The sequence below is a fragment of the Pseudochaenichthys georgianus genome, chromosome 7, assembly GCF_902827115.2.
Source record: "Pseudochaenichthys georgianus chromosome 7, fPseGeo1.2, whole genome shotgun sequence".
Classification (NCBI taxonomy): Eukaryota; Metazoa; Chordata; class Actinopteri; order Perciformes; family Channichthyidae; genus Pseudochaenichthys; species Pseudochaenichthys georgianus.
The window spans coordinates 20,365,700-20,418,127 of record NC_047509.1 but is presented as its reverse complement, the minus strand read 5'-3'; the positions used below and the strand labels follow the sequence as shown (position 1 = coordinate 20,418,127).

The 52,428-nt window shown below is 43.0% G+C and overlaps 2 protein-coding genes across 6 annotated transcripts; both read left to right on the top strand.

The window, feature by feature from the left end:
* The first annotated feature begins 441 nt into the window (after positions 1-441).
* phf8 (PHD finger protein 8) lies at positions 442-9,867 on the top strand. The gene is made up of 22 exons (XM_034086912.1): positions 442-714; positions 1,314-1,597; positions 1,807-1,892; positions 2,001-2,124; positions 2,332-2,492; positions 2,596-2,737; positions 3,161-3,347; positions 3,470-3,632; positions 3,748-3,835; positions 4,117-4,223; positions 4,330-4,421; positions 4,859-4,948; positions 5,048-5,329; positions 5,432-5,514; positions 5,593-5,762; positions 5,953-6,038; positions 6,670-6,791; positions 7,029-7,360; positions 7,469-7,564; positions 7,660-7,769; positions 7,882-8,236; positions 8,327-9,867. Exons 2-22 carry the CDS (start codon positions 1,500-1,502, stop codon positions 8,413-8,415), a joined length of 3,063 nt encoding a protein of 1,020 aa, XP_033942803.1. The 5' UTR covers positions 442-714; positions 1,314-1,499; the 3' UTR covers positions 8,416-9,867.
* A 1,008-nt stretch (positions 9,868-10,875) lies between these two features.
* Positions 10,876-51,800, top strand: huwe1 (HECT, UBA and WWE domain containing E3 ubiquitin protein ligase 1). 5 transcript variants are annotated; one of them, XM_034086904.1, is made up of 82 exons: positions 10,876-10,961; positions 12,383-12,452; positions 15,502-15,542; positions 15,705-15,774; positions 16,499-16,597; positions 17,113-17,319; positions 17,431-17,583; positions 17,681-17,743; positions 17,897-17,974; positions 18,103-18,150; positions 18,234-18,402; positions 18,485-18,585; positions 18,804-18,954; positions 19,044-19,171; positions 19,258-19,398; positions 19,521-19,626; positions 19,787-19,894; positions 19,983-20,084; positions 20,248-20,328; positions 20,543-20,649; positions 21,049-21,226; positions 21,492-21,583; positions 21,663-21,865; positions 22,020-22,077; positions 22,199-22,375; positions 22,523-22,768; positions 23,051-23,184; positions 23,266-23,378; positions 23,465-23,644; positions 23,780-23,996; positions 24,092-24,214; positions 25,738-25,975; positions 28,873-29,235; positions 30,137-30,259; positions 30,358-30,453; positions 30,589-30,858; positions 31,344-31,496; positions 31,609-31,736; positions 31,849-31,930; positions 33,250-33,426; positions 33,561-34,112; positions 34,212-34,407; positions 34,553-34,720; positions 34,874-35,040; positions 35,125-35,191; positions 35,564-35,787; positions 35,880-36,091; positions 36,204-36,386; positions 36,549-36,721; positions 36,806-36,945; positions 37,124-37,199; positions 37,426-37,524; positions 37,656-37,783; positions 37,870-38,029; positions 38,395-38,623; positions 38,766-38,944; positions 39,038-39,127; positions 39,308-39,468; positions 39,626-39,668; positions 41,491-41,853; positions 42,038-42,248; positions 42,503-42,627; positions 42,717-42,937; positions 43,090-43,481; positions 43,665-44,325; positions 44,439-45,123; positions 45,234-45,328; positions 45,794-45,950; positions 46,044-46,176; positions 46,365-46,567; positions 46,662-46,900; positions 47,624-47,726; positions 47,922-48,071; positions 48,191-48,436; positions 48,528-48,645; positions 48,740-48,880; positions 48,971-49,258; positions 49,399-49,504; positions 49,777-49,894; positions 50,292-50,473; positions 50,625-50,815; positions 50,915-51,800. In XM_034086904.1, the coding sequence occupies exons 4-82, from the start codon at positions 15,730-15,732 to the stop codon at positions 51,015-51,017; spliced, it is 13,716 nt and encodes a 4,571-aa protein (XP_033942795.1). In that variant the 5' UTR covers positions 10,876-10,961; positions 12,383-12,452; positions 15,502-15,542; positions 15,705-15,729; the 3' UTR covers positions 51,018-51,800. The 5 variants fall into 5 exon arrangements, with proteins under 5 accessions (XP_033942795.1, XP_071059886.1, XP_071059885.1 ...); XM_071203785.1 differs by having other exon boundaries at positions 23,462-23,644; positions 46,662-46,744; XM_071203784.1 differs by having other exon boundaries at positions 23,462-23,644.
* Positions 51,801-52,428: the final 628 nt, after the last annotated feature.

Genomic DNA, 52,428 nt, shown 5'->3' with positions numbered 1-52,428 from the left:
AAGATGTATTACAACCATGTTAACATAGCAAATATTAATTTTGTTTGCAGAATAAGACTACAACAAATTATTGTATTAGCCTTTCCTATAGGTTGACAATCACAAGTAGATTGACACCTTTAAAGTGTCCGTAAAATAACTGCTGACTAGGCCAAAATAATGTGAAATAAAAGGAAAATGTATTAATGTAGGCGTTACCTGATTTGTGATTGATTTTAACCTTTTCATTTAGTCGTGTGTATTAATTGAGCATTTACCGGGATGTATTCTTTGAATAAACATTACGCACATTAGGCTATGTTTGCAGGCTACGGTTTTTCTGCATTACTCTGCAAATGTGTTGCCGCACAAACGTTCCGCAACGTTTTTCTCCCTGAACGCAACCCCACATTTGACTCTGCAACTTTATTGTTCTTTTTAAAGCAGACAGCGACCGTCTGACGCTGCAGCCTTTGAAATGGCGTTGATGTAGTTCAATACGCCGCTATTTGTAGTTATTGTGCTCGTTCTTGACGCTTCAGGTTGTAGTTTTCCGGTCCAGTTTACATTTCTGGACCTGAACTCTATATTAGTGCATTACGAATTGAATAAAAAAATATGTGGATAAGCAAATTGTTTATAATTTACGTTGCATAATAAGGCCGGATCGACCCCCGACCTTGCGTAGGGATTACAACGGCTTTCGGATGCTCAGCCCGCCGCAGCTAGATTCTGGTGAGTTGCTAGCCTTAAACATCAATTAAGATTGCAAACTATGTATTTTGTTTGTTTGAATGAATTTGCGCTGTTAAGTGCACGTATCGTTTCTTCAAAATGTCAAATATATATTGCACTAACTGTTTTCTTGTGTGAGTTAAAGTTAACATCTTTGCAAACGCTTATGTTAGCTTCATCGTTAGCTCATATAGCTAATATTAGCTTACTGGCTAAACACGTTAGTGTTATGATGGCAGTACAACTTTCGAGGGGCATAGCGTGTTTACAAACAGTGCACTAACGTTACGGCCTGCCCGTTGGCTAATGTTAACAACATGTTAGCAGAAGCAAAATATGGACAGTAAATAAGAAGGCAGTCCTAGTCTGTATTGTAAAAACTGGATAATCTTAAAATGAATGTTATGCTACCAAAACGACTAACCTTAGTGTTTTGTTACCCGGCTAACGATATTTAACATAGCTTGCGTCTCCCTGCAGGAGCAGTTTATATGTTTCTCAGCAGTCCCATTTTTACAAATTATATCGCAATGTAGTTGTTTTATTGTCCCGTCTTCAAGCTATTAATACGCTATCTTCTTTCTGTTATATTTCAACAGGTTTCCAAGAGAATCACGGTGGACATGTGTACCAGTAACATCACTTTGGAAGTAGAGTTACAGAAACATCATATTTTTTGCATAATTTAAAATCTAATTTCTTTTATAAATATATCATCCCACCTGTATAATATTTTGACAACGTAACTTTAATAATAGTAGAAAGCTGATTCCCTCTCACTCAATATGGCATCGGTGCCACTGTACTGCTTGTGTCGCCTGCCTTATGATGTGACACGCTTCATGATCGAGTGTGACATTTGTCAAGACTGGTTCCACGGAAGGTGGGTCATTTTCAGATTAAACACTTTTGATCGTATTGATGTCTGTGTGCATGAAATCCAAATATTATTATGTGTGATTTATGTTGTGGTTACATCTGTTGTCTAAATTGCTTAATCCCTGTAGTTATATTCTATATTCCACACACCAAAGTTCATTCAGCTATCCTTTCCAGTGTTCTGTATCTGATATAAGAATGTTTTCTGTGTAGCTGTGTTGGAGTAGAGGAGGACAAAGCAGCTGAGATTGACCTGTATCACTGCCCCAACTGTCAGGTCACCCATGGGCCATCTGTCAGTAAGTAAACATGTTTGAGTTCACTTTTCTTTATTTGTAATGACCTTATTGGTTTGCTTTTATAAAATATTGTTTTTGATCTCTTATCTCTGTCTCTCCTTTGCTCAGTGCGCAAACGCCGTGGAGGCAACAAGCAGACAGATGGTGGCGCTGCAGCAAGGGATCCAAGTCGGCCTGTTAAGACAGGCAGCCCACAGTTTGTTAGGGAGCTACGGAGCCGCACCTTCCCAGGGTAAGTCCCCTTCAAAGGCTAAAGTTTGTTATTTATACGTTTTTATAGATAAAAATCAGGATTCCGATCAAAGGAAACACCTAAGATAGTTTTCTATGTAATTATATTTGGTTGGAGAGCCTTGGTCTTCTTTGTAACATTCTCTTTTGAACGTTTTCACTCTGTTACTAAAATGTTTGCAAATGTCTATTTGTGTTTCTATGACAGTGCGGATGAAGTTTTGCTCAAGCCGTCGGGGGCCCAGCTGACAGTCGAGTTTCTGGAAGAGCATTCATTCAGCGTTCCTGTCATGGTGCTGAGGCGGGATGGCCTAGGCATGACCCTTCCTCCGGCATCATTTGGCGTCAGCGATGTAGAGCAGTACATTGGTATAGTTTTTATTACTAAATACATACTAATTAATGTAAACATGTTCAGGCTAATATGTGTAAGCTAATTATTTTTAACCTTTTTCATTTTGTTCTCATGCAGGTTCAGACAGACAGATTGATGTGATTGATGTTTCTCGCCAATGTGACATGAAGATGCGGTTGGGGGACTTTGTTGAATACTACAACAGCCCCAATAGAGAGAAAGTACTGAATGTCATCAGTCTGGAGTTCTCTGAGACCAGGTACACAAATATATCAACTGTTCAGTGTTCATTAGGATGCAGTGTCTTGCGTCTTGAGTTATATATATTATTATTTTTCTAGCAATTACAAAAAATTACTTTGAAAAAAATGAATAAGAACATCATATTTTAAGTGAAGTATGTTGTCATGGATAAGAGTTTAAAGTGCTGTATATAATAATACAAATAAACAAGGGAAGATATACAATACACACCAAAAATACAGTAGAAGATATAAAAAAAAGGAAACCGACTATAAAGTATGAAATGTATTAAAAGCTACATTTAACATGCATCTTTTATAGCTCTTGGTAGGGTATTCCATAATTTTGGGGCATAGTCTAAAAAAGGTGAACTGTTGTTTTCTTGTGTGTATTTATCAACCCAGCAGAAAACTACAGACTTGTTTTTTAATTGTTTTAGGCTCTCAAACTTGGTGGAGACTCCAAAGATTGTAAGAAAACTGTCATGGGTGGAAAACCTCTGGCCTGAAGAGTCTGTGTTTGAACGCCCCAATGTGCAGAAGTACTGTCTAATGGGAGTCAAGGACAGCTACACAGACTTTCACATTGACTTTGGAGGCACCTCAGTATGGTACCATGTCCTCAGGGTGAGAAGAAAAATAATTTCAGTCATGTTTGGGAAGTTACCCTTACCGAAACAACAGTTTTATTTATTTTGTGATATGAATCTGTATTATTTCTAAGAAATTGTCTGTCTATGTCTATTCAGGGCGAGAAGATATTCTACCTTATTTCCCCCACCACAGCCAACTTGGCACTTTTTGAGCGGTGGAGTTCCTCGTCTAACCAGAATGAGATGTTCTTTGGAGACCAGGTTGATATGTGTTACAGGTGCTCGGTCAAACAAGGAAACACATTGTTCATACCAACAGGTGAGCTTCAATGCATATAACTTGTTTGTTATATATATATTTGAGCACAGTAATGGTCGGCAAAAATGTCGGAATCTATTAATGTTTACACTTTTGTCCTTTGTTTGTCTTCCAGGGTGGATTCACGCTGTGCTGACTCCAGTGGACTGCCTTGCCTTCGGAGGGAACTTCTTGCATAGTCTCAACATTGACATGCAGTTGCGGTTAGTGTCCTGTTTCCCCAGTCAATGTAATCTAAATGCAGCCTAAAAGTGAAACTTATTTTTACTTGCTTATTGTTTCAATGCCATTGCTCACATTCCTTGCGAGCAATGGACAGATCCTGTCCTCTGAGACAGATTTTCAAGTTTCCTGGTTTTATCTCCTACAGTCACACCTATTGCCCTTCATTTGAAGGCACATATCTACAGAAGAAGTAATCTGCAAGTTTATGGCAACAGCGTCTCATGTTTGACTCTCCCTGTGGTGTCTTATCATCTTTTAGGGCATATGAAATAGAGAAGAGATTAAGCACAGCAGACTTGTTCAGATTTCCTAACTTTGAGAACGTGTGCTGGTATGTTGGAAAGCACCTTCTTGATACATTCAGAGGTGAGGGAGTTCATTTTATTTCATAATATTTATGTTCTGCGAACTACTTCAATGTCCTTTGTTTACAATTAGTAATTTTGAATGTCCCTTTGCTATTCTTTCTCAGGTTTAAGAGAAAACCGCAGACATCCTGCCACTTACCTGGTCCACGGAGCAAAGGCCTTAAACAATGCTTTCCGCGGCTGGACTCGCAAAGAGGTTGGCAAAATCTTATCTCATCTTAACATCTTTGTATATTATTATTTCATCACTTCTCTGTTTTTTGAATTCACTTTTGATTATTTCCCCCATAACTATTTCTTCCATTGGCCTGTGGATTTGTAGTTTTGCTGGATGTTAGTTCCAAAAAATGGAGCAGATGTGCAACAGCAGATTTATTATAATAAACATTATATTCAATTAGGTTTTTATGTAAATCATTACATCAAATTATAATACTTGAATGGCCAACATTGTATTGCAACTTAAAGGCCATTATGGGAAAATATAATATACTAATTTACTTTTTAGATACATGTTAAGACCATCATACACATCATCAGAATTTTAGAAATGGCTTATTTTGTACACCATAATATTATATGTAATTGCAAAATGTTGTGAGAGATGCTTGATAGTGTTCTCTATACATCCAGACTGTAGCAGATCATGAAGTGGAGATTCCAGAAACCATCAATACTCAGACGTTAGTGAAGGACCTGGCCAAGGAGATCCGTCTGGTTGAGGTAAAAAGTTTAATCTAAAAAAAATTGGTGCATGCGTTAAGCTTTGTTTTATTTAATTTTGAGTTTTTTCCTGACTAGAATATACTCTTCTTTTGATAGGACATCTTCCAGCAAAACATTGGGCGCCCTGGACCTCAGTTTCCTGGTTCTCCACTCTCCAAAGCTCCCCTGACCACCTCTCAGAATTCAGCACGCCCCCCGGGAAAAAAGAAAGGAACCAAGCACAAGGAATTGATGGGGGGACTTGGGCCCCCAGTAACCAAGAAGAAGAGTCAGAAGGGGCTTATTAAGGCAGAAGCAGGAGAGCTCGACCTCATTGAGATCCACACCAAACACACACTCAAAAAATGTCAACCTGGCAAGTCAAAAAACAAAAACAAGGTACAGCCTACACAGACATTCATCATGGCAATGGAAATGCTTATCTTTGTTTTTGATTGATTCATCCTCTTATTTTCTCGCAATGCTTATCTGTCCTTCCAGCTGGAGTTGCCTTTAGAGGAGTTTGAAGGGAAGATAAACAAAAGCAAACTGAAACTTGTGCTGACCAATGGAAAAATCCAAGGGTAAGCCTGGCAGCAGTTCAGTGTGTTTGTATTCATTCCAAAGGTGATGGTTCTTAACTGCCTATCCTCTGGTTTTAGTAAAAAGGGTGGCAGCAGAAATGGTGCAGGAAGGGCAGGAAAGTTCAAACATCTTGCGATGGAGGGATCGAGCATGTCTGAGTTGGAGTCTGAGGATGAGCTGCAGATTGACGAGACCCCTCCTCCACGGCGCAAGCCTGCAGGACCCAACAAGAAAAATAAACTAAGCGGTGAACATTTTACATTAAAGTGTTATGATGTTGGAATGGTGTAGCTCTTGTTCGGACATAAAGTCAATATACCGGTAGCTGTTTAAACGTTTTGGACTATTAGTGAAATGTGGAGCTTAATATAGTTCAGTCATTTAATTTCAAAGCCACATTGCTACTGTCACCTAACTGGTTTAAAATGTGCCTTCAGGTCTTCCAAGGAAGCTGCCCAGAGCCAAACCTTGCTCTGACCCCAATCGCATCAGGGAGCCAGGGGAGGTAGACTTTGACATTGAGGTGAGATTAAAATGGATACTGTTGCCGTCTTTCAGCTGTAGTAGCCTGTACTAATCAGTCAGTCAAAGATGAGTGATATAATTAACTACACGCTTCTACTCCCAAGTTTAGCATCTTGCTTTTCACACCTCATCACAAATGGTGTTTTTCATAATGGGCTTGCTTAAAATCACTCTTTTCTCTCCACTAAACCAGATAACATTGGCTGCTTTATCACAGTCATGCACCACATTGATCACTTACTGTTCAATCAGGCTGGATCACAGGATCACAGCATCAGCATCCATAGGCAAAATGAACAACCAATCACTGATGAGATCGCCACTTTGGATTCTGTATTTTGGAACAGCAAGCCAATTTTATAAATGTTAGTTTGTGAACTCCTTACCTCTTCAGCCTATTACTAGCATTACATTTTTGATTGTGATAACATAGTCTCTGTCCTCCATACAATGGAATAAAACAATAGTAAAAGGCCTAATTATAGTTGTTTAGTAGAAATGTATCTAAGAGTATATAAACTCCGCTGTCTGTTTGTTTATCTTGACATGTCACGCATTCTTCATTAGCACTTTATTATTCCAGCACTGGTTAAACTGTAACTTCAGCATGTTTGTTCATGTGGCTCCAGGAGGATTACACCACAGATGAAGAGGCACTAGCTGCCCACGGGGTGAAGGGTGGCGCGGGGGGCATTCTGGACTTATTGAAGGCCAGCAAACAAGTGGCAGGCTTGGACTCTTCAACACTCAGGTTAGATAGAGATGTGATGGTTTTCTAGAATACATGTATTTCAATTATTTGTGTTGCATGGTGTACGAAGTGATGTTCCCACAAGTGGGAATAAATGTCTCGCTGTGTTGTTGCAATAATCCAATAACCTTTGAAACTTGCATAGTTCACATATTTGCAAGACTCTGATGCTACGCTATGTTTAGGAGGTTTATGTCTGAGATGACGAGTGATTGTTCAACTGTGTCCTTCTCTCAGTGAGGAAGCCCCAGCTTCTCCCAGCACTCGTGATGCCATACAGGGTATGCTGTCCATGGCCAACCCCCCTTCTTCGTCCTCATCTTCCTCCTCTTCGTCTCCCCTATCCATTTCTGGAGGATTGACTGAGGGATTGGGGGTGGTCAAGGAAAAGGGTGGCAAGGCTGTGTGGTTGACTGGAGGGGTGAAAAAGACAAAAACTCCTGAGAAGAAACCTGTCATCCAGCGGCCCGGGAAACGACCAATTAAACGGCCCGTCCGTCACCTCAGTGAGGAGGACAGTCCTGATGACCAAGAGGCTCTCGGAACCTGTTTCAAAGATTCAGACTATGGTGAGGAATATGTCAGTGACTAGTGTACAAATCAAGGCTAGTAAAAGCAATAAAGCTCTTTATTTATTTAGCCAATGTTTAATCATGGTAATCACATTTTCATTTCAGTTTATCCGTCCTTGGAGTCTGATGAGGAGGACCGTGCTAACAAGGCTAAGATGAAGCGGAAGAAAAACTGGGATGACACACCCTGGAGCCCGAAAGGTACCTGGATCAAACATTGCAACAATACCAATCAGAAGGCTTTTTAGCTCCGCTAGCTGAAGGATGACCGTTTTAATCATTATTTTCGTTTACAGCCAGGGTGATGCCCACCCTTCCCAAACAGGAACGACCTGCCAGGGAAGGAGCTCGAGTCGCCTCTGTAGAGACCGGTCTTGCAGCAGCTGCTGCCAAGCTGGCACAACAAGTGAGTTGTGAAACAAAGCTTATTGGTCTTTGAAGTATGTAGCAAGTGAATTATCTGGCTTCTTTGAAGAAAAGAAAAATACTCTTGTTTTTTCTTATTGGCTCTGCACCAGGAGCAGCAGAAACCTGCTAAAAGGAAGTACACCAAGAAGCAGCGTCCTCCCGCTCCCGTGGCCCCTCCTCCCCCCGTTCAGGCTGAGCCAGCCCCACCCTCACCACCTCCAGAGTCTGCAGCAGACCAAAGCCCAGACAGGAGAATGGATTACTTCTCTGCTAGTCTGTTGGACCATGAATACACAGCAGGGCCAGGAACCTTTGGCCCTGGGGGCCCTCGAGGCAGCGGAGCACTGGCCCCTGGCGTTTTCCTTACTTCACGGCGACCTTCACTTTCTCCGCAGAACAGCAGCTCTCACTCTGCTACATCCCCTGCAAGTTTAGCCAGCCAGGGAGCAACAGGAGTTGGTCAAGGTAAGCATAAATGTAAAGCCCAGATAGCATCATTTCATATCTCTATGACTGCACCATTTCTAATTTTTTTTTTCTTTGACTTCAACGTAGGAAAACGTCCAAAGAAAGGACTTGCAACTGCAAAACAGAGACTTGGAAAAATTCTGAAAATTCACCGAAATGGAAAACTTCTCTTGTGAGAGATGTTGGAAATATGGCTAAAGACTTTTGAGTGGGAATGAAGAAAAACGCTTTTGTGAAAGAAGGTCTGAAGGAAATAGATAGTTATCTATATTTTTTACTCTAGATACATTTGTTTACTGTTTTCACATGTTATTGAACCTTTCTATATCTTGTCCTACACCAATTGCTCTGCCCAGCTAATTGCAACCTGTTTTGGCACCCCATTTATCAGAATATGCTAGAGTATTTTTAGAGGCACATCTGTGACTCTTGATGATCACATCTTGACATTGGCAATGACAGATTGTGACAAGTGGACTTTACTAGCATAATTAATTGATTGAACCCAATGGTTTCATTTATTCAGAATTGTTTTAGTTTATTTGTGTTTTAGTGGCTCTATTTATGACAGAGATATTCCACTTTTCATCGTACATTTTAAAAGGGAAAGAAAAACAAATGTTCTAGTAAGGTAAAATTTAGATTTATAGCCCTCACACACAGTCATGCAGTTGTAGTCTTCTTTTCAATGTCATTTTTACCTCAACAAAACACATTCTTGTGTGGTATGATGATGATAACTATAAACTGTTTAAAAAAAAAATGCAGTGTATGCACACACGGTCAGCACCCAGAAAGATGTTTATATAAAACATTTCCCTTAACATACTGCAATTCTACGCATTAAGTTCAAAGTGCCCGACTGATGCCAAGAGTAAAATCCTAGTTTTATTTATTTCGGTATTTATTTAACAGAGCAGCATGTTGCCATCTCCCAACCTGTTTTAACATGGCATGCTTTTACCACCTTACGTTTTTGGTCCTTACTTTAATTATTTTCAATCACTTAATACCTGTACAAAAATGTAACCCTTGCTTAATTTTTAGTTAGTAGTTTTTTTACAGTTTATGTTGTCCTTGTAAATAATTGTAATATTTGTAATTTATATAGCTACATTGGAAGAGAAGAACAACATGGGATAAATAGACTAGTTTCATGCAGGTTTTCATCGTTTGTGCCCCAAATGTCGGCAGAAGTCTCGGGCCAGATATAGAGATGTCTTTCCACAGAATGTACTAGTTATAAAATGTTGGCAGAATTTTAGATTTAACTGTGTTAAAACATTTTGAAGGTGCAGGACATTAATTGATATGTAAATATTTGTTGTAATTTAAGTTATTTTATAGTCCAAAAACTTTGAAATATTTCTTAACATGACTTGTACATGATACAATGCTGTATTTGGTAAATATCAGAAATAGTTAATTTTTTATATTTGTACGCAGTAATTGTCATTCTTAGTTTGTCATGTTGTCTTGTCAGTGTAATAGTTGAAATGTTCTGGAAAAAATGCCCTTGTTTGATTTCATCCATTTTGTTTTACATTATTATTGTTGATATTCACTCTTGTGTTGATGTGTACTGTGTTTTAAACATGTGTATAAAACGACCTGGAACAGATAAAATATACCTTGGGCAAATTGTATTTTTTCATTGAATCTATTTGAGAACAATTTCCTTAAAGTTTGATTCGTGCACCAAAATAATGGTTTTCTCTTTATTATCAATCAATCAATCAATCAATGTTTATTTATATAGCCCAATATCACAAATGTTACATTTGTCTCAGTGGTCTTCACAGTGTGTACAGAATATCAGTATGACAATACGACACCCTCTGTCCTTAGACCCTCACATCGTACAAGGAAAAACTTCCGAAGAAAACCCACAGTTTAAAGGGAAAAATGGGAGAAACCTCAGGGAGAGCAACAGAGGAGGGATCCCTCTCCCAGGACTGACAGACGTGCAATAGATGCCGTGTGTAAATTGAAAAGATAATACATTTGCAACATAGGTTATTTGTTATTCTCCTGGAGAACCTGTTACTGGTGATTCTTCAATACGATTTTTTCTTGTTTATCAATGTTTATTTATATAGCCCAATATCACAAATGTTACATTTGTCTCAGTGGACTTCACAGTTTGTACAGAATATCAGTATGACAATACGACACCCTCTGTCCTTAGACCCTCACATCGTACAATGAAAAATTTCCGGAGAAAACGCACATCAACAAAAAATCTAAATAAATTAATATTAATACACCACTTTAGATTTGATTATTTAAATGATTAGTGTTGACTTAAATGTTCCTGAATTCGTACAATTATTTCCACACCTAAAAATAATAAGTAAAACATTAAAAAAAAAACTTAAACATAAGGGTTTAAGTTTGTTTTTTCAGTCATCATTTTATATAGGTCAATGAATTTAATCACAGTTTAAAAGTAAACTAAATGTAAAACAATACATGTTTTTCATAAATCCTGATCCAATTATGTTTCTATTGTATGTATCTAAATCATTAGGACGATGCTGGAAATATCAGTTAAGGCTGTATGCCGTCTTCCAGATGAAGACGCATTTACATCGTTATTCTGTACAACAGTACAAGGGAGTGCCCTGGGTTAACGCAGCAGCAGCAGGTAATCTCGCGAGATCCACATTATCCTACCACTCGCTAGTGCAAGATGGAGAAGCAAATGTAACACGCATTCGAGGTAAGCGTTAAGACTTATTCCACAGTATTGACGTGTGTTTTTTGCTATCTGTTTCATACATTTCACTTCCTTAACAACTACCATCAATAATTCACACCCGTCACTGCCATCCGAGTCCACAAAACTAGTGGGTTTTAATTGTAAAGTACGGATCCTCTGCTATGTAAACCGCCATTTTTAATTTAGCCATGATCCCACTGATAGAGCATTGTGCGGAGCAAGGCTAGCTAGTTAGCTCGTGCGAAACACGCAAATATACACGCCTTACACATACACATACACACACTTATGTTCACGGTGTGTGGGTATGTGCCCCTCTGTACAAGTCAAAGTGGTACCCTCGTCCAATGCCTACTCCCTTTCCTCGGGAATGATGGTACAATCAAATAAAAGGTGTTTCAGTTTGCAGATATGGCTTAATCTGCCAACGTTAGCCATCAAAGTAACTAACAGTAGCAGTTTAAGCTAACGGGTAACCTAGCTAACGTCATCTAAATAGCTTTTAACTTTGCTAAGGATAGCACCGCCATTGATTTAACTGCGTAACGTTGGGTGGCTACCTCAATAACATTGACACACAATGTGAGTTCATTTTACACGGTCACAACTAAGCTAACCAACTATTGAGTAATACACGAGTTAGGAAATGTGGTAACGTTACTCAGACTAAGCTAACGTAAGCTAATGTTATCTTTCACGTAGCGTTGTTATTTGTGAATGTTATAATTCAGGGATTTTGTACATGTATTGACTCGGTAAGCATTACAATGTCAAAAATGCTTACAAATAGTGACGCACATCACATTTACATTTATATGAAAAAAAAGTAGTGATGCATCGCAGTGAAATCAGCCAAAAATGATTTGTATGTAAATCTGTCAGCATCCGCTTTGGTCCTTGTCTTCCTATCACTCAGTGACCATTGCGATGACATGACAACAAAAGGCATGAACTTGTTGCTAGGAATGCTGCATACTATGTTGGTTTATCCTGTAAATACTGGCTGAGTGTATTCATTCATAGCAGTCTTAGGGTAGCTAGCAGAAAGGGGACCTTTTAATGTTTGTCTAAGAATGTACAATATATATATATATGGGGTACCTAAATTAATTGTATGTATGTATATCTGGCTTGTTCATAAGACATTCTGAATTTAACAATCAGTTCGCTTGAGAAGCCATATCAAAGACAAGTGTTAGTTGGCAACATGTTAACAATATGTAACTGATTACAAGTTACACTTTAAACTTTGCTTATCAGTCATCATTATCAGAGTATTTCTTAATGTGGTTGGTTTGAAAGTTACTTTTTATTTTCACCAGCGTTGTTTGGTGTGTACACCTGTCAGTAAAGGTGTTTTGCCTATGACCAAGTGTATTGGATTTTCTTTTATATCTGATCAGATTTTTCTTTGGTTTCAGATAGTTATAAGACACTGCAAAGCAAGCTGAGGATGAGGGTGGTCAAACTATTGAACCAAAGCAGTTTCTGGTATGTACTGCTAACTTTTTTTACTGTTTATATACTGAAGTGTTTTTCTGAATTGTTTCCACACAAGAAGTTGCACTGAAATTGGGTATATCAGAAATATTGTTTTCAGTAACCATTTTAAATGATTCCCACCATTAAAATAATGAATGATTGTAAAGCTTATTTTATTTCTATCATTCCATTTTACAATGTGAACTTGTATTCCTCTTTGTGTGTTCTTTATCCATCCAATGTGTCAGCTGTGGTTAGTGGTTAGTTGTAGTACAAAATGGTGTCAAATTTGAAAATAAATGCATTTTGTCAAGGAATTAATCAAACACAATATTTTACAGAAAGAGTAAACATTCTGTGGATTATTTGTTTTACTGCTACTGAATACAATTGATCATCAAGTGCATCAAATTGGATGAAGATGGCCTTTTTGACATAATTACCATATTCCTTCCAATATTATAATTAACGGCTTGCATTACATTCCTGAACTTGTAACAACTCAAAGTGTGAATACAGTTTTTTTTCTGAGGCTCTAGTAATCACATACTTAAGGGACTGTTGTGGAAATAGTGTTAAGATATTATGTAATCTACAGCGATAAACATTACGTTAATGGGTTACCATTCATTAATAAACTTTTTCTACCATCATGATGTCAAGTAATTTTCAAATTTGTCCTAGTTTTTTTTTTAAACACGGCTTTGAATGTGTGTTTTACTCATAATTAAAATTTTGGGGGCAATATTAGTGATCTTGTCCACCAAATGAAACGGCTGCTATTTAAAATGTCAAAATGTACAGGCCGATTCAAATATTGTGTTTTCGGTATTGTGCATAAGCGTAATGCCAAGTTGAGATGGGCATTATAAGTCTATTGCATTTGATGCTTACCAAACATAACTGAAGAATTATCAACAGTAAACTTAATAGTTACCAGTGCCATCATTAGGAAGCTTTAATCAGTTTATTGTTGGCTTGTTAAGTCACCATATGTCCTCCAGTTTGAGTAAATATGCTGTTAATGTGGGCTTCCATTTGAATGATTTTATCAATACTGCTGCTGTGTTGATGCATTGTTTAATTACTCAGTTTTTGGTGGTTCCTTGTTCACTATCATGTATACGTTTTACCACAATAAGTTGCATGTGTATTACTTGTGATGCACATAGAAAATGCATGTCCCCATGGTGATGTTGGCATTTCTGCACCTAATAGATTTAGATGACAATTACGAAGAAATATGAAGTCATTTTTAAATGTATTATCGTGTTTTTGGTCGTTTGCTTAGGGTGTTGTCAGTTGGAGACCTGTGTTGATCATACATGTTAAATACTGCATAAAATAGTGAGGTGTTGCGTTTCATTTAGGGCCAGATGCCCTAACTTAACATGCACTGCATCGATAAACAGTGGCTACTCATTCCCTGTCGTAACGTTATTCACTTTTTGCACACTACCCAGAGTCATGATGACTGTGCCAACAGCTAGTGCCTATGTGCTATGGAAACAAGCGCGGATACTCTGAAAATATTTTTAACGGAGGGATGAACACACACCTTTAGATAGTCGATAGCCGGTAGTCAATTTGCCTGAACGAAAACAGAAAATAAAACTAGCAGGATCACGTTGTACCCGTCCGACAATGATTCAGCGAGTTATATTGCGTTTCTGCCTGCTATTCAACTAACGGCAGCTAGCTTGCTAGCTAGCGCGTGCTACGACTGTCTAGCCGAGAACCCGGGTAAGAGCATTTGCAAAGTAATGATACCTGCTTCAACGTTATAGACACACACCAATCTGCCTGTCTCTGGTGAACGAATAGTGTTTACTGTTTCGTTTTTACTTGAAGCAGGGATGGTGCAAGAGTGGTGAGTGCGGGCTTATTTTGAGGCCTGTGCAGCCCCGACCTAAATTAGTTAAGAGTCAGCTCAGGACAGCATGGTGAATTTGTGAGATCTGAATTGACAGCTGTGGAACAAATGGTGAACACGGCTTGAATGTTGGTTAGCCACATTGTATGTGTTTATCGTTGTGCACTCATGCATTGTTTGTGACTTTGTTAAGTTTTATATTTGGTCGTATGCAAATGCTTTAAAGTATTTCGAGAGAGAATCGTTTGCTAACGTTACCGGTAGCTCAGTGTTAGCTGACAGGGGCTAACGTTCACTCCGTAGCAAACGTTACTGATCGTTTCTTTGGCACGTTGAATATCCCAACGGTTTTTTTTGTAAGACATTTTGTTAGCTAGTGACCAAGGAAACCGATTTTGTCTGTGACTACGGACGGCAGACAATCATGTATGTAGTGACTTGTTAACAATAGGTAAATAACGTTATGCTGTTAGCAGGTTGACGTTAGCTTGTTAGCTAGGTAGCTATAACTTAAACCTGTCAGCGTCAAGTCACTCAAGTTGGAGAAAGGAAAGCATAGAATGGGCAGTGAACTGTTTAAAAAAAATATATATATATATATATATATATATATATATATATATATATATATATATATATAGCTCGTATCACATTTACGAGACACTTTAGACAACCGGTTTAGGACATAATATGGGGCCTCATCTGATTTAATTAACTTTGTGTCGTATGTTGCTTGTTAGCCACCAGCTAACGATCTGTCTCAGTCTGCGTTGTGAATATCATATGTAGATAACCACATTTCGTATCGTTATCACATTGTAACCAGTGATTGTGATCAGTCATCAGTGAGCTGATATGAGCTGATTTTTAAAGTAATATGCCAATATCCTAACCCTTGCTTATTGTCTGGGGGCTTTGTCATAATACCAGATTGCTTACTGATTGTGTAGTATTTTTTCCCCACTGAGTACATCATGTATACATTTCCATTTATAGTCACAACAATAAAGTGTTACGCAACATTGTATGGATTGGATGCTCTCCAATTAATTGACAGTTGTACCTACAGCTCTCTTGATAACCATTATTTATTTTAAATGGACGCATCTTAAAAGTTAAATAAAATTCTGTTTATTTGTGGAATAGTGGACACTGTTTAATTTTTTTTCTCCAATTTTTTTGCAGGTAACCTGACTAGAACATGCTGTATTGCCAAATTATTCTCTGTAAGTACATTTCACAATTCAAGTTGTGTAGATATATATTTTTAGATGTTTGGATATTGTCTTATCTTTATAAAGGATACATCTAAATAGTTCTGTATTATAATACATTGAAATTCAGTATCACAAGTATTTTTTCTGATGTTCATAAACATTTATCAACAGGAGCAACAAATAGAAATTATTGACAATGAAGGTCGACAGAAGCAAGTTAAAGAAAACTCCTACGGAAGCTGTGAGTATGCTTAATATTTGCTGTGTGTCCATTCCTGGCCACATTATTGCCTAATGAGACAAAGGAAAGCCAATTCCAAACTGTAAGGCATCTACTTATGCTCAACTATGTTAACCCAATTATTTGTGTGCCTTGACACCTCTCAGTTTAGGGCGCAGGGTCATAGTTTGGCCCTGCTCATCAGAAGAACAAAAAAGTATTTTATGGCAGCAGGGTTATCCCCTACTTGGGGTTTCAAAAAAATTGGCCATAATTGTTTTTGATGAATATAGATTTGAATTGTGTTTTTGGCCACACTCTTAGCAATAAATACATTGCATAATATCGGCCATTTTCAGATTTAGGCGTAGTTATTGGGGCTGCTAGACAGGTAGTTGAGCAGGCAGGGATTATAGACGCCAATGATGTTTGGGCATTCAGCTCTGGGGACAGACTTGCTAAATGTCAGGGGTGCGACCAAGTATCACAGCCCTGTTAGGCTTCTTCTTTGGACTGCAGCCACACATTCAGGGAGGTTTTCAACATGAGGAGCAATAATCTTCAACCTCAATATCATGTTCATTTAATTGTAAGAAGCTAACATTTTGATTGCTATTAATTTTCCATTATATGAACTGAGTTCACTTAAGAGCATTGCTCAAGTGTGTTGATAGTTTTCTATATTCCTATGTGGTCAGTGCCCTAACAACTGACTAACCATTTTGTGCTCTTTTGGGACCAACAGCCTGCTGACTGCAGGATTCTAATAGAGAAGCTCAAGGCCTGCAATGATGAGCAACTATTGGTTGAACTGCAGCACATCAAGACCTGGAATATTGGCAAGGTAAGCCTCAAAGAAAAGAGGGTGTGGCATCTCCCTAAGTCTTTCTTTGGGAACCCTCTCTTAACAATACATTGGTTATATCAGGGTTCCTAGCTCAGTCAATTATTTTGTTGAATATCGCAGACATGAGTGTTGTATTTTGGGAATATGATCGGCGGTGGGACATTTCTAAGACTGTCTTAACTAAACTGTCTTTTTTCAAATACAGGGCAGAGGTTAATGACAACAGCTTTATCGACATTTAAGGTCTACTGATCATATAGAATAACATTTTAAAGCATATACAGGGGAGTGGTTTTCAGCAGTTTTATTTAAACATTGTTGCTTCATGTCACAACTGTAAAATCTATTTACTGTAACCATTTGAACAAAAAAAAGAAAACAAGCCAACTGGGATACACATTATTGTGTGGCATTTTACAGTAGATAATAGAAATTATAAGCCCCCTCTAAGGATATTAAAGCATACTATTTACTTGATTGATCTCTGAAGGTTCCTTGTTTGTCTCCAACAGTGTGAGCTGTACCACTGGGTGGATCTACTGGACCGCTTTGATGGCATTCTGTGTGATGCAGGCCAAACGGTGGAGAATATGTCATGGCTGCTGGTGTGTGACCGTCCTGACAACGGACAGCTCAAAGCCCTGCTTTTGGCAGTGCTCAACTTCACAGCCCTGCTCATTGAGTATAGCTTCTCTAGGCACCTCTACAGCTCCATAGAGGTAGGCTTGAGTGTAGTACACTCACCACTATTGTTGTTTTTTCTAGACTGCATATGTCACAAAGAAAACAATAAGCAGCTCCCTAACTTTAACCCTCTTTTTATCTTACAGCACTTAACCACCTTGTTAGCGTCATGTGACATGCAGGTGGTCCTGTCTGTGCTGAACCTGCTCTATGTGTTCAGTAAGCGCTCAAACTACATCACAAGACTAGGATCCGACAAAAGGACGCCTCTACTGGCCCGTCTGCAACACCTGGCTGAGGTCTAGTGAATGCCATTGTTTTCCTATTTCCAAAGTTCTTGCTGTCCCTCAAGAGAAAGAGCTGTATTGTTTATATTCTCTTTGTTGTCTTCTGTAGAGCTGGGGAGGAAAGGAGAATGGCTTTGGCCTGGCTGAGTGCTGCAGGGATCTGCTTATGACGGTAAGAATTTTTAATAAGTGATGTTTAATAACTATCTATAAATACCAAAAGATATGTGGCTATTAGTATAATGTTTTATTATAACAGGCAAATTAACCACTGTTTTTAAACAATCTTCCCTTTTGATGCTGCCTCCTGATGATGCATGAGCAGAAATACCCACCCAGTGCCACCACACTGCACTTTGAGTTTTATGCTGAACCGGGCCCTGAGGTCAAAGTAGAGAAAAAGGTAAACCATGACAATCGTTAATGCAATCACTATGTCATTAAAACTATATTTGTGTCGTTTGGGATATTTTGTTGATGACTCAACTTCCTACTAAACTTTTCTGAACCTTTTTTTTTTTTTTTCACCAGACAAGTAGTAATACACTACACTATATACACATCGAGCAGCTTGACAAGGTACAGTCAGATACGAATTGTGTCATTACCAGTTGATTAATAATACCTTGGGGTCTCCATCTTACACATGTTATGTGTCTCAGATTTCAGAGAGCCCATCTGAGATTATGGAGTCGCTGACGGTGATGTACAACATCCCAAAAGACAAGCAGACGCTGCTGTTCACACACATTCGTCTGGCCCATGGTTTCTCAAATCACAAGAAGAGATTGCAGGCTGTGCAGGCCCGTCTACATGCCATCTCTATACTGGGTGAGTAAAAGTCATCTGAAGATAAAGCGACAAATGGTTTTGTTCGAAGTTTTAACTTCTGACGTTTTCTGTTTCCTTGCAGTGTATTCAAACGCACTCCAAGAGTCAGCCAACAGTATTCTATATAATGGCTTGATAGAGGAGCTGGTGGATGTATTACAGATTACAGACAAACAGCTCGTGGTAAGAAAGTAGTTTGCTTTTGCTGCTTAATGACAATGTTACTTCACTAAATTCCACATTAGCAGTTACATTATATTTGTAAAATGACATCAGATATATTTTGCTTTGTCAGACGTTTCTTAATGCGTGTATTCTCTACTGTCTAATGCAGAACTATCTTCAAGGTCTTTCATTTTCAGTTATGTCAAAGTGAGACTGAAATGTATTTTGTTCTTTAGGATATCAAGGCAGCATCTTTGCGCACTTTAACTTCGATTGTCCATCTGGAGAGAACACCCAAGCTTTCCAACATCATCGACTGCACTGGCACTGCCTCCTACCATGGCTTCCTGCCAGTGTTGGTGCGCAACTGTATTCAAGCAATGATCGGTGAGAACAGTTAAGTGTGTGACACAAAATCAAAATAGGACAATTCAAATGGAAGCTTGGTTGGTAACTTTTGAATTTGACTTTGGTAGATCCTCTGATGGAACCCTACCCGCACCAGTTTGCCACTGCACTCTTCTCATTCCTCTACCACTTGGCTAGCTATGATGCTGGAGGGGAAGCCCTTGTGTCCTGTGGCATGATGGAAGCTCTCCTGAAGGTATGTCCTGGTCCTATGGATTCTAAATGACCAAATAAAGTTGTTTTTTGTTTAATTAAGTCTTCCCTTTTAATGATCCTTTGTAGGTTATCAAGTTTCTTGGTGATGAACAGGACCAGATTACCTTTGTGACACGAGCAGTGCGGGTCGTGGACCTCATTACCAATCTTGACATGGCTGCCTTTCAGTCCCACAGCGGCCTTACCATTTTCATCTCTAGGCTAGAGGTGGGTTATGCATTTTGGATTTTCATTCGTGACACAACAGCATTCCACTAGAGAATCCCTGAAACGTCTGCCAAAGATGTGGTCTCACTCATTCTTCCATCTTTCTCTTGATCTCTACGCAGCATGAGGTAGACCTGTCGAGGAAAGAGTGCCCTTTCGTCATCAAGCCAAAGATGCAGAGGCCCAGTACAACTGTCGAGTCTGAGGACATGGAAACAGACACGGAGAGTAAGTTATTCATTCCTAATATCTATGCAATGTTCTCACTGTTATAAATGATTAAGTATATTCTTAAAATTCTAGGCCATTAGTCTTGTGCCAAGTTAGAATAGATTATGAAGATTCTCCTGGCTGTTGTTGATTTGCTTAACATTATGATTTCTTACAGTGTCAGAAGTTGCCATGGATAGCAGCCCTGGACCATCCACATCTTCTGGTTCCAGATCAGAAACGGACCAGAAAGCACAGGGAAGTGCTGTCAACGCACCTCGTCCAGGTAAATACAGTAAACGCGCACAAACAATTACATAAACACTTTCCACTAATGTACTCTATAATCACCATGACACTCTATGTCTCTCTAGGTGTGCAGTGTATCCCCCAGAGGGCAGCCCTGTTAAAGTCAATGCTAAATTTCTTGAAGAAAGCCATCCAGGACCCTGCCTTTTCTGATGGTATTCGCCACGGTGAGTCATTGGCATCCTCTTACTTGTTCTATAGGCTCAAGCCTTGTGTACATCTTATTTATGCATGGTAAACAGATTAAAAAACAGTTGCCTTTAAGATCTAATATTTCATTATGCAAATGTTGATTTCTAACTTGTCTATGTGTGATCTGTTTCTCTCCAGTAATGGATGGGTCCTTGCCTACCTCACTCAAGCACATCATCAGTAATGCAGAGTATTATGGCCCTTCACTGTTCCTCTTAGGTGAGTTCACAGTAGCGCTTCAGAAAAGCTTTTTAACTGCTCTTCTGACTCGGAAGTGAAAAAGTGTTCTCACTTGACTCGGGAGAAGCAAAGTCATATTAAACTTGGTGTCAACTGGAGAAGTGAATTGAATGTTTTGACATGTCATTGTTGGCATTGTTTTGGATTATAATCTCTTTTTTAAATGTTTCTTGTCTGTCCTTCTGGTTTATAGCGACGGAGGTTGTGACGGTGTTTGTGTTCCAGGAGCCATCCCTGCTCTCCTCCCTGCAGGATAATGGTCTGACTGATGTCATGCTGCATGCCCTTCTCATCAAAGACGTGAGTTTCCTCCACTGCCCCTGTGTGCTACATGTTCTGCCTGTTTTCTCCTTTTTTTCTTGTCTCTTGCTGTTCTTGAGTTAAATTTCATTATTGTCTGTCTATTTTTCTTTCTCTGTTGAAGCGCCTGTACTGAATTTGATATCTGAAATTGTTAGTTAAGTTGAAATACTTCCGATTTGTGTGGTCCATTGGCTGACCCAGGTTATGGTATGTTGTTTCAACGACCTAATCATCCTGTTATGTGAAGAAGGGTCACAATGAGAGCCTGCATGTTAATGTTTAGGTCTTTAACGGGGAAAGGGGAAATTAGCTCATTCTCACTTCCCCCTATTACATCGTTTTTTTGACTTTGTTTATTTACTCTAATTGCATATTCATCAGATCTCTTTTTTCCAGGTTCCTGCTACCCGTGAGGTGTTGGGTTCTCTTCCCAATGTGTTCAGTGCCCTGTGCCTGAATGCAAGAGGCCTGGGCTCCTTTGTTCAGTGCCAGCCATTTGAGCGCCTCTTCAAAGTGCTTTTGTCCCCTGACTACCTGCCTGCCATGCGACGGCGACGTAGCTCGGACCCATTGGGTGAGTCAGACTCTCTGTTCTCTGTTTGGATGCATTCACACCGAATCAGGCACATTCAAGGAAAACAAAAGTTAGCCCACATTCAAATTAATTGGAGTTTTAGTTTTTGGTGCTCAATGGGCCCTTAAAGTGACTCTCTCACACCACTGCTGTTAACCGCAATGCCTGATTTAATGTGAACGCATCTTCATTCAGTTGTTTACCTTTGGAACCTGCTTAATTGGAGGACATGTTATAATAATATAATATTGTTTCTTAACTTCAGGTGACACTGCATCCAACTTGGGCAGTGCTGTGGATGAGCTAATGAGGCACCAACCAACTTTGAAGACTGATGCTACTACTGCCATTATAAAGGTAGTGTACCTTCATTTACAAGAAAATCTTTTGGCAAATGTTTTGTGGACGAGTTATTAAAGCTAAACCTTTGTTACAGTTACTGGAGGAGATCTGCAACCTAGGTCGAGCCCCTGAGTACATCTGCCAGAAACCGTCTATCCAGAAAGCCGATGGCACTGTGGCGGTGCCCCCAGCGCGTTCCAGCCATGCTGCTGAAGAAGCCTCAAGTGAGGATGAAGAAGAGGAGGAAGCCCTCCACACTTTCAGCCAGCAGCAGGGGGAACCAGAGAGCACCAGACAGTCAGTGCCACTTGAACTGTATGACGCTGAGTTCATATCACACTAGAATAGAAAAACAAGTCTTTACAGACTTCGGTTTTTGTTCAAGTCAATCGACTACATTTCAAATACTGTAGTTGGTAGTCATTTTCATTATATTCATTTTTGTTTGCAGGGTGGTTGGCACTGAAGAGCGGATACCTATTCCTCTGATGGACTATATCCTGAATGTGGTGAGTGTGGATTCTTGGACCGTTCAGTATGGTTCTGATCATATTGTGAGATACTCCCCCTGTGAAGCAGAGCTCGCCTCATTTCAGTCAGTCACTGATTTGTGATGCATGTGTCTTCTAGATGAAGTTTGTGGAATCCATTCTAAGCAACAACACCACAGACGACCACTGTCAGGAGTTTGTCAACCAGAAGGGTCTGCTACCTCTGGTTTCTATTCTGGGCCTTCCCAACTTGCCCATAGACTTCCCTACGTCTGCTGCCTGCCAGGCTGTGGCTGGGGTCTGCAAGTCTATACTGGTGAGCACAAAGGATACATCACTGTTGTGACTTTTGTATTCATTGTATATATTAATCAGGAACTTCAACATGAAATTGATGAGGGAAATGAAAAATCAGTTGGCTGAATTGAGACTAAGTCGTTTCACTTAATGTCTCCCCCCTTAGACTCTCTCTCATGAGCCTAAGGTACTCCAGGAAGGCCTTTGTCAACTGGACAGTATCCTGTCATCTCTGGAGCCACTCCATCGACCAATCGAGGTGCCGGGTGGTTCTGTGCTTCTCAGAGAACTGGCTAACGCGGGCCATGTCACCGATGCAACGTTGTCTGCCCGTGCAACACCACTACTCCATGCTCTTACTGCAGCACATGCCTACATCCTCATGTTTGTGCATACTTGCAGAGTAGGACAGGTAAATACGGGTGCATTTCCTATGCAACCAGAATTGATAACCCCTCAACCAACCTTGTAGAGAAATGTTATCGTTTATGACCAAAGATTAAAAACAAAGTTCTGTATGTTAAAGTTGTGAACAATAAAGCATGCAGAGGGGTTATTTTTTAAACGCCCGGTTTTTCATAGAATTTAGAGAACTATTTTACATTTTTTTTTCAAGCTATGGAGGTTTTTCTTCAATTGTACTGTTTCAGAATGGTTCAGTAGATTTACAGGTTTCTGTTCTCTTTCCAAACAGAGTGAGATCAGAGCTATCTCAGTCAACCAGTGGGGATCCCAGCTGGGCTTGAGTGTTCTCAACAAGCTTAGTCAGCTCTACTGCTCTCTGGTGTGGGAGAGCACCGTGCTGCTGTCCCTTTGCACGCCCAACAGGTACATCTCTTGTCCTTTTAGCCCCTTTCTTTAAAAGTTAGATCCGCTGTGACTCTAACACCTCCTGCTTGTGCTCAACAGTCTGCCTCCAGGATGTGAGTTCGGCCAGGCTGACATGCAGAAACTGGTGCCCAAAGACGAGAAGCCATCGAGCAGCACTGCAACAACTGCAGCTTCTGGTTCCAGGAGAACCGGTAATTTAATCATTTCACTTTGTTCATCAAATTCCACCATGTCCCTGGAACACAACTTCAATCTCCTCCTCCTACCTATCCAGCAGATTCTGAGGCGGTGACGGTGGATTCATCAGCCGGTGGGCTGTTGGAAGGCATGGGTCTAGATGGGGACACCTTGGCTCCCATGGAGACGGACGAACCCACTGCAACGGACCCTAAGGCCAAGTCCAAACTTACCCCAGCTATGGCCACCCGCATTAAACAGATTAAACCACTCCTCTCTGGTAAGATACATTCTTCCAAACACAATCACATTTTGTTTCAGTTTATAAATTAACAGATACATCTTCAATATCAGAATGTCTTAATTTGCCTTAAATCCCCATGAGGTCTCTCACTAACTTTTTGTGTATTTCCAGCTTCATCTCGATTAGGCCGGGCTCTGGCTGAGCTCTTTGGCCTGCTGGTGAAGCTGTGTGTGGGGTCTCCAGTGCGCCAACGTCGCTCCCACCATGCCACGAGCACAGGAACCACCCCCACGCCTGCTGCCCGGGCCACTGCCTCTGCCCTGACCAAGCTCCTCACAAAGGGTCTGAGTTGGCAGCCACCACCCTACACACCCACCCCTCGTTTTAGGTAAGAGCCCTTTGTATTAACTTAACACCGTTTTTCATTGTTAAATGAGCTTGACACACAGAGCTGACCTTTATGTTTTTTGTTTTGTCTGGCAGGCTGACCTTCTTCATCTGCTCAGTGGGCTTCACATCCCCCATGCTGTTTGATGAGAGGAAGTACCCCTACCACCTCATGCTGCAGAAGTTCTTCTGCTCTGGAGGTCATGATGCCTTATTTGAGTAAGTCCCTTGATGTAGTGCATATAATAGTCAAAAACACATTTTAATATTCATGTGCTTGCTTAAAGGAATGGTATGCTCATGACACTCATTTTTAAATAATTATCATCCGATAAAACAGACCAGTCTCTGCCAGTCTTTCTTTTTTTTTTTTTTAATCTGATGACATTATCAGTGATTTTAAACTGATTATATACCGAAATAACATCAACACTGTGGGCGCCGCCATTTTCCGGACGTGACGTAAACCATGCGTTTGGTTTTCGAGGACACGTTGATCTCCATGTTATTTACTGTAGTTTCTCTCTTCAAATATGCCTCACTGTATTGCGAAATATTGCCACAATTCTGATAGGAACAATCCACGGAATGCTCGGTTCCATCTGTTGCCAAAAGGTAAGCGTAAGAAGTACATTCAGAGGCAGTGGCTAGCGAAATGTGGCCGGCCCGAACCGAAAGATTCACAGGCTCATGTATGCAGCGAACATTTCAAATTTCCGGACGACTACTCTGAGAGTATGATCAAACATAACATGGGATTTATGGAACAACCATTATTTAATGGAGATGCAGTACCATCGGTCTTTCTGGTGTCATCACCGACCAGGACACCAGTTCGGCCAGTTGAGAAATCGCCCTCTGCAAGTGTGAAGCGACGGAGGAGCAGAAGTAGTGCTCGGAGTAAGAATAAGGTATGTTATAGCGCATTTCCATTGCAGCGGCTAGTCCCGTTTTAACGTCCTTTAGCGTCCAGGCCAGGACAGTTTTTGGTGGCCTTTCCACATAGCGTAGTACCGGCTAGTGTGTATTTTCCCCCAGTTTTTTCCGGCCCCATAAAATCGTGATTCTATGGCCAGGGACAACGAAGCTGAGTATGCTAAACTAGAGAGGGAATCGCTAGCAAGGGTGCTACTACATGCATACATATAGTATCTTATATCATCTTCCTATTATACACACATGCATTTCCAAACATCTGGACTACCTATGTTGCAAATGTATTATCTCTTCAATTTACACACGGCATCTATTGCACGTCTGTCCGTCTTGGGAGAGGGATCCCTCCTCTGTTGCTCTCCCTGAGGTTTCTCCCATGTTCCCTTTAAACTGGGGGTTTTCTTCGGAAGTTTTTCCTTGTACGATGTGATGGTCTACGGACAGAGGGTGTCGTATTGTCATACTGATAAAACATCAAAACTTCTTCCTCTGCTGACGAGTCCGAACTCAAATATTCAGCCATGTTTCCGTGTGTTGACAAAGTGAACGCATGGATGACGTCACGACCATCACGTGACTACTGAAAATGGCGGCGGCCAGACGGAATATAAAGGTTTTGATAAAAAAAAACTATAAAATCATTATTTACCGGGGAATATCGCTGATTTCTTCAGGGTATGGTTTAAACATAATGTTTCACTAAATACTGAAGTTTTGATTGATTATCTAATGAGTGGACCATTCCTTTAAGTCTACAACATACGAATGTGTATTTTAAACAGGAGTTTTGATTTGCTTTTGTGCAGGACATTTAACTGGGCTCTATCGATGGCTGGGAAGGTGCCTGTCACTGAGGGTCTGGAACATACTGATCTACCCGATGGGACAGGGGAGTTTCTGGATGCCTGGTTAATGCTTGTGGAGAAGATGGTGAACCCGAGCACTGTGCTGGACTCACCCCATTCCCTGCCAGCTAAAATGCCTGGAGTCACACCCACCATGCCCCAGTTCAGCGCCCTTCGGTTCCTCATAGTCACACAAAAGGTAAGTTTCCACTTGCTAGATCATTCAAATTATTATTTTGCTGCTTGCAGATAAAATAGATCAAACTTGAGGTTGATGTGAACTCAAGTTACATAATGCATGAAACACCAGGGAAATGGGAAAGATGGACTCTCTAAGATACCCCCCTGCTCCCTTAAAGGAATGGTATGCTCATGACACTCATTTTTAAATAATTATCATCCGATAAAACAGACCAGTCTCTGCCAGTCTTTTTTTTTTTTTTTTAATCCGATGACATTATCAGTGATTTTAAACTGATTATATACCGAAATAACATCAACACTGTGGGCGCCGCCATTTTCCGGACGTGACGTAAACCATGCGTTTGGTTTTCGAAGACACGTTGATCTCCATGTTATTTACTGTAGTTTCTCTCTTCAAATATGCCTCACTGTGTCGCGAAATATTGCCACAATTCTGATGGGAACAATCCACGGAATGCTCGGTTCCATCTGTTGCCAAAAGGTAAGCGTAAGAAGTACATTCGGAGGCAGTGGCTAGCGAAATGTGGCCGGCCCGAACCGAAAGATTCATGCAGCGAACATTTCAAATTTCCGGACGACTACTCTGAGAGTATGATCAAACATAACATGGGATTTATGGAACAACCATTACTTAATGGAGATGCAGTACCATCGGTCTTTCTGGTGTCATCACCGACCAGGACACCAGTTCGGCCAGTTGAGAAATCGCCCTCTGCAAGTGTGAAGCGACGGAGGAGCAGAAGTAGTGCTCGGAGTAAGAATAAGGTATGTTATAGCGCATTTCCATTGCAGCGGCTAGTCCCGTTTTAACGTCCTTTAGCGTCCAGGCCAGGACAGTTTTTGGTGGCCTTTCCATATAGCGTAGTACCGGCTAGTGTGTATTTCCCCCCAGTTTTTTACGGCCCCATAAAATCGTGATTCTATGGCCAGGGACAACGAAGCTGAGTATGCTAAACTAGAGAGGGAATCGCTAGCAAGGGTGCTACTACATGCATACATATAGTATCTTATATCATCTTCCTATTATACACACATGCATTTCCAAACATTTGGACTACCTATGTTGCAAATGTATTATCTTTTCAATTTACACACGGCATCTATTGCACGTCTGTCCGTCCTGGGAGAGGGATCCCTCCTCTGTTGCTCTCCCTGAGGTTTCTCCCATGTTCCCTTTAAACTGGGGGTTTTCTTCGGAAGTTTTTCCTTGTACGATGTGAGGGTCTTAGGACAGAGGGTGTGGTATTGTCATACTGATATGTATGGCTGAATTCCCCCATCCAATCTCTTCACATTGGTCAAAACTTCTTCCTCTGCTGACGAGTCCGAACTGAAATACTCCGCCATGTTTCCGTGTGTTGACAAAGTGAACGCATGGATGACGTCACGACCATCACGTGACTACTAAAAATGGCGGCGGCCAGACGGAATATACAGGTGTTGATAAAAAAGAGCTATAAAATCATTATTTACCGGGGAATATCGCTGATTTCTTCAGGGTATGGTTTAAACATAATGTTTCACTAAATACTGAAGTTTTGATTAATTATCTAATGAGTGGACCATTCCTTTAAAAAAAAAAAAGAAGGTTGTTCTCTATTGTCGTTTGCATACCATAGCCGCGGCAAGCCAGCATTTCCCTGTGAATGACACAATGCGTAGACTCACATTCAGGTGCAACCTCCTTAATCCGAGTAGTTAAACCAGACAGCCGTCCGGTCATGGCAGCAGCTCCGTCTGTGCATATGCCGACACAAAAGGACCATTTCAGTTTTCCTGATATATATAATCATCCAGCGACTTGAATAGTTCTGCGGCTATGGTTTTGGTTGGCAACGATAGAGCACATAACATATCCTCATGCACATCCTCCTGATAAAAATATCGCACATAAACAAGTAGTATTGCCTTGTTGTCAATATCTGTAGACTCGTCAACCTGGAGTGCGTACCACGGTGATGTATTAATACTCTCCAACAATTGTGTCTCAATGTCCTCTGCTATTTTCTCAATGCGCCGAGTGACGGTGCTAGCCGAAAGAGGCACCTGTGCTATCTTTTTAACCGCAGCCTCTCCTAGAAGTTCACGGCAAATGTCTTTAGTGGTGGGCAGAATCAATTCTTCACCAATGGTGAATGGCTTCTTAGCTTTAGCAATACGGTTAGCCACCAAGTATGATGCTCTCAGTACACACGCATTTGTTGATGTGGTGGCCCTCAGGAATTGCTTCTGTCCTTCTTGTTCATGCTTTTTTCTTTCAAAAATACTCCGAAGGCTTGTCTTTTAATGCAGGGTGCTTGGTCTCCAAGTGGCGAAGCAGTTTTGAAGGCTTCATTGCCTCATTAGAGAGCCGGTTGCCGCATATTATGCAGAGCGAGCTTGGTGCGCGGGCATCACCTGTCGCGATAAATCCATATTTTAAGTAGGACTCCCGGTATTGTCTGTTAAATGCAGCTTTTTTTTTCTTGGAAGTCGTAAGCTCTTCTTCGGTCTCCTCACTGGGCCTTTTCCCCTTCGCAAAGAAACTTTCCAAAGACGTTTGTTTTTTACTCATTTTGCTAGCTTGTGGGTTTAATTTTAGAGGCATAGACGGATGTAACAGAGGGAATCCGGTCAGTTCCAGGGTGGGGAACAAAAAAAGAACTTATCAAACTTTGTTAGAATCTGCAAGTTTCTAAATAATGGCTAGGTGATTTGAACTCCTTGTAAACATAGTAAACATGACCCTGTTGAAATGCTAGTTACGGTTTATTAGCTAAATGTATGACCTTCACGTCGAATAATCGATTATTATTCGCCAGTCGGACAAAAATAATACTAGCATTTTATTTTCCATTGATGAGAGGATTTGCCATGAATGATTGTAACACAGTCTCTCCTTTTTTTATTAAGGCTGCATTCACCTGCATCCGCAGTCTGTGGAACAGGAAGCCGCTGAAGGTATATGGGGGCAGGATGGCTGAATCCATGCTGGCCATCCTCTGCCACATCCTGAGAGGGGAGCCTGTTATTCAGGAGCGTCTGTCCAAGGAGACGGTGCGCCCGGAGGAGGAGGCAGCGGCTGCTGCGGCTGTTGCGCCCTCAACTGTTTCCCTGGCACCGAGCGGGGGGGCCCCTGGAGCATCTACAACAGCTGGAGAGGCACCGGCTGTGGCTGCAACAGTACCTGCAGTGCCGGCAGGAGGATCAGCTGATGATTCAACCAATTCTACCCCCCGCCGTGATCCCCAGGTTAACCAGGCCCAGCTCACACAGGTATGTGGGGAAGTTCTCTGACACTCAAACACTTTCAGAAAGTGGGTTTTCTGATGTCTGTGGTTTCTTTTTGTTACTCCTAATATATTGTACGATTTTTACACACTGTCCGTTACGCATTCCTGCTCTCTTTTGAAATTGGAATTGTGTACACTTTCAGCTTGCTGTACCACCATAGCCACCATAGGCTGTTAAGACATCGCCGGTTACCTATATAATATTATTTTGGCATTGTCCAGTTAGCCAGACACTAGTAAGGAAGTGCTGTGTCTCCCATCTTATTCCCCATATTTTGCATGCACTGAATCCTGGGCAATAATTAGTCTTATAACAGGAGATGTGGAGTGAGACAGAGAGGCTGCCACAGGCCCGCCGGCTGCATCTCCAGCAGGTATAAGAGCCATCAGGGAGAGTGGGAAAGAGTTAGAGGAAAGATTAAGCTAGGGAAAGAGTAAAGGATCTCTTTTAGAGGCAGTTTGTGGCAGTTCGATCTGGTTTTTTAGAGACATTATAGAAGGACGATGAGGAGAGAATGAACAAATGTCTGTGCATCTTTCATAAGGATTAGAGGTGTCACAATGCGATTGAAACATTTATTTCCAGGGCAGACTGCTATGCCCAGTCTTGATATCCAAAGATAAACAGATCATTGGTTTTATTCCTAGACAACTGTGTTTTATATGTAATGTCTATGCAGCATTGTGTTGTCAATGTGCTGCCTGCTTTTTTTCCAGTCAGGTATGCAAATTGACAATCCTGCTTTTTGATTCTGGTGATTTAAATCTTCCTTATCATTTGAGCCTCATAATACCCCCTTCTTTATAGCTGCGCTCACTCCTGACCTCATCTCTGTTAAATCTGTTTATTTCAAAATGCTTCATCTTTTTACGTGGCCTTTTAGCTGATGGATATGGGTTTCTCCCGAGAGCATGCCATGGAGGCCCTACTGAATACGAGCACCATGGAGCAGGCCACAGAGTACCTACTCACTCACCCTCCTCCACTTCTTGGTGGAGCAGTAAGGGTAAGAGATCATAAATAGAAATGAGCACGTACTAACGTTCTTATTAACTTTGCAAATCAAATTCAAGCAGCTGACATTGTTCTCCATGTTTCATCTAGGACATGACTATGTCAGAAGAGGACCAGATGATGAGGGCCATTGCCATGTCACTTGGACAAGAGGTCAGCATGGAGCAGCGATCCGACTCTCCTGAGGTGTGGCCTCCTAACTTCTCAAATTGCATGCAAAAACATTTCACTTTCAACTGTCTGATGCTTAATGAACCCCAAACTTAAGACAATGGTACCGATTAGCTGAGCAGCCGCTGAGATGATTTCTGTGTTCTTCAGGAGGCAGCACGTCGGCGCGAGGAAGACGACAGGAGAGCCAGGGAGCGGGCAGAGGAGGAGGAGGCCCGCTGCCTGGAGCGCTTCATGGAGGCTGAGCCCCTGGACCCCAAGGAGCTGCACACCTTCACCGACTCCATGCTGCCTGGCTGCTTCCATCTGCTGGACGAGCTGCCTGACACCGTGTACCGGCTCTGTGACCTGCTGATGACGGCCATCAAGAGGAGCGGCCCCGAGTACAGAGATCTCATCCTCGGACAGGTCGTCCACCAGGTCAGTGGAGAGTTGAAGGTTCACATTGCAGTCTGCTCTAGAGAGATTACTATATGTACATGTTAGGATTCAATGACTTACAGGATGCAAAATATTAATGTACATGTATACATTCCTTTTTTCAGATGCATTTAAAGTTGAGCTCTACCGAGTCTGTTCATTATTCATTTTGAATAAGCACTTTCTGAACATCTGTATCAGTGTTTCTAACTACCTGTTAATAGGATGTCTGCAATTAAGACTGCCAAGTACTTTAGCTTATATATCAAATTGAGAGCTGTTATAAAATTGGAATTTGATTGAAAAACAGTGTATCTTTGTTTCTGTATTTGTAATTGGTTTAGCCAACGTCTTGAATGCAGAGCTAACTTTGTGATCCATTCTGTATGCTGTGATCATTCATTGGCAATAGAAGCACAACATTCCCGTGTTCCTGATTGTGTGTGTGTGTGTGTGTGTGTGTGTGTGTGTGTGTGTGTGTGTAGGTGTGGGAGGCAGCAGATGTGCTCATCAAGGCGGCAGAGCCCCTGACTACCAGTGACACAAAGACGGTCTCTGAGTGGACCAGACAGATGGCCACACTGCCACAAGCCTCCAAGCTTGCAACAAGGATTCTGCTTCTGACGTTGCTTTTTGAGGTAACAGAAAGGCATCCATTAAAAATGTTATCCGTCAAGTGTAATTCATAGAAGAATTGTCTTGTTAATCTACACAGCCTTAACAATCACTTGTTGGTTTTTGTTTCTGAAGGAGCTGAAGCTGTTGGGTGCCAGAGTGATCGAGAACAGTGGGATTCTTAACTTGCTGATAAAGCTGCTTGAGGTCGTACAGCCCTGTCTTCAGGCTGCTAAAGAACAGAAAGACATCCAGACACCAAAGTCAGTTCTTCAGCCTCACATACTCATTTGAACTTGAAAATGATAAACCGAATATTCTCTAGAAGAGCCCTAATTTGTACTAATCATATCAAATGACATCCCTTTCCTGCAGATGGATCACACCAGTGCTGTTGATCATTGACTTCTATGAGAAGATGGCAGTCTCTTCAAAACGCAGGGAACAAATGAACAAGGTAAAAGTCTACCTTTTTTATAAAACTAAGCCTCAGGCACAGATTGCATTTGCAGGGTGTCCGCGGGGTCTTAAAAAGTATTAAAAGTTGATAAATCAATTTAGCGAAAATTAAGGCTATTAAAAAGTATTAAACGGCATTTTACAAGGTATTAAGAAGGTCCACAGCAACGACAACATGAAACACCCTTTAATTTACTGAAACAACATGTCGGGAAACCCCCTCAAGGCGGCCCCATGCATCGCGTGCCATAAAATGCTGCTTCTTATTTTAAGTTTCGTTGCCTTGCTCCGCTCTGTGGGGGGGGGGGTGTTTATCTGATGGTGGACTACCTGAGAGATATACAGCAGGAGAACACGCCATCCACCGCGGAAAATAAACAGAAGGGCGACCATGCTCCGGGGTCTTCTTCGCTGCTTTTGGTGTATTTTGTGGCGGCAGCAGCGCCACTTACAGGCCTGGCATATGTACTACAGCGTTTCCAGCATTTCCAGCCGTCTAGTGTGAACGGACACGTTAATGAATCGAATGCGTGTGAACGAAATACTTTTTTGCGTTTGCGTTTTACTGTATGCGTCCTCGTGGGGCCGGGGTCTAAGCCAAACTATATCCGATCACAGAGATCTGCTATTTTAAAGTAAGGTCAACACATATCGACCCTAAATATAGTCTATATTAAGAACGAGAAAAGTCTTAACATATATATCGTTTTTTGTAAACATATGACAAATGTGTGAGGGTGATGACGTCAGAGCATCGTCCTATGTGCCGGGCTTAGCCCCGGACAGCCCCAGCCCAATTTAACCCCTGGGTATTTGTGAGGGAGCTCCTATATGGCATTACCTCAATGTAACCGGTTAGAACTCGAAGTTGCGATGAGGTCTTAAAATGTATGGAAAGGGTCTTAAAAAAGGTCTTAAAAGGTATTAAATTTGACTTCAGAATTCCTGCATATACCCTGATTTGTAAAGTTAGACACTAACCTGTTAAGTTACAAATACAGGTTTAGAAAAACATGCACTATGTCTTCATTGATTTGGAAACATGCATACATTCAATATGTTTGTACTTTGAGGTACATTCTGTAAGTTACCACATTGTTTTCTGCTAAAGGCCCTTTTTTAATGCTTTTTCTCTTTATTCAAGACTTGAACATTTGAAATATTTAGATAAGAAGATAATAATAATAATAAATGTTATTTCAAACAACCTTGCTTCAAGAATTCGTTTTGTTTTTGTCCAGAGTTATGGACAAATTGTTTGGTATTTTGTGTACCTCTTAAGTCAAATGTAATGAGTTTTCTTTTTGTCTTCCTCAGTATCTGCAACCCAACGGGAATAACTGGCGTTGGTTTGATGACCGCTCCGGGCGGTGGTGCAGTTACAGTGCGTCGAACAACAGTACCATTGACTCTGCATGGAGAGCTGGGGAGAGCAGCGTCCGCTTCACAGCTGGCCGCCGGAGATACACTGTGCAGTTCAACACCATGGTGCAGGTATTCACCAACACTTTGTTCACTGCCTGAGAATACCCACACACTACATCCATGCTGTATACATGTTTTGGTTAGTTGTGTTGGTAGAGTTAGCTTGGTTCCCTTTGATGATTTATTATCTTTCTTTGGGGCAGGTAAACGAAGAGACTGGTAACAGGAGGCCGGTGATGTTGACGGTCCAGAGAGTGCCTCGTCTGCCCAAGCCCGCCAAGGCTGGTAGCATTACTGACTCGGAGAGAGAAGAAGGAGAAAAGAGCAAAGTGGAGGAAACCCAGACCGACCTGGACTCCGGAGTAGCAGTGGAGATGAGCGTTCCTAAGGATGAGTCCAGCCAGCTGAAGGAGACCCCAACCGGCCCCTCACCTTCCCTGGAGACTGAGAACTCTCAGAGCGCTGATATTGTCGTACAAGGCCTGACCGAGGACATGACCACCGTTCTTATTCGTGCCTGCGTCAGTATGATTAGCGTTCCTGTGGACCCAGACACCCTACACGCCACACTGCGTCTGTGTTTGCGTCTTACACGCAATCACCAGTACGCTATGATGTTTGCTGAGCTGAAGAGCACCCGGATGATTCTGGGGCTGACGCAGAGCTCCGGCTTCAATGGCTTCACCCCGCTCGTTACTCTGCTGTTCAGGCACATCATAGAAGATCCCGCAACTCTGAGGCACACTATGGAGAAGGTTAGTCTCTTTAAGTCTCTTATCGTTTTTAAATGGATCTCACACCAAGTATATAGTCTTAAGATATCTTTAAAAATTCTTAACAAGCTTTTGTATCAGGTTGTGAGGTCCGCCGTGACCAGCGGAGCAGGAAGTACCACCTCAGGAGTCGTGTCCGGAAGCCTTGGTTCCAGAGAAATCAATTATATCCTTCGCGTCCTGGGCCCCGCTGCCTGCCGCAACCCAGAATGCTTCGCTGAAACTGCCAGCAACTGTGTGCGCATCGCTCTGCCTGCACCACGGGGAGCCGGCACAGGTGAGTGTGCAAGCTTTTCTTAGAAGGTGCAGTGACTTTAGATTAGAGTTGACCTTACGTGTACTCTAGATTGGATTGATAGATTTATTTAGTTTTCCAGTTGTTTTTAATGTAAGATAAGCTCATCAAATCTTCTTTTCGACAGCCTCTGATGACGAGTTTGAGAACCTTCGAATTAAGGGACCTAATGCTGTGCAGCTGGTGAAGACCACTCCTCTAAAACTGTCCCCCCTACCCACTATTCCTGAGACTATCAAGGAGGTCATCTTTGACATGCTCAATGCTCTGGCTGCCTACCATGCTCCTGAAGAACGTAAGACATGTTAACAAGATCATTCCAGCTGTCTCTTTGAAGGGCATATATGTCCTTTGAAATGGAACTAGTCATTTGAACACATTGTGTGTGTGTGTGTGTGTGTGTGTGTGTGTGTGTGTGTGTGTGTGTGTGTGTGTGTGTGTGTCACAGCCGAGCGTCCAGAGGAACGTGCAGCAGCAGCAGCAGCAGCAGCAGCGGTGCCTGGTGGAGCAGACCTGTGCCAGATACTGCAAGATGTTGGTGATGACGTCTACCAGCAGTACAGGCTCACCCGGCAGGGCAGCGACTTTGACTCTCAGTCTGCATTCCATATCAATGTGAGTTTGAATGACCAGTTGTCCTGTATTGAAACATAAAATGGGTAATTTCCTCAGTTAATACAGTGCGTCTCTTTTTCGCAGGCTCAGGTGTTTTCTGCTGATGGAGCCGTGGCTGAGTCTTCCCAGTCTGGCACACCACAAGGAGAAGGTGAGTCTTAATGTTGTGTTTTTTAAAGAACATTTGTGAAAAGTAACTGCACATATCAGAACTTATCAGGCTACTTATTGTGTAGTTTATGGCAAAGGGTTAGGTAAGAGGTAAGGTTAGGTTAGGTAAGAGGGCAGCAGAGAGTCATTCAGTCTGTACTGTCATTGTTATCACAATGCAACAGTTTGGTTGCACCACTAATTAAATTAAAGGATGACTTGAAAGCATAATTAAAATCATACTGGAAAGCATTGCTTTTGGTTGTTCATGGTTATTTGCCAAGTTTAAAATCGACTTCAGATGCACCATTTTAGTTTATTACTGTATATGATCTGTGTATCCATAATTATTGTGTTATGCTAACATCCTCAGCTTCCACGCCAGAAGAGATGCGGGAGGAGAAGAAAGAACAGGAGGGAGAGAAGAGTACCAGCTCAGAGGAGGGTAAAGCAGCTAAGGTAAAGGCTAGCAAGCCCCTAATGCCAACCTCCACCATCCTGAGACTGCTGGCTGAGCTGGTGCGCTCCTACGTGGGCATCGCCACTCTCATCGCCTCCTACTGCTACACCGCTGGACAGTCTGAACTTATTAAAGAGGTAGGTGTTACAACAGAAACAGCCTCTGTATTTCAATGCCTCATCATTATTTTCTCTCAACCTCTTGTTTCTGCTTCCCTGTGTCCCAACAGGACTGCAGTGTTCTAGCTTTTGTGCTCGACCACCTACTGCCCCATACCCAGAATTCAGAAGACAAAGACACCCCCGCCCTTGCTCGGCTCTTCCTGGCCAGCCTGGCAGCTGCCGGCACGGGCACTGATGCCCAGGTTGCGCTTGTCAATGAGGTGAAGGCTGCCCTCAGTCGTGCCCTAGCAATGGCAGAGGGTACCGAAAAACATGCCAGGTAAGAACCACCAAATAAATAAACCAACTTTGTATTGATTAAGTATTATTATTATTAGCTGATGAAACCAGTACTCCTATTCTCACACTTTGTCCTAACTCACTTTTCCCAGGCTTCAGGCAGTAATGTGCATCATCAGCACCATCATGGAGTCATGTCCCTCCACGTCCAGCTTCTATAGCACAGCAGCGGCCAAAACACAACACAATGGCATGAATAATATCATAAGGCTGTTTCTGAAGAAAGGACTGGTCAACGACTTGGCCCGTGTGCCTCACAGCTTGGATTTGTCCAGGTATTTGATTTCATCATACTCAAGGATATACTCCTTTTTAAGGAAATTACAGGTATAAAACTCAACGGGGAATCTTTAAGTTGGGGTTTAACCTTTATTTTAAACTATACAGCATATCAAATCTGTGTAACTCAAACTGTTCCTTTACATTCCCTTGTTTAGTCCCAACATGGCCAACACGGTGAATGCCGCCCTGAAGCCTCTGGAGACTCTGTCCCGCATTGTGAACCAGCCCAGCAGTCTGTTCGGGGGCAAAGGAGGCTCCAGCAAGAACAAGACTGAGCATGACACTGTGGGCGCTGCCAGAGACAGCAACAGCAACACTCAGGACCAAGGTATGCCCATTGGACGAGACACTTTAAACACTCTGAATCAAATTACTTCAAATATTTCTTGCTGATTTGTGACATCTATTCCAGGAGAGTCCGGTGAGGCAGAGCCAGTGGAGGGCAACCACAGGGTGCCGGGAACAGACAACGACCTGATGGATGGAGAGGCAGAGGGAGACACCGTGGTCATTGCCGGTCAGCCAGAGGTCCTGAGCACGCAGGCTATGCAGGTGATTGACCATTACAAAGTATTTCACCACATGAACTCATCTGTAACATCAATGATTAATACGCATCATTTAATGATGGGTATTACAAATTGTAAATAATTGAGTTCCACGGTGCTATGCCACTTTGTCCACTTTATAGTGACATTTCATTTGTAATTTCCATTCCCTCTGCTTGCAGGTTGAAAATGAGTTGGTGGATCTGATTGATGAGCTGCTGGAGAGAGATGCAGGCGCTGTCAGCAGCGCAATTATTGGTAAGCCACTTGATACATTTTGACGGGAAAGCCAGAGTATATGGTCAACATTTAGGGAGAGGTGAAAGTAGTTGTGTGCACAGCAGCTTAACCTCAGTGGTGTAGTTACTGAATTCAAAGAAAACAATCAAATTGCAATAAGAGTTACTTGACTCACTGCCCACTTTGTTTCAAACCGGCAAAGAAATCGGAGCTAATGTACTAACTTGTTTGTTCTGTCAATCAGTGGGACGCAGCGGTGAAGATGAATCACAAGAGGATGTGTTGATGGATGAAGCTCCGTCCAATATTAGCCAGACATCCACTCTTCAGACCAACCGTGAAGGTAATCCACCGGCACACCACAACTTTGTTTGTTAGTCGTAGGACGTGCAGCTTTAAGAAGCCGTTCCACTGATTGCTCCTCCTCAGTTTGGAAGAACTTCTTGTGACATTCCGTGTTTCTTTCTTCATCAGACTCCATGAACATCCTGGAACCAGAGGATGAGGAGCACACCCAGGAGGAAGATTCTAGTGGCAGCAATGATGATGAAGACAGCCAGGATGAAGAGGAGGAGGAGGAAGAGGAAGAGGAGGAAGATCAGGTATGGATTCATGCAATGAGGTTCAGTTGACAAATATCGATTACTGCTTTTTTCTTTACCACCCATGGCTGCTGCTTTTTCTCTAGGATGATGAAGAGGGAGATGAGGATGATGATGATGAAGGTTCAGAGATGGAGTTGGATGAGGACTTCCCAGACATCAATGCCGCACCTCACATCCGCTTCGAAAGGTTTGACAGGGATGATGACCTCATCATAGAGTTTGACAACATGTTCTCCAACAACGGTAAGCAGGATGATTTATTACCAATATCTGTACATTTGATTGTTTGGTAGAATTGGTTTTGATTTAGATCCACTGTGGTTTGGTACAAATGCACTTCCTGTTCAGATAAAGTCCTCCCCCTTCTTGATAATGAAGCCCACTGTTTAAAAATAAGTCTTAATCCCTGAATCACATTTTAAGGTATACATGATTAACAATGGTCAGCCCTCTTATCCTAAGTAGTTATTCTCATATTCCTCACCAAAGCTCAGGACATCCCAAAAAATAAAGTTTTCTTAGGTGTATTTATGATAATCATTACTCGGGGTTCGTCCAGAGCTGTCCCCCTAATGTCTGCCTACTGTTTTCTGTTATTTTTCCATCAGCTGACATCCCTCCCTCCCCAGGCAACATCCCCAGCTCCCACCCGCTGATGGTGCGTCATGCGGACCACGGCTCCCTCACCCTGGGCGTGGCAGGCACCAGCAGCCGCCTGGCACAGGGCATGGGTCGCAGCCAGCGGACACTGCGACAGCTCACTGCCAACAGTGGACACACCATCCATGTCCATTACCCTGGCAACCGCCAGCCCAACCCTCCTTTAATCCTGCAAAGGTAAAAGCATGTTTTTTTGGTTTCTTCGTTAAACAACACATCTATTTTTTCATTATTCGGTGTGTGTTTTTGACACCGCCATTCTTTATTTGAGTGATAAGACTCATTAAAATGTCTGTTCCTCCTCTTCTACATTCTTCAGATTGCTGGGCCCTAGTGCTGCTGCAGACATCTTACAGCTGTCCAGCTCACTGCCTCTGCAATCTCGTGGACGGGCCCGCCTTTTGGTGGGAAATGAGGATGTGCACATCATCGCACGCTCTGATGACGAGTTGTTGGATGACTTTTTCCATGAGCAGAGCAGTACCGGGGGACAAGCAGGTGAGAATCAGTCTGGCTTATCATTGATGTCATAGTCTACTGAATGACTATAAGCCTTCATTACTAACATGAGTGTTCTCTCTGTCCCTCCAGGCACCCTCTCTAGTATTCCCACTGCCTTAACAAGATGGACAGATGAGTGTAAAGTGCTCGATGCTGAGAGTATGCACGACTGTGTAGCAGGTAGGTCCATTGTATTATGCAGATATCATGCACAAGGCTTAATGAGTTCTGTTCACACACACATCCAAGTGTACAGCTGTGTCTTTATTGTGGTCAAAAGCATGTCAACAGGTGAACATAAGTGTCATTGTTTGGACGTGGAAGGACCAGGGATGAACTCTAACATCTGTCTACTTTCAGTGGTGAAGGTGCCTATCCTGCAGCATCTGGAGAGTCTGCGAGATGAGGAACTGGAGGAGCGTAGGGAGAAAAGGAGGCGGCAGCTGGCTGAGGAGGAAGAGTCTAAGCAGAATGAGAGGAGGGCCTCTGGAGCAGAGCAGGCCAGGGAACAGAGCCTGCAGGTAAACAAAACCCCTTAGTGCATTATGTTGATCACACAAGTTGACATTGCGTTGCCTATACAAATAATGTATATTGTGCAGCACTACCTTGAGGTGCATGCGTCTTTTGGCATTTGTATTCACTTTGTTGTTAATACGAACTGCTTTTGGTTCATAGGGTTCTGGATTGGGGACAGTTAATGGTGCTGAGAACACTGCAGGTACTGACACTTGAATACATTTTGTTTCTGTATGTTTACAATTTCTGTCTGGAATGGAACATCTGTGACGGCCTCGAGAGAGAAGCAGCCAGCACAGCGTGCTGTGGGATGAGGTAGTAGTTTGTATAGTTTTAGGATCACACCAGATCTGGGAGATAACTATACAGTCTACTGTCTTTCTTATGGCTACGCTATACCAGCTGGACATCTCCATCTGATTTCTCTGAACTACAATGTTGTCTCATGTGTATATTGTATGCATTGCACTGCACTGGCTGTGCTGTGGTGAGGTAGTAAGTTGTGTTGTTGTTGGGGATAAGGATTGTTCACCCCGTTCAGGAGATAACTATACAACTTACTGCCTTCCTCAGTGCAGGCCCTTGTCATCTATGTCAATCAGGATCAATAACAAATGTAGATACTGCTATTTCTGTTTGTGCAGTTTGCATGTGTGCCTAGTAGGGGTGTAACGTTTCACAGAAGTCACGGTTCGGTTCATACCTCGGTTTGGGGGTCACGGTTCGGTACAACAAGGAAAAGCAAAAAAAAGTTCCAAATGCATATTTATTTTTTTGCTGTTATTTATTTTTAACAGTAGTGCAAGTTTAGAACTTTAACATTTGGAATCATTAACTGTATTACACAGTTAAAAACAAACCAAAAACAGTAACACACACACTCAGATGGCCATATTATTTATAATGGCTGATGTCAAACTAAAAGGTTAAATAAGCTGTACAACTAAAAAGAATGTCTTGAAAATATTAAAATAAATAATAAAGTGTTTCAATCACAATCAGTAAAAGGCAATACAGAACTGTATAACATCTCCTGATGTCAAAATATAAAATAAATACAATGATGAATAAAAAACAAAATAAAATCTGTACCTTTTAGGAGCAATGTAATTAACTTGTGAGTGTGTGAGGCCATTATGCCTAAATAAAGGTACTCAAGCTTTACTCTATTTTCAAGTTGTGCTTCAAAAAGATGAGTTTGTCTACGTTGTCTATGTAGTGAGGGCAGATCTGTTGGCGGTAACTATGTCACCTGCCGTCGAGAAAACCCTCTCGCTGGGGACTGACACTGACTCGGATGTGATTGAGCATGTTTGACGTGTTACCACTAGCATACCGCACCGCTGTCGAACAACGCCGACACACCGTCCTCGTCCGATCCACAACTCGCACCCCATCATTGTTGTAGTCCACAGGGAACCCGAAATGTTCCCACACAGCTGATTTAAAAGAAGCAGGTGGGTTCTAGCTCCTGTGTGTTGTGTGAACTCGCCATAGCTACTAGCTGTTCTTCATGTATTGTTAGTTTTGTTGTGTTTTGTTCTTGTTCTTCATTTGTTATTTACGGGCGGCTGGCTTTTAGGCGCAATACCGCCCCCTGGATTATATATAGTGTAATACTGCCCTGAGTGACAGACTTTTTTCCCACTCGTAAAAAAAGGCGTATTCGCCGTGTGACTGCATGTGCCGAACCGTGACGGTACGGGACGAATACGGATACCGTTACACCCCTAGTGCCTAGTCATTCCTAACAATTAGTTATTACTGCTTTGAAAAGGTTTGGAGCTGTTTTGGCTGAGCTGTTGTATAGGCGTAAGCATTGGTAGCTGTGAGTAATTATAAGGTACAAAGAGCTAGTCCCCTGCCAAAATTATAGTTGTATTTTTTAAATGCTTCTTTTTACTGTTTATATATGTAATCTGTTTTTCACTCAACAAATTATTGTCATTTTTCCCATACATATATATTTCTTAAAGAGCTGGTTAACCTTGTCCTCACACTATTGTTCTCTCTGGATGTTGCAGAGGGTGAGCAGGCTCAGGGTGGCACAGTGTCATGTCTGGACCCACCCAGGGTCTCAGAGGGCTTCCTCACTGCTCCCCCATCTGGAGAGGTCACTCCCACCACACCTGCTCCTCATGAACAGGCGCTGGTCTCCCTGGAGACTGCCATCAGTCAGCAGGTCCACCAGCCAATCGCTGACATCCTACTGGCTGAGTCGCATGCCAGCTCACTGGCTGCTCTAGCAGGGGCGGGCCTTCCTGCCTTGTCATCAGCTGACCGGCCAAACAGTGAAGCGGAGGCATCTCAGATGGAAATGTCCCCGGCAGCCACAATCGGTGAGAGAGTCAGTGGGGGAGGAGGAGCGTTGGATGAAGGCAGGGAAGGTAGACCAACTTTGAAAGCTCTCTATTTACAGACAGGTCAACAGTTAGGTCACACATTTGTTATGTACATAATGTTGAAGCTAGTCTTTTGAACACTGAAATATGAACCAATTGGTCAAGGAATTTTACAACAGCACATTGATTCACGCCATTCTAACCTAACTGTCACTTTTTCTCTCTTTAGCCTCCCTAAGTCCAGACATCGTGGAGACCTCAGAGCCTGCAGTGGTGGGTGTTTCACAACTGGAAGGGTCCCCCATGGATACCAGCAGCCCTGCCTCTACCACTCAGGAAGAAGTGGCTCCCAACCCTGCCCAGACCGCCCAGCTGTCTCAGGAGCTGTCCGGCAGCAGGGAGAGTGGGCTGACTGACCGGCACACAGACGCAGACACTGGGTCAGTGTCATCCCTGACCAAATGAATGTTCAACTGCATCTATTGCCTAGATAACCATATATATATATAGGGCACCTTCTCTTTTTAACTCAAAATGAACAAAAGATGCTTTAGATTAAAGCATCTTTTTCCCACCACCTTTTTCTAAGCATTCAGTTACTGGTTTTAATTTCACTGTGTACATCAGCCAAGCCACTATTCACACATTTTGCCGCAGACTGACTATAGCCATTATTTTTATTTGATTCCCACAGCTCCACCTCTGTCTCATCACCTGGGGAAACGATGCCCAGAAGTGACAGCGCTGACAGCCAGTCTCAGGCCATCCAGGAAGAGCCCCTCCCATCCACCAGCAATGAGGACGAGGACCCATTTGCAGGTAAAAATAAATTGCTATCATACTTTTTCTGTTGATTTTTCCCATTTTAAATAAAATGTTACTTAAAGCTCATATGTTTGTCTTGGCAGGCATTAGTCTGCCTGAGGGTGTGGATCCTTCCTTCCTGGCAGCTCTTCCTGAGGACATACGCCGAGAGGTGCTGCAAAATCAGCTTGGCATCAGACCACCCGCTCGCCCTCCAGCTGCCACCACTCTGCCTTCCACTGCTCCACCTGTACTGGGAGGCCCAGGGGTCACAGAGGTCAGCCCTGAGTTCCTGGCGGCCTTGCCACCTGCCATCCAGGAGGAGGTGAGAGACTATTTTCAGAAATTATTATAACATTACAGACGACAAAATTATTATTTTTAGACTTGCCAACTGTAGAAAAAATGTAAAACATCTTTCCAAATAAATAAGTCGCAGATAATCAGTTTCCTAAATAAGCTTGTTGTTTGTTTTAGGTTCTTGCCCAGCAACGAGCAGAGCAGCAGCGCAGGGAGCTAGCCCAACAGCCCACACAGGGAGACACCCCTCTGGATCCTGTCACCTTCATCCAGACTCTGCCCTCAGAGCTCCGGCGAAGTGTCCTGGAAGACATGGAGGACAGCGTGTTGGCCGTCATGCCTCCGGACATCGCTGCTGAAGCAGCCGCTCTGCGTCGTGAACAAGAGGCACGCCAGAGGCAACTGATGCACGAGAGGCTGTTTGGCCATAGCTCGTCTTCAGCCCTATCTGCCATCCTGCGCTCACCAGCCTTCACCAGCCGGCTAGGAAGCAATCGTGGCGTCCAGTACACCCGTCTTGCTGTGCAGAGAGGAGGCACATTTCAGATGGGGGGAGGAACAAACCACAGGTGAGAGAACTGATCCAGTTGCCTGACTTGAGAAATCATATTATTTGGCTTTTTTTGTCAATAAAAAGAAAAGTATATAGAATTTAGCATGATGGACTTAAACATGTCCTAGGTGGTTTTGATCAAATCCTGCTGCGCTTGTTGTGACAAAAACTAATATATGTTATCTTTGGATTTTCTCAGACCATCCAGCTCCAGTGTGGACTCCTTGTTGCGTCTGCGCGGTCGGTTGCTGCTGGACCACGAGGCCCTGTCCTGCCTGCTGGTTTTGCTGTTTGTGGATGAACCGAAGCTCAACACAAGCCGTCTGCACCGTGTGCTCAGGAACCTCTGCTACCACTCTCAGACCCGGGGGTGGGTCATTCGCAGCCTGTTATCCATCCTCCAACGCAGCAGTGAGAGTGAGGTGTGTGTCGAGACCACACGTCTAGAAGACTCGCGTGGCAAGAGGGGTGCTCAGGGAGGCTGCGCAGGAAAAGGCTCTGCTACCTCCTCCCTATCCTCTTCATCCTCCTCTTCTTCTTCATCCTCATCTTCCTCCTTGGAGCTACTGAACAGGGTGGAGTCTCGCAGCTCCAGTCAGCTTTCCTGGCTTTCAGTTTCTATGGACGCAGCCTTGGGCTGCAGGACAAACATTTTCCAGATTCAGCGAGCATCCGGTAGGAAGCATGCTGACCGGCATTCAGCTGGGGGCTCTACAGGGTCTGGAACACTGGGAGCAGTGTCCGGCGCTGCCACAAGTGTCACGTGTGCTGGAGGTGGAGGTTCCACTGTCCACATCCACCCACAAGCTGCTCCAGTAGTCTGTCGACACGTGTTGGACACACTCATCCAGCTAGCCAAGGTGCGAATACACCTATCTGTATCTACATCAGAAACATCCTCTATTGTGTGTTTGAAAACAAATGTCATTGAGTTGTAATAATTGAAGTATTTTTGTTTTGTCTGTGTGTGTAGGTGTTCCCCAGCCACTTCACCCAGCAGCGCTGTAAGGATCTGTCAACAGCTTCTTCTGATCTAGACTCTCGTCTTTGTTCAATCACCTCAGTGGTTGCAGGTGGGGGCTCCAGATCAGGGTCTCTAGGTAACCCAAGCTCCAATGCCTCAAACACCCAGAACTCATTTGGCACCACTGCCGCTACTCTCCAGTCTCTGGGAATCTCCACTGATTTCTGGGACCTGCTGGTCAAGCTGGACAACATGAATGTCAGCCGAAAGGGCAAAGCCTCTATGAAGACAGTGCCTCTGGGGGGCAGTGCAGAGGCTGAGGGGGCTCAGTTAAGCCTGGAGACCTCCCCACTAGGCCAGCTGATGAACATGCTGTCCCACCCTGTCATCAGACGGAGCTCCTTGCTCACTGAAAAGCTGCTACGTCTGCTCTCCCTCATATCCATTGCCCTGCCTGACAACAAGGCCACAGAGGTGCCTGCTGGACACCCCACCCCACAGGCTGCCATTCCCACGGCAACCAGCTCAGGAGTCACAACACAGGGCGCTGTGTCCACCTTGCCCACTGTGGCAGGCTCAGGGGCCTCTGCGGGGGCGGGAGCCCAGGGTACATCCTCAGGGACAAGTCTGGCAGCCTCCCAGACATCCTTAACATCTATCTCTATCCCCACGTCCACTGGAATCACTTCTACAGGTACTGTTAATTTATTCCAAGATAAAGTGTCATCAGTTAATTCACCTATGTAACAGCAATTTCAGTAGAAAATAATCATGTGTAATTTTTTGGGCATTTTGCTAAAACAGGGAAACTGAGGATGCCTACTAGCTGTATTGTAGAGATTGACAACAAGCTGGCCTCCAGTGGACTGACAGAGAAACAGCTTCAGCTCTCTGTGGAGGTATGAGAAAAGTGTCATACATTCATGAAATGTGTGTGAACTACCTTTAGCTCATGGGAAATGTAACTTTACATTATTACCTCTGGTGGTGCACTACATCAATATAGCATCACAGTAAATGTATGACAGATCAAGTAAAAGATGAAGTTGCAAAAGAGATTGTTTGTTTTAAGGTATGGGTGGATGTGGCTTCTTTGAGATTTGAGGGAATGTTTAGCGTTCAGCCTTTTTCTCCAGGACATTTGAACAGTTTGCAACCGGCTGGTTGAGATTATCAGTATACAAAATGCTGGATGAATACTGACTGGCTGTCTCCAGAGGTTTGTGTCTTGAAACAGTTGGACTGTGACACAAACCCACACTTGTCCTTAGGAGTCTTTACAAAAAGTGTTTCTTTCACCAAATGCAATTAATAAATAATCCCTTTTTAGAAAGATTTTCTAATAACTGCTTTCCTCCTGCAAGGTGTTGACATCCCACTCGTGTTCAGAGGAGGGTCTGGAAGATGCTGCTAACATCCTGCTGCAGTTATCTAGAGGAGACGGTTCCACTAGAGACACGGTGCTCCGACTGCTGCTCAGTGGGGCAAGACACCTCGGAAACACTCTTTGCAAACAGATCGGTCAGTGCTAGGCGACTACAACGATGGAGAATCTAATGCTGTCATTCAAGCTAATGTAATTGTCTTTGAACACCTTTTCCTTTTGTCTCTCAGGCACATTGCTGGCTGAACTTAGAGAATACAACTTGGAGCAGCAGAGACGGGCACAAGCTGATTCCCATTCCCCGGACGCCCCCCCTGAGGATACCTCTCTCACTGGCAGACTGAAGAACAAGATGACCAGCAGGTTAGCCATGATGGTTCTGGGCCCCCCAGTGACTTTAGGGTGTCAACACATTTGCAAGAGAGAATGTGGTATTCTGATTCTGTAATTAAATTAGCCTTAATATTCCTGTAGGAAGTTATTACATGAAAGTTAGTTTTCTACAAATACAATTTCCTTTACCTTGTTTGCGTTTGTTGGTTGGGGCACAGGTTTGACGGATCCGAGAGTGTGGTCATTGTGGCTGCACAAAAACGTACACTCGGGGGCCGTGAGCTACAGCTCCCCTGTATGAGCTCACTCACCTCCAAGACGTCCACACAGAAGTTCTTCTTGCGAGTGCTGCAGGTCATCATCCAGCTCCGCGAGGACACACGGCGCGCCAACAAGAAAGCCAAGCAAACCGGGCGACTAGGCAAGGAAATGTCCCGCCCTTTCTCTTTTTGATGTCTTCTTACACTATCCTGGTAATCAAATGAAACGCCCCTCCTCCCTCTCTAAACGTCCAGGCTCCACCAGTCTAGGCTCAGCCAGCAGCATCCAGGCGGCGGTGCGTCAGCTGGAGGCCGAGGCTGACGCCATCATCCAGATGGTGAGGGAGGGTCAGCGGGCCCGCCGGCTTCAACAGGCGCCCCCACCCACCGCCTCTTCTGCATCTGTCGCCGCCGCTGCCGGATCCTCAGTGGTGGTCCCCCATGCCCCCACTGGTGCTGCCCCCCCTGCTGGCACGGCTGCTGCTGCTGCCACGGTTAGCATGGGCTGCACTGACAGCAGGCATACTTGTACTCACACACACCGCACACACTTACAGTAGTAAACAATGCACATTGATTACTTAATATGACCATCACAATTTTGTTGTTTCAAAATACTATGGTAATCATCAAGGTAAATGATATGAAAGGACCCTCAGACTCCAACATGCCTTTGGTCTAATCTGGCTTTGTGTGTTTTTGGAAAATGTTAAGCTTACCCATTAAATTAAATCCATCTTATTTTGAAGATAATGACAGTTCAGTATGTGGTATTGCACTGTGTCTGTAAACAACATTATGCACTGCGTAGTCACCATACAGCCTGCTATCTCAATTGGTATGCGAGATGAGCACTGCTGCCATTATAAACATTGGACTCGTCACAGAGGGACAGATGTGCCAGTGACTGGCTGAAACCTATATCAATATCTCTGCATCCACGTGTGAAATGGTTTAGAAATTAATGTGCTGCCTGCTCCAAACGGTTTGATCTGTTCTACTGATGATGTCTGTTTGCTGGCTGTCATGGCTTCATGCTTGCGGCCCCTCCCTCCTCAGTTCCAGTTCCCCTCCTCTCTAAGTGGATCACGGGAATGTCGTTATGCATGGCAATATCATCAAGGTTACTGTGAAAATGAAAAATGCTAATCATTAAGACTTCCATGTTTTATGCCTGTTGCTCATTCTGTGTCTCCTTCCTGGTTTGTTTCATGTAGTCTGAAGTGCAGTCAATGTCAGAAGCCCAGGCGGCCCAGAGAGATGAATCTCCCATGGATGTGGACCAGCCATCTCCTCTGGATCAAGACCCTGCACCTCTGGGTAGGACTCGGTTGCAAACGGCTAAAGATGATTTAAAACGCCTTCTGATTTTGTTTTTGTCACAAAAAGAAACATCTAGTGAGAACATGGCATCGCCCCTGTTCTGATATGAACTCAAACCATTTTTTAGCCAAAGAAATGACAGCTCCAGTCAGTTCATGACAGCATAGCTGATGTAATGTCTGTCAATTTCAGATGAGGATGGAAACAGCCAGTCAGAGGGTGAGGAGAGACTCCCAGACCTCCCGCTGCTCAGCGAGCAGCTGTTGTTGGATGAACTATGGGACATGCTCGGGGAGTGCCTGAAAGAGCTGGAGGAGTCCCATGACCAGCATGCCGTACTGGGTTAGTGGAATCCTTTTGAGTAATGCATTTGTTGATGCTGTGTTTTTATTGATCTGCATTGTTAAAGGGGCATGGTGCAAAGCTTTGTCCCCCTAATTATGTTTTCTTTGATTCTCCAGTCCTCCAGCCCGCTGTAGAGGCCTTCTTCCTCGTCCATGCAACGGAGCGAGAGAGCAAACCTCCAGTGAGGGACACCCGGGAGAGCCAGCTTTCTCACATCAAAGATGAGCCCCCACCACTGTCCCCAGCCCCCCTGACCCCTGCCACACCTTCATCCCTAGACCCATTCTTCTCCAGGGAACCATCCTCCATGCACATCTCTTCCAACCTGCCACCGGACACCCAGAAGTTCCTCCGCTTTGCTGGTGAGCCTGACGGATTGAATTGAGGAGATTGATACAGCTTGGTTCTGATTTGTAGGGAAGTGTCTAACGGGACCATTCTTCTTTCCTTTAGAAACTCACCGCACAGTGCTTAACCAGATCCTGCGCCAGTCAACAACTCACTTGGCTGATGGGCCTTTTGCAGTTCTGGTTGACTACATTCGCATCCTGGACTTTGACGTTAAGAGAAAGTAAGGGCGATTATCTCACACTTTAATCTCACACCGTCTAATGTACCGTTATTGTTTTTTCAAATCACTGACTAACTGTTTTTGTTCCTGCCAGGTACTTCCGGCAGGAGTTGGAGCGACTGGATGAAGGGCTGAGGAAGGAGGACATGGCTGTGCACGTGAGGAGAGATCACGTGTTTGAGGACTCCTACAGGGAGCTGCATCGCAAGAGCCCAGAGGACATGAAGAATAGGCTGTAAGGCTCCATTTTCATTCCTTCACTTGCATGTCCTCTCAATTCTACACTACTCCAACCAAATCATGCTCTGCTCCCTTTCCGTTCCAGGTACATTGTGTTTGAAGGGGAGGAGGGCCAGGATGCCGGCGGCCTGCTGAGAGAGTGGTACATGATCATCTCCCGGGAGATGTTCAATCCCATGTACGCTCTGTTCCGCACATCGCCAGGCGACCGTGTCACCTACACCATCAACCCCTCATCCCACTGCAACCCTAACCACCTCAGCTACTTCAAGTTTGTGGGTCGCGTGGTGGCCAAGGCAGTCTATGATAACCGGTTATTGGAGTGCTACTTCACCCGCAGCTTCTACAAACACATCCTGGGCAAGAGTGTCAGGTATTGTAGCTAATGTTACAGCCAAGTCACCTAATATTTGAAGATGTGTTCCAACAAACTATGCCTTGTGATTGGAATATTTAGTAGTATTTTCTCTTGAATATGTGCCTGTTATATATGTATTTCTTTGGTCTTACCAGGTACACGGACATGGAGAGCGAGGACTACCCATTCTTCCAGGGCTTGGTGTACTTGTTGGAGAATAATGTGTCAACGCTGGGCTACGAGCTGACATTCAGCACAGAGGTTGGTGTCTTCTATTCTCTTAAATGTTTCAATTAGCTTCAAGTGCAGCATTGATTTATCACGCTGTCTCCTTAACTGTTGAAATTTGGATTTGGCCTCAAGGGTTTGAATCCCAAATGCTTTATGCTCTCTTAAAATAAGTGCTACGAAAGTGTAATTTGCAATCTGATGGCCTTCAAATATTGTTAATGGATACCATCTGTGGCTCGTAGTAAAATGTTAAGCTGAAACGAGTGATACTGAAAGCCTGCATGTGCTCTGTGTGTGTGTAGGTCCAGGAGTTTGGAGTGTGTGAAGTGAGAGACCTTAAGCCAAATGGAGCCAATATCCTGGTCACAGAGGAAAACAAAAAGGAGTATGTGCACCTGGTCTGCCAGATGAAGATGACGGGTAAGAGTGATTCTATTGCCTAATACTTTATTAGCAGTAGAGCTGTAACAATACAGGGGATTACTGACAAAAACAACTATTTAATGCAATATCTTTTAATCAGCATCTGTCATTTTTGATGTTCAGGCGTTGATGATTCTCAGCAGTGCACAAAGACAGCACTAGGTGGCAGCACTCTTAAATATTGAACTGATCAATATGCAGCAGAGGCCAAAAGTGTCTCTCTCTGCAAGATGGCTGAATTATCATAAGCAGCACCCTCCAGCTGCTCGTATGCATTATTCAGTACAGCTTTCAATTTCCAGATGTTTCATTGAAAAACAATAACCACCAACTTAATTGATAGAATAATGTTAGTTATTTGCTTAATGAAGAATATGCTTCACTTGTTTTCTAGGTGCGATCCGCAAGCAGCTGGCAGCGTTCCTCGAGGGATTCTACGAGATCATCCCCAAGAGGCTGATCTCCATCTTCACCGAGCAGGAGCTGGAGCTGCTCATCTCCGGCCTCCCCACTATTGACATCGACGACCTGAAGGCCAACACTGAATATCACAAATACCAGGCCAGCTCCATCCAGGTACGGATGAGTAAACAAGTGTACAACATTACTATTTAAATGTTTTCCAATACATTTCCAGATTTCTGCACATCACCTCTAGCTCAGTACAACTGATAGTCAGATTTTATTTGTGGAGAATTTCCCTCAAAATGTTATTGTTTTCCCTTAGATCCAGTGGTTCTGGAGGGCCTTGCGCTCCTTTGACCAGGCAGACAGGGCTAAGTTCCTACAGTTTGTCACCGGCACGTCCAAGGTTCCCCTTCAGGGCTTCACTGCTCTGGAGGGCATGAACGGCATCCAGAAGTTCCAGATCCACCGCGACGACCGCTCCACCGACCGCCTGCCATCCGCTCACACCTGGTAAACACTGCAATATTGCAAAGTATGCATCATTTGAACTATGTTGTAAACATGTCTATTGTGAAACTAACTTGAATTGTTTCCATTTTTTCCACTCAGCTTCAACCAGCTGGACCTCCCAGCCTATGAGAGCTACGAGAAGCTGAGGCACATGCTGCTGTTGGCCATTCAGGAATGCTCAGAGGGATTCGGACTGGCTTAAATATGAGACTCTTAATACACGCAGACATGCATACAAACACTTGATTTAGATTTGCCTACTCCTCACACATTCACACTGATAACCTTTGAATGCACACACACGGACACACACACCACACCTCATACACACACACACTATCATAGATCTTACTGGATTTCTTGTTGACCGGCCTAAACTTACTGGTTTCTATTCCATATTAAACAGATAAAACCAGCAAGTGAATTGGACTGATTGACATTGCGTACAACACAGAGAGCCTCATGTTGACACAGTTGTGTCTCCCTTCCCAATTAAATGGCGAATGCAAGAGCGGATTCAGAGGATAAAACATGGACTAATATAAGAGACGTTTTCTTCATATAGTTTGAGTTCTCTGTACAAAAGGTTTGGGAGTTTATTATGTTTAATCTTTTTTGTTCTCTGGTTGTGTAAAAAGAAAAAAAGAGAATGTTGTTTGAACAGGATGGTTATAAAACCTTTGGGGAAAAAATGTTGGTCGTTTCTTGTTGCAAATTTGTGCCCTCACAAGCCTTGGCGTTGGGGAACATTTGTATCTGGGGTATATGAACAACTTGAGAAGTTTGAGATATTCACAAAAATGCACTTTTAAAAAGTTTTGTGGCATTTCTATGGAAGGATGGTACAAAAATGAAGAGAGAACCTGAAGACAAAAAAACAAACATTAACCATAAATCTAGAGTATTTTTGGCTATTAAATTGCTGACCCAGCCTTGAGCCTTTGAATCAGAGTGGAATAACTACATGAATAAATGCATAAAATTGCGTCCATTGTCTCTTTTAACAGTGTTATAATCATTACTTGCAACGGTTCCATTTCATCAAAATTGAATGTTAATTCTGTGTGTAATCACACCACAGTTTCAATAGAAATATTTGTCAACTTGCAGTGTAATGATTATCAAGAGAGATCCTAATGATTCTGTGACAACTTTAATCAATCCAAGTTTAAACTGACATTGATTCCTGCGGTGGGGGGAATTGTCCCTCATGACGAAATCGACCAAGTTCAGTAACATGAGTTACGACTGATACCATCCTGGAGCACATTTAACCTGCACTGCCCCAAGCCTATAGGGTTAAACAATCAGGAGCACAAGAGGAGCTCATTCCAGTAGTGCTGTCGTTTCCCTGCTGACACTGCTAACTAAGCCCTCCAGTCTGTAACACTTGTCTGTAGTACCCTTCGTTATGGCACACAGTGTCCCTTTGCTGAATCATGATGACTGACTTCTATTTCTATTCATGATAGGGCCAAAAGTGTATTTGACTCGGGGTGTTCATGCCACACATCTTGGATGGCAAGTGACCTTTTTCCCAGCAGACATGTCCGCTGTACTAGCACAGGGGAACAAGTTAATGACAGCATGCCATTTTGGTGAGGTAGTTCCAT

Coding starts and splice junctions, on each gene's coding strand:
- huwe1 (XM_034086897.1), top strand. CDS start 15,730: ATGAAGGTCGACAGAAGCAAGTTAAAGAAAACTCCTACGGAAGCT. Junction 16,598..17,112: donor AGACCTGGAATATTGGCAAG/GTAAGCCTCAAA, acceptor TGTCTCCAACAG/TGTGAGCTGTACCACTGGGT. Junction 23,645..23,779: donor GATTAAACCACTCCTCTCTG/GTAAGATACATT, acceptor GTGTATTTCCAG/CTTCATCTCGATTAGGCCGG.
- phf8 (XM_034086912.1), top strand. CDS start 1,500: ATGGCATCGGTGCCACTGTACTGCTTGTGTCGCCTGCCTTATGATGTG. Junction 3,633..3,747: donor CACATTGTTCATACCAACAG/GTGAGCTTCAAT, acceptor TTTGTCTTCCAG/GGTGGATTCACGCTGTGCTG. Junction 7,565..7,659: donor CACACCCTGGAGCCCGAAAG/GTACCTGGATCA, acceptor TTTCGTTTACAG/CCAGGGTGATGCCCACCCTT.